The 72,089-nt window shown below is 46.9% G+C and overlaps 1 long non-coding RNA gene across 1 annotated transcript; it reads right to left on the bottom strand.

Moving 5' to 3' along the window:
* Positions 1–13,885: 13,885 nt before the first annotated feature.
* On the bottom strand, positions 13,886–43,871 carry LOC142071235 (uncharacterized). Its single transcript, XR_012667316.1, has 4 exons — positions 43,523–43,871; positions 36,454–36,557; positions 29,394–29,666; positions 13,886–15,679 (listed from the first exon to the last, which is right to left on the bottom strand). It is a non-coding gene; the product is annotated as an uncharacterized LOC142071235 (long non-coding RNA).
* Positions 43,872–72,089: the final 28,218 nt, after the last annotated feature.

Here is a 72,089-nt window from a genome sequence, read left to right as displayed (position 1 = left end):
CAAGCATTTCCATTATTAATAGTCAGCAAATCATTTTTGTTAGAACTAACACGGTGTATGCAGTACCACCCCCTGCTCCTTGTCCCCCTCCTTGTCCCCTCCTTGTCCCGCTCCTTGTCCCCTGACTACCCCATCCAGAGACCCCCCCCGCCCCTAACCACCCGTCCCAAGACCCCACCCCCTATCTAAGCCCCACTGTTCATTGTCCCCTGACCTCCTCCTCCAGAGACCCCCCGTCCCTAATCACCCCCAGCACCCCACCCCCTACCCAACCCCCCTGCTCCCTGTCCCCTGACCACCCCCCGAGACCCTCTGCCCCTTATCCAACCCCTCAGCCCTGGCCCGGCACCCTTAACACGCCGTTCGGAGCCAGACATGCTGCCCTGCCGGAGCGCGCAGCCCCACCCCCCAGAGCCCTGCTTTGCCGCGTTATATCCGAATTCATGTTATATCGGGTCGCGTTATATCGGGGTAGAGGTTTAGCTTCTATTGCGTTGAATGCATTATCTTTTATTCCCCACGACACTTTGCATGTCCAAGGAGAAATTTCGCCCTCACACACACGCACAGATACACACTCTTTTACCACAGGGGCCCCTGGTAGTCCCACAGAACTGCACTCGCAATTTCCACCGGAGTCGGTTTCTAAGGCCTCAGAAATTTGGCTTGCAGAGCATAAAACTGGCCGAGGCTTATAACAAATGACTGATGTTCCAAGTGCAAGCAGTCTCTTTCCTTCCCACTGGTCTCCCCTCCCAGAGCTGGTTTTGATTAAGTAGCAGCGTAGGCTGCGTCAAAACTCAGCAACTTGGCCCAAACTCCCCATTTTACCATGGCCAGGGACTGCCTCCTTTCCTGGCTGTTCTCCTGCCTTTTGGCGTCTCACACACTGAAGCCTTTCCCTTCCGAATGGCACAGCCCCTGTTGCGTATTTTGGCACGGTCAGCACTGTGCTTCCATTTCCACCTTGGAAACCATACGACTGAATGTGCGCGGCCAGATCACTTGGCTAGGGCTGAGGCGTGAAAGATGGCTTTTAATCCTGCTACAGGTGGATCCTCCTGTACTAAATTAAACTGGATTGTCTGAAAACAGCCCCGGGTGGCCAAAGAAGCAGGATGGTGTCCTGGCCACAAACTCCTAGGCAAGGGTAAAGGAGCAGGGAAGAGAAGGAGTGTCAGAAACTCTGCTCGGTTTCAGAGTAGCAGCCCGTGTTAGTCTGTATTCACAAAAAGAAAAGTAGTACTTGTGGAACCTTAGAGACTAACACATTTATTTGAGCATAAGCTTTCGTGAGCTACAGCTCACTTCATCGAAAGCTTATGCTCAAATAAATTTGTTAGTCTCTAAGGTGCCACAAATACTCCTTTTCTTTTTGCGAAACTCTGCTGTTTCAATGGGGTGATCCCTCCTGGCTTTCCAGCTGGATTCCACCAGCTATGCAGCATATCAAAGCAGCTGCACCAAACCAGTGAATCTAGCCCTTTATCTTCTGTCCAAGAAGGGCTTTTACATAATACCATTAGACTGTCAAACTTGCTGTCCTTCTGCTGGTTAATTTCCTTATGATATAAATAAAAGCAGGGCTCTGCAGTGTGTCCAGAAATCTGCCTTCAGGATCCTATCTACATTGTTTTAATGGATTGCTGAGTTTCTGATTTATTATTCCAAACGTTGGGGCAATATAAATGTTTCCTTTCTTGTAACGTCACAGAGATTTGTAATCTGCCTCCAAATGATATTCCAATCTGACCACAACAATGAGGCAGCGATAAATTACACACGGACTCCAAATCGAGGAACAAATAGATGTGATGGCTTGTGCTTTGATGTTGTTGATGTGACTCACAATCCGGCCTTTATCTGACAGTGAGAACTGCAGCTCAGAATTGTCAGCCAGGGCTGCAAAAGAGCCAGCAGAGATTTTCTTTCCTTTTAATGACAAATGATAGTTCTATTATTTCCCATCACATTGTGATAACAGCCTAAGTGCTCTAATTCCAACATTGGGGTGGGGGGGGGGAGGTTATCCCATGAGGTAGGAAATTGTTGCCATTGCTGGGAACATGTGATCTTTGCTGGGAATATGATAATTGGCACTCCAAAAGGGTAGGCGGTGGAGTGCTAGATTTCTCAGCTTGGCTAAAGCCATTGGAAATATTTTCATAGAATCATAGAATCATAGAATATCAGGGTTAGAAGGGACCCCTGAAGGTCATCTAGTCCAACCCCCTGCTTGAAGCAGGACCAATTCCCAGTTAAATCATCCCAGCCAGGGCTTTGTCAAGCCTGACCTTAAAAACCTCTAAGGAAGGAGATTCTACCACCTCCCTAGGTAACGCATTCCAGTGTTTCACCACCCTCTTAGTGAAAAAGTTTTTCCTAATATCCAATCTAAACCTCCCCCACTGCAACTTGAGACCATTGCTCCTCGTTCTCTCATCTGCTACCATTGAGAACAGTCTAGAGCCATCCTCTTTGGAACCCCCTTTCAGGTAGTTGAAAGCAGCTATCAAATCCCCCCTCATTCTTCTCTTCTGCAGGCTAAACAATCCCAGCTCCCTCAGCCTCTCCTCATAAGTCATGTGTTCTAGACCCCTAATCATTTTTGTTGCCCTTCGCTGGACTCTCTCCAATTTATCCACATCCTTCTTGTAGTGTGGGGCCCAAAACTGGACACACTACTCCAGATGAGGCCTCACCAATGTCGAATAGAGGGGAACGATCACGTCCCTCGATCTGCTCGCTATGCCCCTACTTATACATCCCAAAATGCCATTGGCCTTCTTGGCAACAAGGGCACACTGCTGACTCATATCCAGCTTCTCGTCCACTGTCACCCCTAGGTCCTTTTCCGCAGAACTGCTGCCTAGCCATTCGGTCCCTAGTCTGTAGCTGTGCATTGGATTCTTCCGTCCTAAGTGCAGGACCCTGCACTTATCCTTATTGAACCTCATCAGATTTCTTTTGGCCCAATCCTCCAATTTGTCTAGGTCCTTCTGTATCCTATCCCTCTCCTCCAGCGTATCTACCACTCCTCCCAGTTTAGTATCATCCGCAAATTTGCTGAGAGTGCAATCCACACCATCCTCCAAATCATTTAGGAAGATATTGAACAAAACTGGCCCCAGGACCGACCCTTGGGGCACTCCACTTGATACCGGCTGCCAACTAGACATGGAGCCATTGATCACTACCCGTTGAGCCCGACAATCTAGCCAGCTTTCTACCCACCTTATAGTGCATTCATCCAGCCCATACTTCCTTAACTTGCTGACAAGAATACTGTGGGAGACCGTGTCAAAAGCTTTGCTAAAGTCAAGAAACAATACATCCACTGCTTTCCCTTCATCCACAGAACCAGTAATCTCATCATAAAAGGCGATTAGATTAGTCAGGCATGACCTTCCCTTGGTGAAGGAAAGTCATGACCTTCCCGTCATGCCAGTGGTTAATGGAATTTTTCACCATCTGATGTTCAGAGCTTTTGGGTAAAATTGTCCCCAGTATGGAGATCTAACAGCATGCCCATGCACCATTTAATTCCAACTTAAACCCTGTTTTGAGTCATTAGGAAAGATGTAACTGGCACATAGACCTTGTGCTGACTCTCTGTGCAGGGGTGAATTTCACCCTTTGTCAGTGTTGTGGGGTACAACAGGGCCAAGTCAGTCACTCTTTGGTTGTTTTCTTAAACCACCAGCTCCTGGAGTGAAGTTATCACATAATCTCAGCAGCTTTCTCTGTTTTTTTAAAAGAGAGTTTCTAACCCTTGTGGTTGCAGAGAAGAGCCTGAAAATGTGATGCCAGGGCACCTTAAAGGCTCAAAATTCAATTTTCACCAATCTGAATAAAAATCAGCTCCTTTTCAATTAATCAAGTCTCACTTTCTTGGTATTTGTGATGTCATTATCCCGCTGACCATAGGGTCTTCCAAGCAGGGAAGACAAGAAGTGAATTTCCATTATGAAAATCAAGGAGGAAAAAAAAATCTTCAACTACCAATCCCACTTCCTCCTCCTATGCTTTTCAGGCCTATTGTTTATGTCATACAGAAACAAAACATAAAAGGCATTTGTGATGGGTTGGATCACAGAAACCGCCTTGGGGCTGCCACCTGATGTGCCAAGACTACTTCTACCCCTGCTTTCCCTGCCCTCCCAGCTTGGGACTTCAGTGCCCTGCCTGGTTTGAGCCAGACCCTCTAGCCTGCTGCAAACCCAGACCCAGGTCTGAAGCACATCTCCTAACAGCTGTAGGCTTAAACTGAAAGCAGCTTAAAAAGTGTTCCTGTCTTTAACACTCAGATGCTCAACTCCCCGTGCGGTCCAAACCCCAAATAAATCCATTTTACCCTGTACAAAGCTTATGTATACAGGGTCAACTCATAAATTGTTCGCCCTCTATAACACTGATAGAGAGATATGCACAGGTGTTTGCCCCCCCAAGTATTAATACATACTCTGGGTTAATTAATAAGTAAAAAGTGAAAGTAAGATTTAAGTGGTTCCAAGTTGTAACAGACAAAACAAAGTGAATTACCAAGCAAAATAAAACAAAACACGCAAGTCTATGTCTAATACAGTAAAAAAACTGAATATAGATAAAACCTCACCCTTAGAGGAATTCCAGGAAGCTTCCTTTTACAGACTAGTTTCCTTGTAGTCTGGGTCCAGCAATCACTCACACCCTTGCAGTTACTGTCCTTTGTTCCAGTTTCTTTCAGGTTTCCTTGGGGGTGGAGAGGCTATCTCTTGAGCCAGCTGAAGACAAAATGGAGGGGTCTCCCATGGCTTAAATAGACTTTCTCTTGTGGGTGGAGACCCCCTCCTCTCTCCTATGCAAAGTCCAGCTCCAAGATGGAGTTTTGGAGTCACCTGGGCAAGTCACATGTTCATGCATGACTCAGTTTTTACAGGCAGCAGCCATTGTTCACATGCTGCCTTGAACATCCTCATGGAGACTTCTTATGTGGATTGGAGACTTTCAAGATCCATTGTCCGTGCTTCTTGATCGGGCATTTAACTTGCAAATTCCTTTCTAAAGAAGCTGACCAAATGCCTTACTAAGGCTATTTAAAATCAAACAAGTATACAGCCAATATTCATAGCTTTGAATGCAATAATGACACATGCATACAAATAGGATGAATAAATTCAGTAGATCATAACCTTTACAGAGATACGTTACATGGCATATGTAGCATAAAACATATTCCAGTTATGTCATATATACATTCATAAGCATATTTCCATAAAGCCTTATGGGGTGCACTGTCACAGCATTGACCCATTTTCATCTCCTTTGCAGATCATTGCTATATATTTCAGTGGGTTAGTCCAAGCTAAAACATAGACTACCTCTTGCTCTGTGCCACAAAGCCACCACTGCAGTCCTAGATGCCCTAAACCTGATGGGCCCCAGCGTGAAGGGAACAGATGACCTCACACTCAGTTTAGTGGTTCAGACCCATCTCCAAATATTATCCCTACTTTGCAGACAGGAAATTAGCCCAAGCAGTAGATGGAACCAAGGCCAGAAGCAGGCTGAGAACTCAGGAGGTCTGTGTTTAGATGATTAGACCATACCTCTCCTCACACTGGATTAGGGTTACCACCTGGATGGTATTTGACCAGCCTGCCAGGGTTTTTTTATGGATTTTCCAGTTGCCAGAAAAATAATTTAATCTGCAGGGTTTTTTTTACGGGTTTGAGTCACACTAGAGTGAGGAGACCTGCACTGTTATCAATCTCATCTATTTGTGTTCTGTCTCTAGATACTATAAGTGGCTGTTGAAGGGGTGGGGGTACAGAGTTGCCTTGTGGTTGGGGGTTGTGTTTGAGGCAGTCTTGCCTGGTGGGGAGGGTGCCGGGTTTTTTGCATTTCAAAGTGGTAACCCTACACTGGATAAGGTGGTGAGATGAATGTTCCAGAGGGACTTTTTTTTAGATCCCTTTAATTACAAATAGTGGATTAGATTGCAATTTGGCCTACAAGCCTGCACAGTGGAGCAAGAGCCTGCTTACAGCCCTGTGTGGTCTACCCAGGCCTTGGGTCCAGGTGCGTAGAATTAAACAGGTCTGATCACTCACTCACTCTCTAAATAAGATGGGTGAGGAGTGGGCAGGGATGGGTGGACCTTATGCTCTCGTCTGCTACTTGCTGGCCAGAGGAGCTAAGCCAACACATGAGTATTGGAGTAATAACTTACTGTTGGTATAGAGTGTGAACCTCTTACATCTGGTGAGTACCTACTCACATAAGCAGTCCCACTCAAGCCAACGGAGAATAAGCACTCAGCAGTAGGGGTAAGTGGTTCACCATCTGGCCCTAAATTACTACCAGCATGGAGCAAGGCGGTACAGTGTTTCAGAGTGTGTCTCTGAGTCACAGTGCTTCATGGGGAGATGCAGCTGACTCATCGTTCCTTGCTCAGGGCTGGGCCTAAAGGCATAGTCTAGCCCAGCCAGACTGGTGGTAGGGTCTCTCCCCTAGGAAGCCAGTTTCTGCTTTTCTTGCCCCAGTCCTAGCCCATTTCTTGTTTAAACCTGGTACTGAAGGTGAATGACTCATGATACTGTAGTTCTGTTATAGAAGTTGGAATTCATACAAACAGAAATGACTCTGAGCAGCCATCTGCCAGACAGGAAGGTGTTAACAGTGGGCCAGTCACCCAGCGGTGACTCAAAATACAGACAGCACAGAAAGTGAAGGTCTCATCCTATCACAGGCTGCTGGGAGGCAAATGGAAATATTATCCATTGGAATGACGGGGCACATATCAACAAGCTGAATTGAACGGGACACCTCAGTGCAGGCTGCGCAGCGTAGGGATGCTGTTGTGAAGGAGAGGAATATGTGGTGTCCCTTTTTACAGAGCGTGAGGGTGAGCTACGGCGTTTGTCATCCTGTTACCAGGTGTTAGTTACAGGTTGTGAATTTCAAAACAGAATGAAACGCCTAATTGATCACCAACTATGATGAGCCAAATTTTCAAATGTGGGAGTCTAAATGGGCACATGTGGGCCAGATTCCAGTCTTAGGTGCCTTCATAGGGCTAGATTCTGCCACCTCTACTCACATGACATGGTACCTTTGTCCTCAAATCGGTCCCTTCATTTCAGTGGGGCTACTAGTGGAATCAATTGGTCATCAATGTAAAGGCATCAAAAGCTGGTCAAGTTTGCACAGAATCAGTAGGCCTGGATCCTGATGGGGCTTCTGAGCTCTACACTAATAATGAACGATTAGTGTGTCACTTTGAGCAGCCAAATACAGGATTTAAGAGCGTTGTATTAGGTGCCCTCTTTTGATTTGATTTTCAAAAATTCAAGCAGAGAAATGCCTGCCCATCTGTGCATTGAATTTTAGCATGCAGCTGGTGTGTTATGCAGCTAAATGGCCACTTATACTTTTAAATCCCTGGTTTGCACTTGCAATTTGCAGTAATTACATATGCACATTACACCCACAATTACAAGTGTGGTTTTGTGCTTGCAATTGCTAATGCGAGTCTTTTATCTTGTGTTCTGTAACTAAACGTTAGGCAGTGTTTTCCCCATGAATTGAAATTGGGAATGTGTTCAAATTTACAGGGGTGTAAAAGCCGAAGAGGGGTAAAACCATAAGGACAAAGGTGGGCTGTATGGCACCATAGTAAAAACTGAAAAATGTCTCACAACCATTTTATTAGATTTAACTCATGTTTTAAAATCATGACAAGTTAAAGTTGGCTACTCAAGCCTATTGTGAAGCACTATATCTACATCCTTCTTGGTTTCTTGTTGTAATTTTGCACAACTCTGTTAATGAACTTCTCGAATGCAATGCGTTCATCTTTGCTGGCTTTTCATGAGTCCAGTAGTCCAGTCCTTCATGATATGTTCTTGATCAGCCAGAAGGTGACTTCTTTCAGAACACAAAATTCTATTCAATGAGGAAAAAGAACACTCAGCTGTAGTTGTTGTGACTGTGAGTAGCAAGAGATGAATTCCTACTTCTTTCATCCCAGGGAACAGAGCACAAAGATTGGGTCGAGTCACTAGTGATGATAAAGAAGAATTTGAAGTCAAATCTTCATTTGTTCATCATATGCTATTCCACCCTGTGTTCAAAATTCTCTATTCTGTCCTGATCACATAGCCGACCCATTGCAGGTAGTGGCTCACTCTACTTAACTGTTGATGTTTTATAAGACAGGCATCTGTAAAAGCTACGTAGAGGTTGAGCAGAATCCAGAAGTCGTTGTTGAAGATTTGTGAGAATCAAGCCTGTGTACTTTTTCAGCTGGCTTAACAAACACTTCTTGTCCTCTTCACTTAAGGAGTCAGTATAAGTGCCTTCCTTAGTCAACTTCTATACTGAAGTCTTTGCTTCTTCCAGTATGTTTTCAATGGTTAACTCTCTGATTGATCCAAGTGTAGCTTCTACTGCTGGACAAAGATCTACGACTGTTGTAGTAGATGCCTGGATGGCATTGTTTAGTTACCCAAGCGGTTTCAACAGTAGACTTACAAAAGAGAGAATGGCAATTGTCTTCTCTGAACTCACTCGCAAAAGCAGTCCACCAGCCTCACTATTTTGATCAATCCAATCTTGGTAGATACTTTCCAAAGCCAGTGATAATGGTTGCAGTAATTTTAAGGCAACAGCCAAGGATTGCTCATGAGAAAGCCAACAGCTTTTCCCAGATTGGACTAAATCCCAGTCTATTTTTTCCAAGACGTTCAATCATTTTGGACTCTTGCTTAAAAAAAGAGTCTAAAAAGACATTAAATTTATGGCTTTTTAAATGTCTTTTGAAGATTCTGCAGCTCATACTATTGTAGTTGGAGTAGATGGCCTCTGCAGTGTGTATAAGAGAGATTAGGGTTACACTTTTCTCTGAACAAAGCTTGTACTCCATCCACTATGTCTTCCAGAGAAGTTTGCAGCTCCATGAAAGGCACAAGCAGCCAGCTGTTTGGGATTCAATTGACAAGCATTTAACTCTTCTAAGATGTGGGTTGTCACAGATGCAGTGGATGTGTCTTCCATAACCTGAACTGCTATAAATGCATCTGTTGACCTACCACTGACATCAGGATAATGTACACAATAACTTAATATTGGATGCCCATTTGTATGCACATGTTTTGAATGTGGTGAGAGAGTTCTTCACTTTTTCAGCTGCTGAGTCTTTCACTGTTGCAATGCATGCTTCTAACCAGTCAGCTGAGTTTCTTGCAGAAAGACAGTGAACATTTGCTGGTCTTGTTCGGAACCAGTGTGCAACTTCAGGATTAACAATGCACTTAACATTGGCCTACAGTTTGTAGTGCGTGGTATTTCTTGCTAAAATAGAAAGTATGATGCAACAGCTATGTTTGTTCACATAAACTGTATGCCTAGCTATGTTTGTTCGCATAAATACTGCCTAGTATTTAGTTGTGTCTCAAGCAATCTTAACAGCCTCATTAAGTACTTCTAAAGCTGGCTTTGACAGTGACTAGCTTATAAGGCTTTCTGCATGTTGATGCAGTCCAGAGGCTTGGTGTTTTGCAGCCTTTTCATGTAGTTTGTCAGCACTGGCTTTGCTGATTGGTCTGGCAAACCAAGCTCCTCAATTGTTATTATATAAAGCCATGGTACACCCACATCTTGAAAACCGTGTTCAGGTCTGGTCACCCCGTCTCAAAAAAGATACATTGGAATTGGAAAAGGTACAGAGAAGGGCAACTAAAATTATTAGGGGTATGGGACACATTCCATATGAGAAGAGATTATAAAGACAGGACTTTTCAGCTTGAAAAAGAGATTAAGGGGGGATATGATAGAGGTCTATAAAATCTTGACTGGTGAGGAGAAAGTGAATAAGGAAGTGTTATTTACTCCTTCACATAACACATAACACAAGAGCTAAGGGTCACCCAATGAAATTAATACGCAGCAGGTTTAAAACAAACAAAAGGAATTTTTTCTTCACACAATGCACAGTCAACCTGTGGAACTCCTTGCCATGGGATGTTGTGAAGGCCAACACTATAACAGGGTTCAATAAAGAACTAGATAGGTTCATGGAGGATAGGTCCATCAATGACTATTAGCCAGGATGGGCAGGGATGCAACACCATGCTCTGAGTGTCCCTACCCTCTGTTTGCCAGAAGCCAGGAGTGGATGACAGGGGATGGATCACTCAATGATTGCCTGTTGTGTTCATTCCCTTTGAAGCACCTGGCACTGGCCACTGTCAGAAGACAGGATACTGGGCTAGATGGACCAATGGTCTGACCCAGTGCAACTGTTCTTCTGTAAAAATTAATTATAATATAACAATAAAAGTGTTTAGTAAAGAAACTGCCCAACATAACGACTTCTTGAGAAAGCGATGATGTGAGATAACGACCTTGGCAAATAATGCATTTTAAAAATCTTGGCCTACTAGGAAATGTATATTTATATACATTTCCCAATCATAAGTCTAGCATTCTGGAGCAAAGTCACTAAAACATAGTCCAACAAACAAATGTTCCTTTAAGGTGCCACTCCCTCGTTTCCCTCCACTGCATCCCCATTCATAGTTGTTGTCCTGGTCAGTGGAGACCCAGAGTTCAGAGGTGCTTTCATGTGAGTTCACCTCCCACCCGAGGGGGAAGAAGCTACCTTGCTTATTCCACTAGCTGCTCGCCATTTGCTCCAGCCGCTCGCTCTGGCCACTGTTGCTCTTCATGCTCTTCATTTACTCCACTGCTCCGTCGCCAATGGCCCTGCCCCACCTGCCACTGTGACCTTTGCGAGTCAATCTCTTGAGGTTCCACCAGGCTCCCAGTGATTTCAGCTCTCAGTGCAGGAACCTTGCTGCTAGTGCAGGCTGGGCCGTCTCTTCCACAGAAGAGCTGTCCCGCAGCAGGTCTGAGCACTTAGACCTGATTAGCAGTGATTTCAGATCTAGAGGTCACTTAGCAAAACGAAAGATTCTCTATGGAGCCCAATCAGCTCTATCTTTAAATGGGGAGAGGGCAGGTCAAATCGTGCCCGTGACTCTTACGCAGAGCCCACACCACCAAGCATCACCACTGTCCCCCACCCTCTCTCTCTCTTCCCTGGGATCTGCCATACAAAACCCTTACTTAGCTCGTGCAGTTCAACTGAGAGTGGGTGACCCCCTCAATCAGGACAGGCTAAGTACAGTCCTTCTGCCTTTTACTCATACAATAAGGATAACAACATGTTATTACCCCACTGCTTTCAGTACTAACGAGTTTTGTAACCCAACAGCGGCCAAAATTGACCACTTGGGCAACACAGCTCTGTCTGCTGGATACTGAGGCAGAGTAGGCGTGTTCATGTAAATACAGCCTGTCCACCATCTGCCACCCAGCTCATCACTAGCTGTCAGGGGAGAGCTCATTCAGACCTTGCTTAGAAATCATAATGTGAAATGATCAGGTTGGCCAACATCGCCGAAATGAATGCACCGACATGTTCATAAAAAAACAACAGCTACGTGAGGAAGCTAGTCTTGGATCACACTTTTCAAACCTATTATACTTTGTCAGGTATAAGTCTTTTATCATACACTGTATATGCTAAAGCATGTATTAATGTTTCAATTTCAATTCAGATTTCCAACCAACGACTGAATTGGCAACACTGCATGTAACTAGTTGACCACTGGGCGGGGGAGATGATGGGGAAATTTAGGGGAAGTGTACACCCTAGGGGGGTTGTAGGGAAATCCCTGTCTCTAGGATAGTCAAAACCGGACTTTGGAAGGCAAGAACTGCACATGGCGGATGTGCTTCCAAATCATTTTTTGTTTCCTCTACTGTTCTGCTATGTTGCTTGAATCCAATGCACGTGTGCCCCACAGTTAATCAGTGGTGCTCCATCTCTACTTTCTGGACAGCCACTGGAGAGCTGCGGAGAACCACAGAATGCATGCATCTCAGCACTGAACTGAAAGGATTGTGCCAGAACGTTGTGTCATTTGGGGCCTGATCCAAAGCCCACTGAACTCAATCAGACTCCCGTTGATTTCAATGGGTGGTGATGACGTTGTGCCATCATGGCTCACGAGCTACAAAATGATGCCATGGACAACAGAGCAGCGTCATTTCTCCTGACACCCCTAGCTCTGTCTGAGTCCCTTTCTCCTCCTTCCTGGCTTCTGGAGAAGTCCTCTTCCAGCTTTCCCTCCCCCACTGCTGGCTAGGTGAGGAGCTTCATTCCTACTCTACCTGGTGGAAATCCCCAGAAATCCCTTTCCTTCTGTTTCCCTTACAGATGGCTGCCATCCCACCACTGGTCTGTTTTCTCAGTGCTCCCTGGGCGGCTTGAGTGTTCAGTCATCACCATTCTTGTTCTTCCTGAGATCCAGGCTGTGGCAATGAAGCCAATCAAGCTGACGGAGATGCACATGGGACCTTGAAAATCTAGCTGCAACTCTAGCTTCCCAGAGTGAGCCTCGCTGCTGTAAAACACACGATTTAACAGACCCGGAGGAGTGATTTATGCACACATGTACAGGGCGACCATTCAAATTCATCTTTCACTGCCCTGGGTAGCTGCAGTAACCGCTACACCTCCCTGGATTTAGACGGGGAAGATAACAGTGTACAGCAAACATCATGGGTTGAGATTTAAGAATGCCCAATGCACGGGGGAAATATCATTTATCCATCTCCCATTGTACTAACTTATGGGTCAGATCCTGCCCTCTCTTACATCCTGGACAACCCCACTGAAGTCAATGGGAGTGCATGGGGTGACAGGGTAAAATATATATCCCCTTTCTCCTCTCAAAGTCATTACCAGGATGTAACTCCAGTGTAGGTACTTGTGATCTAAAATCAAGTCCTCCTAGGGTGGGAGGTGTCCCATGTAATGCTACAGAAAGGTAAGGAGGAGAGGTAGTACCCTGTAAAACTGGGAAGGGGGGTGGTCTGGATTGGGCACCGCACTAGGCATTGGGAGACCTGGGTTTTATTCCTCCTACTCAGCTACTCAACTTCTGCGATTGTGGAAGAGCACCTTCGTCTGTTTCCCCTCACTCCCTTTGTGCGCTGAGATTGCAAGCTCTTCTGGGCAAGTGTTTGCTCTCAGTGCTTGTGCATTGCCGAGGACAACGGAGCCTCTGACCCCCGCGTAATATTATTAATAATCACAGACTGAGTGTCACTTCCAGCAGCGCTGCCTGGCGCAGGCTTGTTTTGTGCTTATCCCGCTCCTGAACGTCTGGAGAGGTCTGTGAGAATGGACCGAGGCACAAGAAAAGCAGGAGCAGGCTGTTTGGTGGCTTGATGAAAGCAATGAGCTTTGCAGAAAGAAAACTTAATGCTTTGGTTTCAGAGTAACAGCCGTGTTGGCCTGTATTCACAAAAAGAAAAGGAGGACTTGTGGCACCTTAGAGACTAACCAATTTATTTGAGCATAAGCTTTCGTGAGCTACAGCTCACTTGCATCCGATGAAGTACTCCTTTTCTTTTTAATGCTTTGGGTCTGCTCCCTCCCACCCCCCGCAACCCCCCCCCCCCCCCCCCCCCCCCCCCCCCCCGTCGCTGGACAAGGAAAACCGAGAGCTTGCTTATGGAGAGGGAGCGGTTGGAGTGGTGGGAATTGCAAGGGGGCGTAACTGGAAACAGGCCGTTCCTGTAACCACCACATGCAGTCATCTCATAATGCAACCGGACTCGCTCTGCCATGCTCTGGCACTCGAGTGCTGAGCTGCTGTGTGAAATAAACTGTCAGCTACCATCATCGTCAGGCGTTTATTGTAACTGTAGAAGCGGGGACGGCTCTTGGCTCCCTGCGAGCTCTGTGGCCTGGCTGAGGCAATCCAAAAAGGTGGTCACAGCCAGGCCTAGCTATCAGGGATTGCCTGTTAATACAAAATGCCATTATCCATTTTGTTAGCTGTAAATGACCTTTATTTACATTTCCACTTAGCTAGGTAGTTTCCTTCAGCTCCCAGGAATTCAAAGCACAGACGTGGCATTAAGACGTGTAAAACGCCCCCATGTTTAATGAAAACATCTGATGGGTATAGAAAGCCGTAGTATTTCTCTCTCTCTTTTTATATATATCAAAAACAAATGCAAATAAAAGCGTCACCCCTTTTCCCCACCCCCTTGTGACAGCAATGCCTCGAAGGTGAGATTCTCTGCCAAGGAGAGTGGAAGCAGCCCTTGTATTTTTATTTTTACAAAAGAAAATATTTCGGATATTGCATTACAGGGATTGTTCTGTCAGGGATTCAACTAGGTTGATGAGAGCAGGTGAAATGTACATCGGCAGAACAAGAGGAAAGGACCTGGGGTGGGATGTTATTTCCCCCCGCCATCTCCTGATGGATGCTTTACAAGAATAGATCTCTGTGTTGTCATCATTAGCTGGTTTGGAGTTGGGCAGAGAAGGAGAGACAGAGGAAGAGACAGAGCAAGAAAGAGAGAGAAAAAATGATAGAGACTGAGGCAGAAAATGGAATCTCAGTTGATCCCACGCCCCAGCACTGACTATAGAAGTTCCCCAGACATCCCCCTTCCTGCTCCGAGCATATCCCCTGCACCGCAGCTTGTGAGGAGGGCCCTTTCTGCCAGCCCCAGTGGAATTTTCTCCCGGCTGCTGCAGGATTTCTATGTTCCCCATGCAAAATTAGATCAAGCCCCAGAATGCTCCGTGCACTGGGGGTTCCTGGGGCAGGGAAGTGCAGAGGTGGATCTGGGTCTGCCCTCGCTGCACAGGGTAAACTAGCTGGGAAGAGTAGCGTTAATGCCCGAGGTGGCCATTTTTCACTGGCATAGCTGGCTCCTGGGGGCCCCTGAGCAGGGGTGAACTTTCCCCAAGAAGACTGTGGTTAAAAAAGACCTAGCGGGGGAGAGACACACAGAGGAGGAGAAATGAGGGGAGAGAGACTGACAGCTCCTCCCCAGTGGCTGGAAAACTCTCTGCTCCAGCTGTTTCACATGGACCCCACTATTAGATGGTTAAGCTCCTCCCTCAACACACACCACCCCCCAAGCTTGCCAGCTGCATCTGCTGTGGTCTCCGCCACTGTGCTGTGCTCAGACAATGAAGTCTGTCCACAAACAGTCCCAAACAAGAAGGATCTGGTTGCTGGGTGGGAATGGGGGTGGGGAAGGCGAAGTTTCCAAAATAGAATGTGACCCAGAAAAATTAAAATGAAAAGCAACAACAAACAGGCAGCCAGCAGCACACAAAGAATAGGCCATGTTCTGTTCTCTTCCCTCCATTCCCTCAGCTCCTACTCTGTAATTAAGTGAAAATGCTGGAGGTTTGGTATTTTTAAAACTGTCCTCCGGTTTCCTCAGATTCTTGTGTTCTTTTCCTGGATAAACAGACTGCAGAGGCTCTGGGGGAGCTATTCTCCCAGCCCAGCCTGCTTTGGGGTGGGCTTTTCCTTGGCAATTTTTTTCTTCTGTAATTTCTAATTTTGTCGCCCTGCTTCATTATTCTTCATAGGGCTGGAAAGTCCATGTGCCACTAGGAGGAGAGGTTTCAGTTTTTGCTGACCCAGCAAAAATGGCTTGGCATGTTGCATGACAGGCACTTGAATTCAAGTGGCAAGGAGGGGAAGGTGATTAATCATTTCAGGGCTTGTGCTCTTAAAGCAGCATATGTGCTATTGATTTTTCCACTGAAACTGCTGGTAGCACCAGCAGGACCCCATGTAGACGCTTTCTGCAAAAAAAAAGAAAAAAAATTGTTTAGTCAAAACAGTTTCAAAACAGTTCAAAAACAGTTCAAAAACAGTTTCAATGGAAATTTTTTGATCCGCCCTATATCCCAGAGAAAATGAGTGTGGCCACAGGAGCACTGTCTGCACAGTGGTTCCCTTGAAGGCCACCACTTCTTCTGCTGAACTGGTGGGAATGACTTTTTGGAAATCCCCAGCAATAGACCAGACTTGAGGGACTGATCTTCAAACAAAAGGAAGAAGTCTGACTCCCCGGGGGGCGGGGGGGGAGGAAGAAGACACTTCCTTTGAATCTAACTCGGGTCACATTGCAAACCATCATGCTCTGTTGGTTAGCTAATTTTAAAACCTTGGGAGGCAGCAAGTCCAGAGGAATGAGCATAATTTATAAATGCCATGTGCTGTTTCAAACCCTCTTTCTCCCAATCCCTAGATTCTATGATCTCAGGTTGTACACAGGTTTATATATACACACAAACTTAGAATCATAGAATATCAGGGCTGGAAGGGACCTCAGGAGGTCATCTAGTCCAACCCCCTGCTCAAAGCAGGACCAATCCCCAATTTGTGCCCCAGATCCCTAAATGGCCCCCTCAAGGATTGAACTCCCAACCCTGGGTTTAGCAGGCCAATGCTCAAACCACTGAGCTATCCCTCCCCCCTTGCCAGATTGGAACAGAGCTGAGGTCCATCTATTCCAGTATCCTGTCTCTGAGTAGATGTGGGGTAATCTACCCCCAGCATTTGGTCTCCAAGAGTTAGAGATTGGCTTAAGACCCTAGGCCTGAGGTTTCATAGCCCTTCCAAAATGATTCACCATTAATTATAACAGTTTAAGACACAGGGCCAAATTTCTCTGTCCGTTAAGCAATGCAGTCACTTTAAAATCCACTGGGTCATGCTGGGTTGACAAAGAAGAATATCTGGCCAAGGATCTTTGAGTCCCATCCTATCCCTTTAAGAGGAAGGATGCCATTGAGCTTTTTAACTGATCTTGGAATGACAAGATCCATGTTGAAAGCCAGTGAGAACAGCTGAGAGCTGGACCTTGCACTAGCTGGTCACAAAAGCCACCTCTCTCCCATATTCCATTATCTCCTTGTCCAGCACACACACACACACACACAGCCAGCTGCTTTGGCTCTGTGGAGTTGGCACAGCTGTGTGCTTATCTCCTGCATCAGCATCCCAGGCCCAGCGCTGCTGACAGTGTAGAAATATTTCTGTAGGGAGGCTGTGGGAACTGCTTAGAGACTTCCCCGGTGCCTTGCTTTCAGCGGGGAATAAGTAACAACATGAACGGCCTGTCTAAATCGCTTGGGCTATAGCTAAAGAACAATGTGATTGGAAAGGTCAGACATGGCCAGCTAGGACCGTGTTGACATAGATAAGGAGAAAATCTGGTTCAATATACAGGGTAAGTGTAAATAACAGTGTTCATTAGAGCTGAGCAAATAATTCACAATGAATAATATACTCTGCGATCCACATAGGGTTGCCAAGTTTGTAATATTTAAAAACGGGACACTCCAGCAGGAATGCCGGAACCTCCCCTACCCCGCCTCTTCCCCCTCGAGGACCTGTCCCTGCTCTTTCCCTTCACCCCAGGCCTCACCCCTGCCCCACCTCTTCCCCCAAGGCCCCGCTCCTGCCTTGCCCCTTCCCCCTGAGGCCCCGTCCCCCGTTTGCTCCCTTTTCCCCCTCCCTCTGTCCCTCCTCTTTCCCCCTCACTGCTTTTCCCCTCTCTCCCCCCTCGCATGGCTTGGGAGGGACTAGCTTGCAGACCTGGGGCAGGGAGCTGCAGCCACCTGATTGCAGGTAGGAGATGGCCCTGGCTGAGTAGGGGCTGGCGTGGATGATGACTCAGTGCCTCCCCCGCCCGCAATAACTGGACTTTGGGTGTCCGGTCAACAGATCTGACCGCACACCATCAGGTCCCCTTTTCAACTGGACTTTCTGATAGAAAATCAGACACCTGGCCACCCTAGATCCACAACGGTGCAAATTGGTGTTGTTCCATTAATTATAGTGGAGCTATACTGTTTTACACGAGCTGAGGATGTGGCCCAAGTAATGCAGTGTATTATTCATTGCAGGCCAGATTTTTCCAAAGTGACTAGTGATTCCAGGTGCCCCAATTTTGGGGAGCCCAGTCGTAGACCCCTTTAAGGTTCTGAACACCCATTCACTGAAAATCAAACCTCCAAGCATCTCAAGTTTGGTACACAAAAACTGAGTCTACAGCCGTCTTTTCTGCTTGGGAAATGGCCATAAGCAGATTGCAGTTCCTTTAGGTCTATTTGTTATTCAAAGTTTACTCTGTAAATTGATTGCAAATACTTGAAATTTAAGTCACGCCGTTAAACTTTGATTGGGTAAAGAAATCATGCACTCTTGTTCCTTTTCTCCTCATTGGATGAGCATGCAGATTCTTCCGGTGTGAACACATAGGTGTGTGACTTTAAATCTTGGTTCCCATAAATACCCACGCATGCAATATTTGAGAACATTGGCATCAATAAAATGTGATTACATGATTGTACTTCTCTAGGTTCCCAATCCAAGTCCCACTGAAGTCAACAGAAACATTCTGCCTTGAATGAACTTTGGAACAGGTCTTTCATTACAAAACTATCCTCTGGTACTGGAGCTAAACGGGAAGACTTAGAACTATGGTGGTGACCAGAAGTAGCCTGTTGTGGTCACCACCGCCGGTAAGTAGAAGGGGACACAATAGCTAAGACCCTGATCCAGTGCTCATTGAAATCAATGGGAAACTTTCCATTGACTTCCATGGACAATGGATAGGGCCCTATGCTAGAGAATTACATCAGCATTTCCTAGAAGCTCTTGGGATCTGATTTATTTCCTACTGGTTGCATGCTGGGCTCCTTCACCCTTGGTAAAGCATGGCTATTTGGAGGGCCATGAGTGTGAGTATGTGTGTGTGTTCATTGCTTTGGAAAGGTTTGTTGAGGTGGCATATCAGAGCAGTGTGGTACATTTGCCCTCCCTTGCCATGAAAGCAGCTGGTGTCCTCCTCATAGGTGCATGGGATATCATCCTCTGCCAGGACCATGTCCATGGGATTGCATCAAACCTTTGACACCTTCTGAGAGAGGTTGAAAATGATGGCTTCCCCCTGAGTCTCCTTCCTTTGTAACAGCAAATCCTCCCTTTCGTCTTTATTTGAGGCCTCCCTGGGGCTTCTGAGTTCACTTTAATCAAACCAGATGATCTGTGGTTAATGATAACCCTAGTGGGTAGAGAACTATGTGGCCAGCTCAGAACAGAACAGGCACGTTTCCCTGAGACCGAATCCTTGACTGCCCCCTTAATGATTCCAAGAAGCCCTCTGCACACTGCTTCCTGTCCACAGTCCAATATTTGCAGAGCGGAACATGGAAGGAAGGATGTGACAGAGGTTAAGCTGCTGGTGAGCTGGGACCATGGCCTAGGATGCTGACCCTTCCTATCTCAGTGTTTCCTTGCACTCTGTCTGCCCACATCCACAACTAGGACTTCTACATGCTACAGTAACACAGACAATCATAATAAACTATTTAAAACCCTTCCAAGGGCGAGAAACAAGCACCATGAGTCCAAGAGTTATCATCACCCTCATTTCTGTGGTACCACAGTCCTGTCAAATATACTGTACCCGGGTTGTCACCTGCAGCACACCCCCTCATAGCCTGGAGCAGTTCCGCAGCAGCCCTGCCTCAGTGTCTTCTTCTCCTCAGGCCTCCTCGGTCAGTGACTCACAAAGGCTTATGTCCAGTAAAAACCTCTCTTAGGGGGGTTGAGTTTATAAAGATGAACATTTCAATAAAGAGAACACTTCCTCTCAGCCTTCCTAGCTGTCTCATAACCCCTTCTGCTCCCTATCAAGCAGCAACTCCCAGGACACCTTATCAGGAGTTGTCCTATAGTTTCTCAGAACAAAACCCTTTTTCCTACATCCCACAACTCTTTGCTGGCTACCCCCCTCCCCCCAGCCTGTGCTTCCCCAGGCCTCTCTTATCTACAGCCAGAGATGTGAGTTAGACACACGACCCATCTGTCACATGACATCACTTATTATTACATTCTCTGCACCTGTGGAGACTAGTTAAGTTTAGCCCTGGTGAATTGGGGCCCATCTACCCTTAAATGGCCCAGCTGGCCTGTGAAATAAATATACAGCAAGACAAGGTTCCGTGGAACCCCTGCTGAGCTAAAGTCACAATCCAGGAGCCAAGATGGTCAAGACAAGTAGCAAACATGAAGTTGGTAGCACCCAAAGGACTCGTGGGAAGGAGGGGCCAAAGGAAAGCCAGCACCTTTGAATCCGAACCCTTGTGAATGTCCAGGAGGCAGGAATGAAGAGGTTCGACCTGGATCCCTGAATCTAAACCTGCCCATGAGGAGTTGGATTGGATCCACAAGCAGAAGGGGCCTAGTCTACAGGCCCAATGGAGACAAGTGCTGAAGTTTAGCTGCGAAAGGTGATCTCCCCTGATTTCCTCCACTTGACATGCTTTTCAGTGGTGGCCCCAGGCCCTGTTTGGCCATAAAATCTCTTGGGGGCTGCTGAATTTAAACTCCAGGCCTGGTTCCACCTCAATGCCAAACCTTAGCCTAAACCTAATGCCGACCCGAACAGCTTGGGTTCTTGGGGCAATCTGAATGAGGAGAGCGATGGTGCTTTATGACTGCTGATGAGCACAATGTCTCAAACAAGGCACGGAGCCCTGCGTGGATGAGGACAAGAGGCTGAATTCAGACTGAGACTAGGTCTGGCATGCCCTGCAGATGTCCTGGCTTGACTGAGAGTGGCACCTGCTGCTGCTGAGTATGATCTGATGGAGCAGCAAGGAGAGAAGCTTGCGCAGAATGCAGTGAGCAGGACAGGACGTGGGTAGCAGAGAAGCCCCCGTGCCTGTTCAGTCCTTAGCCCCACTGCTGCCCACGATGGATTGTGGGGCATGGACACCTGTCTACGAACACCTGGACTGAAGCCACCAACTCATTTTGCACATGCCAGCAAGCCATCACTGGAGTGCAGCGATGAGGCCCAATCCTACAACCCTTCCCTGGCAGGTAATGGTGTGTAGGATCAGGCCCATGTGCTGACTATCATCCCCTACCCCCCGGTCAGGGCTGGAACTCCTGACCTTGACACAAAAGATTTCATGGGCCAGATTCTCCACTGACTTCAATGGAGCTATGGCAATTTACACCAGCTAAGGATCTGGCCCCATGTTTCATTATTGCCAATCGCAGGAGCCCTCCACCCAAAACCAAGTGTAGTCTCAGTCATCCAAACCTATAGGGGCAGATCCCCAATGGGCTAGCTCCACTGATGTCTTTACGCCAAGAGAGGATTTGCCTTGTAGATTTTTCCATAATGACTAAGAGCCACAAATGACCATATATAAATTCTAGGGCTTCTCTCTATTCATTTCCTAGAAACAAAATATCTTACCCTTGATAGGAAACAAAACAAACCCTCCGTCTGTAGTTGTTCTCATTTAAGCAGTAATATGTAACAGAGCGTAACCAGTGCTGGATTGATGTGTGAGGCTGGCAGCCTTAGACTTGAATGGCATCCTAGCAGCTCAGCAGGAATTAATGCCATACAATTGTCATACTGTGCTACCTTAATGTGATCATAAGGCAAAAGGGCTAAAAAAAAAAAAGCCCCAGCAAATATTTATGTTACTAATTAAAGGATGTAACTTGCCAATAATGAGTCTTGATTGTTACACAGCACAATTCATGGCTTGGAACTTACGGGTGAAATGCACCCATAATGCAGAGAGTCAGCACAATGTCTATGCACCACTTAAGTCCTATAGTTGTGATCTACAGCCTACTGAAATACCTGGGCCTGTTTAATCATTGGAGTACAAAGCCAGGGTATCATTTAGTGAGGCAGTGTGATCTAGTGGATAGGGCACTGGTGAAGGCGTGAGGAGCCATGGGGTCTGAAGCTGGGTGGGGGTTGGTCCTGCTTTGAGCAGGGGGTTGGACTAGATGACCTCCTGAGGTCTCTTCCAACCCTGATAGTCTATGATTCTATGTCACTGACCACTTGGCTTCTGATTCCCCTTCCATCCTTTGTCTGGCTAGTGGGTGTCTATATATACACACGCTCTTTGGGGGCAGAAGGTATCCCTTGTTGTGTGTGCACATTTTCTAGGGCCTAAACAGCAGTTGGGGCCTCTAGGTGCTGCAGTCATACAAAGAAAAGTACCCAATCATGTCCCACCTCAGCCTTTCCCGGATGGATATTTTTTCAGCTGTTAGGTTGTTCAAGGACTGTTGGTGCCAACATTTGGTGACTGGTCACCTAAGGAAAGTGGTTGTGTTTCTGGTCTCTGACTGGAAAATTGAAACTTTTTTCAAAAGAAAAATAATGGAGGTCAACTAATGCACATTCCAGCATGAATCTTCAGAGAAAAAGCAATGATGCATGGCTGTGTGTGTGTGTGTTGCTGTGCTGGTCTACAGAGGATAGGAGTTACAGCTCTCATCTACAAAAAAATGATGCTTTAGCTCTAGCTACAGAGCTGATGTGTTTAGCTCTGGCGGGTCCTGATCCAGTCCCCGGTATATCAGCCACGGTGGTGTATGTCACACTGAAACTTGTGAGAATGCTGGGAGATGCAAACAGTTTTCTATGAATAAATCACATCCCATGGGAGACAGGGTCCATGAGAAAATGTACAAATCAAGTTGTTTAATACTCTACCTTCTCTATACACAGGCATATTTGTCAGGCCGCCACCACTGCATGACTTTGCACTGAACTGACTATGCCATTATAACCTCTGTGTGGTTATTAAGAAGGCCAGAGGGGCCATTTCTGGGGGCATTTCCTCCTCTTTTCCCATTAACTTATATCCTCAGGAGAATGTGGTCCTCTTTCCAGTGCATTTATATGTGATGGATGTGACCTAGTACATTGCCTGTGGGAACTTTGGATCTGATTCTTAGAATCATAGAAGATTAGGGTTGGAAGAGATCTCAGGAGGTCATCTAGTCCAACCCCCTGCTCAAAGCAGGACCAACCCCAACTAAATCATCCCAGCCAGGGCTTTCTTATGTACACTGATGCCCCAAAGGGCCATAGAGTAGATATAAATACAATGTAAACATATTTTAAGGTCCCTTTACCTACCAGGGTGGTATAAAGAGGGACTTGTGTTGATGGAAGATTAGGTGCTTTTAACTTTTTAATGCCCTGACTTTTGTATGCATCAGCTGTCAACCTCAACATTGCATTAACATATCATATTTACGGGGACTGGATGATTTGGGGTGGTGGGGTTGACAGAAGTTTTCAAATTTTGACAAAAAAGAGAAGAAAATCACGACAATTTCCTCTCCCCGCCCTGCTCTCACTGTCTGTCTGTCCATGTATATAATACAAAAGATGCTCCTGTACCCTGTGCTTTGTTTCACAGGAGCGGATTTGATTCAATAGAATTCTCACTCCAGGGCAAGAGAAATGTTAAAAGCCTCAGAACTGCGTGTGTGTAATTGCCTTGACCTTCCAGGTCTGTCTATGGGCTGCAATCGGGAGTGCAAGGTGGTTATGAGGCATCCTGAATGCAAATGGATTATATATTCAGTTGCAAGTAGGTGAAGAGGGTTTGGGGAGTGGGAAAGAAAAGTGTATTTATTCCTTTTGATTATTAGCACATGAAAGTTACCACCCCCAGACATGTTCCAGCGTCTTTCCTGTTTTGCAATTTATTTTTTTTTCTTTTCCAAAGAAGTGATTTATATTAAGGGGAACCTGGGCCGATTCACGTCACTAACCTTCAAATGTCACAGCAGGATGCATTTTTGCTGCTAATCTAGGAGATGTTTTCTTTTGACAACTGCTGTTGTTCTAGCGAAATCAGGTAAATTAAGGGCATAAATCCAGTGCATTAGGCTGCAGTCCAGCATATTGTTATTTGCTTCATTCAGTGCCTTTCTCTCAAAGATCTTTACTGTTGGACGTCCTCAAGCATTATTATTTATTTGTGTTACCACTGCTAACACTGTACCACACATCCTGGTTCTGCTTCATTTCTCAGTTACTCTCGTCGACAGTGGCATGACGCCAAGGCAGTTTAGGATGATTGACATCTGCTGAGGATCTGGCCTGAGAGAGAAATGGCCTATCTGCATTTCAGGTACACCAGTGAGGTCAATGGAGTTAGGGCAGGTCTACACTTAACCTGTTGCCGCTGTGCTGCTGTAGCGCTTCAGTGAAGACACTACAATCCCGATGTGTGAGTTTCTCCCGCCTGTAGTCAATCCACCTCCACGGGAGATGATAATCCACCTCCAAGGGAGGTGATAGCTATGTCAATGGGAGAAGCCCTCCTGTCGACACAGCACTGTCTACACCGCGGGTGAGGTAAGTATAACTGCATCGCTCCAGGGCGTGGATTTTTCACGCCCCCGAGCGACGTAGTTATATTGATGTACATTTATAGTATACACCTCCCCTCTGTCCAGATTTACACAGGTATAAATCAGTGTGGATTAAGCTCAGATTTGACAGAATTTTACACGCGCTTTGCACAAATGTAAATGATGTCACAAGGTGTGAGGCAGTGGAGAATCGGACTCAGGTTGGGCTGTACACTTAGCTGATGTAGTCACCAGCTGAGGATCTGGCCTTGTGACAGGGTGTACCCTGGCCCAAGAAATGGTTCTCTGAGAGGAAAAGAGCAGTGAGTATTAGACCTCTAGGCTTGCCTAGAGAGACATCCCAGGAGCAGCCATTTTGGAAACCATTGAAATCTGGTCCTCCGGCAGCTAGACGGTCTGGGGGCCAGCACCAACCAATCAGGGCTCAGCAGGCTGAAATAAAAGAAGCTGCCCGCTGCTAGCAAGACAGTTCCTGGCGGGAGCCAGTGGATTGAGGAGGAATGCTCCCTAGGACATTGCCAGTGGACCCAGGCGATGGCAGAAGGCACCATGCTGAGTTACTTTTGGAAAGGGAATTAAGCCCTGATGGGTAACAAACTGTTTTAGTTATAACTGATCCCAAAGGGCAAGGATCTCCTTCTGTTTGAGTTTGTTGTTCCCTGGCAAGAGTTTGGACCATGAGACCCAGCTGGAGGGCTGAGCCACAGAAGACCCTCAGAGGCTGACTTATAGCTTGCGCTAGGCACAGCGGACACTGGGGATGCTCAAAGTAGTGAGTGCAACCGACCACAGGCCCCATTAATTTAAATGGAGCTATGCTGATTTGCACCAGCAAAGGATCTGGCCCATGGTATGTTATCAACAGCTGGCTGCATATACATATACCTAGTGGGTTTCTAAATTTAAGAGTTTTTAAAATCTGCAAAAATTATGTGGCTGTGACTGATGCTTCAGTATAGTCAGGGTTTAGGGTTGTTTTCAGCCAGTCAGATCATTTAATTCCTACCTTTTTACATACTCTGTGCCTGTGGGAATGCCAGTATCTTTCCCAGTGTTAGCTCTCCCTTCATATTTGTCTTCCCTTCTTAAACTCCATCCTTCTCTCCCTTGTTTTCATCTGGATTGACTGAGAGTCAATAAATATAGAGCCCCTCAGTGGATTTTCTTGTCAGAATAGAACCACACTATAAGGTTTTCCCTCTATATTTACTTACACTGCAAGGGCTTTGGGGCAGGGCCTTTTGTTCAGTGTTTGGACAGCACCTAGCACAATGGAATCCTGCTCCATGACTGTGGCTCCTGTGTGCAACAGCAATACATATCAATAATGATTAATGATCTTTAGGATGGCGTGGACTGCACCCTCAGCAAGTTTTCAGATGACACTAAACTGGGAGGAGTGGTAGATACGCTTGAGGATAGGGATAGGATACAGAGGGACCTAGACAAATTAGAGGATTGGGCCAAAAGAAATCTGATGAGGTTCAACAAGGACAAGTGCAGAGTCCTGCACCTAGGACGGAAGAATCCCAGGCACTGCTACAGGCTGGGGACCGAGTGGCTAGGCAGCAGTTCAGCAGAAAAGGACCTAGGGGTTACAGTGGACAAGAAGCTGATATGAGTCACAGAATCATAGAATCATAGAATATCAGGGTTGGAAGGAACCTCAGGAGGTCATCTAGTCCAACCCCCTGCTCAAAGCAGGACCAATCCCCAATTAAATCATCCCAGCCAGGGCTTTGTCAAGCCTGACCTTAAAAACCTCTAAGGAAGGAGATTCTACCACCTCCCTAGGTAACGCATTCCAGTGTTTCACCACCCTCCTAGTGAAAAAGTTTTTCCTAATATCCAACCTAAACCTCCCCCACTGCAACTTGAGACCATTACTCCTTGTCCTGTCCTCTTCTACCACTGAGAATAGTCTAGAACCATCCTCTCTGGAACCACCTCTCAGGTAGTTGAAAGCAGCTATCAAATCCCCCCTCATTCTTCTCTTCTGCAGACTAAACAATCCCAGTTCCCACAGCCTCTCCTCATAAGTCATGTGTTCCAAACCCCTAATCATTTTTGTTGCCCTTCACTGGACTCTCTCCAATTTATCCACAACCTTCTTGTAGTGTGGGGCCCAAAACTGGACACAGTACTCCAGATGAGGCCTCACCAATGTCGAATAGAGGGGGACGATCACGTCCCTTGATCTGCTCGCTGTGCCCCTACTTATACATCCCAAAATGCCATTGGCCTTCTTGGCAACAAGGGCACACTGCTGACTCATATCCAGCTTCTCGTCCACTGTCACCCCTAGGTCCTTTTCCGCAGAACTGCTGCCTAGCCATTCGGTCCCTAGTCTGTAGCTGTGCATTGGGTTCTTCCGTCCTAAGTGCAGGACCCTGCACTTATCCTTATTGAACCTCATCAGATTTCTTTTGGCCCAATCCTCCAATTTGTCTTGGTCCTTCTGTATCCTATCCCTGCCCTCCAGCTTATCTACCACTCCTCCCAGTTTAGTATCATCCGCAAATTTGCTGAGAGTGCAATCCACACCATCCTCCAGATCATTTATGAAGATATTGAACAAAACCGGCCCCAGGACCGACCCCTGGGGCACTCCACTTGACACCGGCTGCCAACTAGACATGGAGCCATTGATCACTACCCGTGGAGCCCGATAATCTAGCCAACTTTCTACCCACCTTATAGTGCATTCATCCAGCCCATACTTCTTTAACTTGCTGACAAGAATACTGTGGGAGACCGTGTCAAAAGCTTTGCTAAAGTCGAGGAATAACACGTCCACTGCTTTCCCTTCATCCACAGAACCAGTAATCTCATCATAGAAGGCGATTAGATTAGTCAGGCATGACCTTCCCTTGGTGAATCCATGCTGGCTGTTCCTGATCACTTTCCTCTCATGCAAGTGCATCAGGATTGATTCTTTGAGGACCTGCTCCATGATTTTTCTGGGGACTGAGGTGAGGCTGACTGGCCTGTAGTTCCCAGGATCCTCCTTCTTCCCTTTTTTAAAGATTGGCACTACATTAGCCTTTTTCCAGTCATCCAGGACTTCCCCTGTTCGCCACGAGTTTTCAAAGATAATGGCCAATGGCTCTGCAATCACAGCCGCCAATTCCTTCAGCACTCTCGGATGCAACTCGTCCGGCCCCATGGACTTGTGCACGTCCAGCTTTTCTAAATAGTCCCTAACCACCTCTTTCTCCACAGAGGGCTGGCCATCTATTCCCCATGTTGTGATGCCCAGCGCAGCAGTCTGGGAGCTGACCTTGTTAGTGAAGACAGAGGCAAAAAAAGCATTGAGTACATTCGCTTTTTCCACATCCTCTGTCACTAGGTTTCCTCCCTCATTCATTAAGGGGCCCACACTTTCCTTGGTTTTCTTCTTGTTGCCAGCATACCTGAAGAAACCCTTCTTGTTACTCTTGACATCTCTCGCTAGCTGCAGCTCCAGGTGCAATTTGGCCCTCCTGATTTCATTCCTACATGCCCGAGCAATATTTTTATACTCTTCCCTGGTCATATGTCCAAACTTCCACTTCTTGTAAGCTTCTTTTTTATGTTTAAGATCCGCTAGGATTTCACCGTTAAGCCAAGCTGGTCGCCTGCCATATTTACTATTCTTTCGACACATCGGGATGGTTTGTCCCTGTAACCTCAACAGGGATTCCTTGAAATACAGCCAGCTCTCCTGGACTCCTTTCCCCTTCATGTTAGTCCCCCAGGGGATCCTACCCATCCATTCCCTGAGGGAGTCGAAGTCTGCTTTCCTGAAGTCCAGGGTCCGTATCCTGCTGCTTACCTTTCTTCCCTGTGTCAGGATCCTGAACTCAACCAACTCATGGTCACTGCCTCCCAGATTCCCATCCACTTTTGCTTCCCCTACTAATTCTTCCTGGTTTGTGAGCAGCAGGTCAAGAAAAGCTCCCCCCTTAGTTGGCTCCTCTAACACTTGCACCAGGAAATTGTCTCCTACGCTTTCCAAAAACTTCCTGGATTGTCTATGCACCGCTGTATTGCTCTCCCAGCAGATATCAGGAAAATTAAAGTCACCCATGAGAACCAGGGCGTGCGATCTAGTAGCTTCTGCGAGCTGCCAGAAGAAAGCCTCATCCACCTCATCCCCCTGGTCCGGTGGTCTATAGCAGACTCCCACCACTACATCACTCTGGTTGCTCACACTTCTAAACTTAATCCAGAGACACTCAGGTTTTTCTGCAGTTTCGTACCGGAGCTCTGAGCAGTCATGCTGCTCCCTTACATATGGTGCTACTCCCCCACCTTTTCTGCCCTGCCTGTCCTTCCTGAACAGTTTATAATCATCCATGACAGTACTCCAGTCATGTGAGTTATCCCACCAAGTCTCTGTTATTCCAATCACGTCATAATTCCTTGACATCACCAGGACCTCCAGTTCTCCCTGCTTGTTTCCAAGGCTTTGTGCATTCGTATATAAGCACTTGAGATAACCTGCTGATCGCCCCTCATTCTCAGTATGAGGCAGGAGCCCTCCCCTCACAGACATTCCTGCCTGTGCTTCCTCCTGGTATCCCGCTTTCCCACTTACCTCAGGGCTTTGGTCTCCTTCCCCCGGTGAACCTAGTTTAAAGCCCTCCTCACTAGGTTAGCCAGCCTGCTCGCAAAGATGCTCTTCCCTCTCTTCGTAAGGTGGAGCCCGTCTCTGCCCAGCACTCCTCCTTCATGGAACACCATCCCATGGTCAAAGAATCCAAAGCCTTCTCTCCGACACCACCTGCGTAGCCATTCATTGACTTCCACGATTCGACGGTCCCTACCCAGACCTTTTCCTTCCACGGGGAGGATGGACGAGAACACCACTTGCGCCTCAAACTCCTTTATCCTTCTTCCCAGAGCCACGTAGTCCACAGTGATCCGCTCAAGGTCATTCTTGGCAGTATCATTGGTGCCCACGTGGAGAAGCAGGAAGGGGTAGCGATCCGAGGGGTTGATGAGTCTCGGCAGTCTCTCCGTCACATCGCTAATCTTTGCCCCCGGCAAGCAGCAGACTTCTCGGTTTTCCCGGTCAGGGTGGCAGATAGATGACTCAGTCCCCCGGAGGAGAGAGTCCCCGACCACCACCACCCGCCTCCTTCTCTTGGGAGTGGTGGTCGTGGAACCCCCCATCTCAGGACAGTGCATCTCATGCCTTCCAACCAGCGGAGTCTCCTTCTGCTTTCTCCCCCCAGACATATCATCTGGTCCACTCTCCGCAATGGTACCTGTGGAGAGAACATGAAAACGGTTAGTTACCTGTGTCCGCGTTGTTGGAACCCGGACATTCCCCCTTCTTCTTCTGGAGATCACATGTTGCCAAGCTTCTTCACTGGCCTCTTGGCTCCACTGTGCAACCTGCTCTAAATCTTTAGAGCTTTGTGCCCGTAGAAGCATATCCTGACTTTTGTCCAGAAAATCCTCCGTTTCTCGTATGCAACGCAGGATCGTTATCTGTTGCTCCAGACCTTCAATCTTCTCTTCCAATATGGAGACCAGCTTGCACTTTGTACAGACAAAGTCGCTTCTGTCCTGTGGAAGAAAGACAAACATGGCACATCCAATGCAGGTCACAACAGCTGAACCCCCACCTTCCATATCACCTTCCTACTATGAGCTTCCTCAGAGAAGTTGGCAAGATGTAAGCCTCACTGGGCTCACTCCAGGCGAACTCCCAGGCAAACTCCTGCTGTGTGCTGCTCTGCTGTTCCCCGCTGCTCAGCTGATTCGCCGCCGCTCAGCTGGTTCGCGAAGCTCTGGCTATTTTTAAACAGTGTGCCCTTGTTGCCAAGAAGGCTAACGGCATTTTGGGCTGTATAAGTAGGAGTATTGCCAGCAGATCGAGGGATGTGATCATTCCCCTCTATTCAACATTGGTGAGGCCTCATCTGGAATACTGTGTCCAGTTTTGGGCCCCACACTACAAGAAGGGTGTGGAAAAAATGGAAAGAGTCCAGCAGAGGGCAACAAAAATGATTAGGGGGCTGGAGCACATGACTTATGAGGAGAGGCTGAGGGAACTGGGATTGTTTAGTCTGCGGAAGAGAAGAATGAGGGGGGATTTGATAGCTGCTTTCAACTACCTGAAAGGGGGTTCCAAAGAGGATGGATCTAGACTGTTCTCAGTGGTAGTAGATGACAGAACGAGGAGTAATGGTCTCAAGTTGCAGTGGGGGAGGTTTAGGTTGGATATTAGGAAAAACTTTTTCAGTAGGAGGGTGGTGAAGCACTGGAATGTGTTACTTAGGGAGGTAGTGGAATCTCCTTCTTTAGAGGTTTTTAAGGTCAGGCTTGACAAAGCCCTGGCTGGGATGATTTAGTTGGGGATTGGTCCTGCTTTGAGCAGGGGGTTGGACTAGATGACCTCCTGATGTCCTTCCAACCCTGATATTCTATGATTCTATGAATAATGTTTATTCATTTTGTGTGCGCCTGGGGAGGTGATTGACTTTACTGGACAGATTTAAGAAGTGTCCTTAATATCATCAGTGGGTCTAAGCAGGGTTGCTTTGAATTGTCTGATAAAACATTTCACCTGTATAGCACATACTGTAAGGAAACCAGCTAATTGTGAACAAACAGAATCACTTGTCCCATAACCTCAGCCATACAGAACACAACGCCATCCACAGCCTCAGAAACAACTCTGACATTATAATCAAAAGGGCAGACAAAGGAGGTGCTGTCGTCCTCATGAACGGGTCGGATTATGAACAGGAGGCTGCCAGGCAACTCTCCAACACCACATTCTACAGGCCACTATCCTCTGATCCCACTGAAGAGTACCAAAAGAAACTACACCATCTGCTCAAGAAACTCCCTGCTACAGCACGGGAACAAATCTACACAGACACACCCCCAGAGCCCTGACCAGGGGTATTCTATCTGCTACCCAAGATCCATAAACCTGGAAATCTTGGACACCCCATCATCTCAAGCATCGGCACTCTTACAGCAGGATTATCTGGCTATTTGGACTCTCTCCTCAGACCCTACGCTACCAGCACTCCCAGCTATCTTGGGGACACCACCAACTTTCTGAGGAAACTACAATGCATTGGTGATCTTCCTGGAAACACCATCCTGGCCACTATGGATGTAGAAGCTCTTTATACCAATATTCCACATGAGGATGGACTGCAACCTGTCAAGAACAGTATCCCTGATGAGGCCACGGCACACCTGGTGGCTGAGTTTTGTGACTATGTCCTCACCCACAACCATTTCAGATTTGGGGACAACTTATACCTTCAAGTCAGCGGCACTGCTATGGGTACCCGCATGGCCCCACAATATGCCGACATTTTTATGGCTGACTTAGAACAACGCTTGCTCAGCTCTCGTCCCCTAACACCCCTACTCTACTTGCGCCACATTGATGACATCTTCATCATATGGACCCACGGAAAGGAGGCCCTCGAAGAATTCCACCTGGATTTCAACAGTTTCCACCCCACTATCAACCTCAGCCTGGACCAGTCCACACAAGAGATCCACTTCCTGGATACTACAGTGCTAATAAATGATGGTCACATAAACATCACCCTATACCGGAAACCTACTGACTGCTATACTTACTTACATGCATCCAGCTTCCATCCAGGACACATCACACAATCCATTGTCTACAGCCAAGCCCTAAGATACAACTGGATTTTCTCCAATCCCTCAGACAGAGACAAACACCTACACGATCTTTATCAAGCATTCTTAAAACTACAATACCCACCTGGGGAAGTGAGGAAACAGATTGACAGAGCGAGACGGGTACCCAGAAATCACCTACTACAGGACAGGCCCAACAAGGAAAATAACAGAACACCACTGGCCATCACGTACAGCCCTCAGCTAAAACCTCTCCAGCACATTATCAACGATCTATAACCTATTCTGGAAAATGATCCCTCACTCTCCCAGACCTTGGGAGGCAGGTCAGTCCTCGCTTACAGACAGCCCCCCAACCTGAAGCAAATACTCACCAGCAACTACACACCACACCACAGAAACACTAACCCAGGAATCAATCCCTGTAGCAAACCTCGTTGCCTACTCTGTCCCCATATCTACTCTAGCAACACCATCAGAGGACCCAACCACATCAGCCACACCATCAGAGGCTCATTCACCTGCACGTCTACTAATGTTGTATATGCCATCATGTGCCAGCAATCAAGGCCGGTGTAACCACTAGGCAAAGTAGGCAGCTGCCTAAGGCACCAAGATTTGGGGGCGCCAAAAAGCAGTGCCCCAAAATTGTGTTTTACACTATTGCTGGAAAACGATTGAATAAAGAAAAGAGAAACATTGTTGAACTTGCATTTTAATCATTATGCAGTATTCATTTTTGAAAGTTTATAATAAGCGATGCTCTGGGGGGAGGGGTGGGGGAGGCGGAGGGGGGGCGCAAGGTGGAAGTTTTGCCTGGGGCACAAAATATCCTTGCACAGGCCCTGCCAGCAATGCCCCTCTGCCATGTACATTGGCCAAATGGACAGTCCCTACGTAAAAGAATAAATGGACACAAATTGGACATCAGGAATGATAACATACAAAAGCCAGTAGGAAAACACTTCAATCTCCCTGGACATTCTATAACAGATTTGAAAGTAGCTATACTTGAACAAAAAAACTTCAGAAACAGACTTCAAAGAGAAACAACAGAACTAAAATGCAAATGTAACACCATTAATTTGGGCTTGAATAGGGACTGGGAATGGCTGGCTCATTACAAAAGCAGCTTTGCCTCTCCTGGAATTGACACCTCCTCATCAGTTATTGGGAGTGGACCACATCCACCCTGATCGAATTGGCCCTGTCAACACTGGTTCTCCACTCATAAGGTAACTCCCTTCTCTTCATGTATCAGTATATTTATGTCTGTATCTGTAATTTTCACTCCATGCATCTGAAGAAGTGGGGTTTTTACCCACGAAAGCTTATGCTCAAATAAATCTGTTAGTCTTTAACGTGCCACCGGACTCCTCGTTGTTTTTGTGGATACAGACTAACACGGCTACCCCCTGACAGCTAATGTGGGCATGCATTCTGCTGCCCTCTGCTGGATAGGATCAGAACTGCTCATGTGTGTTTCATGGACCTTGTATTACTAAGAGCCAATGGAGATTAGTTTAGTTCAAATGGCTTTTGCAGTAGAAATTGAGCTCTGTCCTTACCAGGAACCTCTACAAGTATAGTCTGAAGTCCGCGGAAGTTAGCGGAAAGACTCCTCTTGGCTTCAATGAGTTCTGGATCAGGCCCCAAGCATCCATCATAGTGGCAACCATGAAGCCATGGATTTTTTAATGTGTTGGAGTAAAGGTGAGCATTTCACCTTGATTGTTTAGTTGTGATTCTGTCTCGATGCATTAAATGTGTGTTCTGAGAGACACACTGTAACTGTACCGTTTGTTTGTATTTTACCCTACAGACGTTCAAACAAGCCTTAATTTATGGGAATTCAAAGCTCTACCTACACCCCACTTCTAAGGCTGGGGTACCTCCATTACATTTAGTGCACACATTTCCTTGGGTCACAATCCACATATGCCCTTGTGCCATGAATAGAGCTGGTCAGGAATTTGACTAAATGTTGCTGGAAAATGCTGAAAGGTCATGGGAACATACCAGATTTGACCCTCCCAAAAAAGTATCTCAGTTCCAGGATGAAATATATGTGCAAAAGGAGAGAAAGCACCACTATCCGAAATATCCCAGTGGTTAGATGGCTTGTCTGGGACATGGGGAAACCCATGATCAAGTCTCTGGTCTGACTCTGCTGAGATCCCTAATCACCAAGCTATTCTCTCTGACTTTTTTTTAGAAAAACCTCAAAAGATCTCAGTATCATCAGGATGTGGAAAGGGAAAGTTTTCAAAATCTCAACAAGAACATGGGATGGGAAAACCCTTTTCCACTCAGCTCTAGCCATGAATTTCCCTTAGAATTCCCAGTTTGAGAAACTCACAGGCAAACATAAATGGAGCTGCCAAGTTACTGATGGTTTCAGTGTGAAGTTTTCTATCCGCCAATGCTTGAAACAGAGCATAGGTTCAGAGGCTGGTGCATCTGTGGATGATCCTGGGCTGACTTTCTGCATTTGCAATGCAACCTGGAAGCAGGTGAGGCCAGGCAATTTAAAGGTTCCCACAGCTCTAAGCACAAGCTACTTCCCAGACGCAGCTTTGTCCTGGGCATCTTATTTTGTCCTCAATGGCAGCATCGTGTACAAAATGCCCAACCAGGTGAACCACAGAGACAGCTGCAGCAAAACAAGCTACATGGAATTCCTGGTTAGGGGCCAGATGGGAATCCAGATTTCTCACCTGCCTAATCTGCCATCTGTTGACCCTGGTCAATAGTCCAAATTGCACCAGTTTAATTTTAAATTGGTTCAGAAAACAAACGTAGTTTAACCGGTTCAATACACAGTGGAAATACACTTAAATTTGAAAACAAAGTGTGGATCATTATAACTAGATTCAAACCAGGTTTATATCCCTTAAATTGATTCCTTACTGGATTAAGCTAAATTAATGTGTGCCAGGTTCCAACGGGTTTAAGAGCATCTACACTGTGTTTTGCACCAGTTTAATTTTACTGGTTTAGAATAAAAAAAGTCTCAGTCCTCAGCTTCAGCGCGCTCCAGGGGCTGGGCCCAGGGTATCTTAAAGACCCTGGTGCTCTGGGATGAAGACCATGATTGAGAACTGCATTGCTCTGGCACAATGAAACATTCTACCAAAACGGGTAAAATTAATCTGTGCAGCAGACAGAGTTTTCTTGGGGCCAGTCCAAGAAAACAAACTCCCCCAGGAACTAGGATCATCCCAAACGTCCCTGTCTTCTGCTCCAAGTGCAAGGGGGCAGGTCTTTGACCTGCCTTCTCTGAGAAACACAGAGCAACGTGTACGGGGGAAATGTCTAATCACTGCAGGCCTGCACCCTTGTGGCTGTGTGTGGCCTAGTGGCTTTTCTCCTCCTTTGATGTCCCCTGCTGACAGCCACCCAGCCCTCGTGGGCTACCTCTTCCTATGAGCTGCCCTCCCTGCCCCCCCCCGGTCACTTTTAGTGCTTCCCCCTTCAGGGAAAGCAGGGTCCAACACACCACTGGTCTTGGCGGTGACACGCCAGAGTTTAGGTCCAACTCCAGGCTTTTGGGGCCTACCAGCTTTTGGCTCTGGGGTCTTCCTGTTCCTGCCTTGGGTGGGCCAGTACGGGAGCCCAGCCCAGGGAACCTGCATGAAGCAGATGAGGTGTGCTTGTTCAGAACCCCTGCTGTGTCCTTGGCCTGCAGCTAGGCCTTTCTCGCGGTCTCTTCTCCAGCTGACTCTTCTGCAGGTCTCAGAACAAAGGGGATCGAAATTAGTTGATAAACAGAAAGGTCCTGCACTGGGCCTATCTGCCTCCAGTCAGCTCTGACACTTAAGGGTCTTTAGTCTGGCTCTCACCCCAGCTGATCCTTCCTTCCAGGCAGCTTCAAGGCAGCCTCTAGTTACGGTTCTAGCCGCAGCCAGGTCCTCCTTCACTGTCTGGCTCAAGAGGCGCATTTCCTTTCCCAGTCGGCCACCAGTGAGCGGGTCTTTTCCCTTTTTATCTCTGCACCTCCCCCTGGCTTGATCTTGCACAAATATAATAGGGTGGAACTGATTGGGCCCAAAGGCTCTCATTAACCCCTTCTTGTTCAGCGTTAGGTCTGTGTACCCCATCATATGCATATTTAAAATAAAAACAAAAGCCTACCAAAATAAAACACTCCACTGCACACAAAATGAATGAGACTAACGGGAGAATGAATCACACATGAGAGATGTTAGTCACATTGCTTAATCAGATACTGTGGTGATGTGTGGTATAAAGACCTGTATAGAATAGAAATGACACCTTTAGTTAAACAGGTGCAACGCCGAATATGGACAAGGCCTGAGCTGAACAACCCAGGCACTCTGTTAACAAATGAAGCCAGAACTATGAGAAAGCCAGAGAAGCAAGGAAAGCTTTATGTTTCTCAAGGTGAGGACAGGATTTCATAATGACATCCAAATGTAATTGCCTGGTGTTTCACCCTAGTAATTCATCTGGCTTTGCCAGCTCCCCTGAAAAGCCACCCAGGGTGTGATTTTCATGTCAGTGACAGGAAAAGAGCAAAGAGAGAAATATCTGGGTTGGGTGTTTTGTTTTGTTTTTTGCAGAGAGAGAATAACAGTGAAGAGACAAAGAGAGGGAGGTGAGCCGAAAACGGGATGAAACTGACAACCTGAAAAGTCTCTGCAATTAAAAAAAAAAAAAAATTGCCCACTGACACCGGATGATCGAAACTTACATGCCAGAGAAGGGAAAGGGCTATTAGGTCCAGCTGAGATTCTTCGTCTGCCAATGCAGAATTGTTTGCTATTTTATACTTTATCCAGTCCAGTTTTCAATTTCCTGAGGGGAAAAGCAGAGCACAAGACAGGCATATTTTACACAGACTTGGACTATGCAATTCAACATGTGTGTATGTATCTCTCTCTCTCTGTATATATATATACATATATATAGGCAGGAACTTTGTTTTCCGCTTTCCTCTGTAACATGGAGTGTGGATCGGCTGCGGGGCTCATCAGAGCTTATCTCACCTAATCAACTCCCTCCCTCTCCTGAGTACTGAAATGCTTTATTCTAACCCACGTTACTGGACTCAATACAGGGGTAACTGGATGAAATGTGATGATGTGTGATACGCAGGTGGTTAGACTAGACGATCTAATGGTTCTTTCTGGCCTTAAATGCTAAGTAACTATGAATACCTTACAGCCAAATCCTCAGCTAGTGTAAATCAGCAGTGGAGCTATACTGATTGACACCAGCTGAAGAGTCTCCACCATGAAGATCTAACAGCCTAAATGCCCAATCGCGGAAACATTTCTAGGTGTAGAGGCTGCCTTAGGAGGAAACGGGGAGGGATAGCTCAGTGATTTGAGCATTGGCCTGCTAAACCGAGGGTTGTGAGTTCAATCCTTGAGGGGGCCATTTAGGGATCGTGACAAAAATTGGGGGTTGGTCCTGCTTTGAGCAGGGGGTTGAACTAGATGACCTCCTGAGGTCCCTTCCAACCCTGATATTCTATGATTCTATGAAAGGTGTAAGAAGGGAGACTCACTCCTTGCAAGATTTCAGTGGGGCGCAGTGCAACAGCTTGCAAGAACAGACCCTCAGTTTGCACAGCAGGGGGACATACAGGCCACCGGCAAATATCAGAAGGGTGCTAACGCTTGCCAGTAATAATAAGAATCTGTCAATCATGGGGGGTCTGTGCACAGAGATGGAAACATGAGAAGAAATGTTCGGCGTCAATGAGGCAGAAGGGTTTGGAGAAAGCACAGACAAAGCTCGATTCACACAAGGTGGCAGTGCAGATTGTCAGCAGGGGTTTCATCAGCTGAGAGCTAAAAATATCCAGGTGTGTACAGTCACAAGGAGAGGAAAAAAAACAGACACAAACTCTGCTGGTGCAACTCCACTGGCTTCAATGCAGTTTTGCCGACTTGCGCCAGCAGAGAATTTGGCCAGTGGGACTTCTCTGGGAGAGTTTCTTGCTCTTTTATTCATCAGGCCAATTATGACCATCTAGTCTGAGCTCTGGTATGACACAGATCATTGCACTTTTCTGGATTCATTCCTGTTTGAACTAAAGCGCAGCTTGTAGAAAAAACATCCAATCTTGATTTTCAAATTTTCATTGATGAAGAATCCTTTGGTAAGGGACCCTTGGTAAATTGTTTCTGTGGTTAATGACCTTGCACCTTATTTCTGGTCTGTATTTGTCCAGCTTCAATTTCCTGCCGCTGGCTCTTGTTAGACTTTTGTCTGCTATGTTAATCAGCCTGCTGTTATCAAATTTCTCTTCCTTTTGTAGGTACTTCTAGACTGTAATCAAGTCACCCCTTAACCTTCTCTTTGTTAAGGTAAATAGATTCAGCTCCTTGAGTCTATCACTGTATGGCAGGTTTTACAATCCTTTAATCAGTCTTGAGGCTCTTCTCTGAACCCTCTCCAACTTTCCAACATCCATCTTGAATTGTGGACGACAGAACTGGACGCTATGTTCCAACAGCTGTTGCATCAATGCCAAACACAGAGGTAATACAACCCCCCTACTCCCACTCCTGTTTGTACATCCAAGGATCACATTAGCCTTTTTGGCCACACTGGACCAGAACTGGATGTGCTGTTCAGTTTATTACCATTTATTTTTCATATATTTAGACCTTGTAGACCAATTAAAGGTGCCAGATGAATAGCTCAAGAGCCTAGACTCCTCTATGTTCCCACAAGTCAAGTATAGTCTGGGTTAGCTTCGCCTTGCATTGCCTCTTGATAAGCCCTCTCCCTAACCTGGAGGGGACCATATCAAATGACAAAAGAGGGTCGTTGAGTCTCCATGGCCCATTCATTCCATGGCCTCCAAGCCAAGACCATCAAAAAGGAACTCAATTAGTGGTGTTATTATTTGAGATGTGGGCACTTAACCATTGATAGCCACCAACTCATTTGTCATACCAAACAGCCATCAGAGAGTAACAACATACAGTCACTGATGACCTGTACTGGATTTGACCCTGTAACCCAGAATGTTTTGATCATCGTTTTTCTTGAGGATCCTTCCAGCTGATCATGATTGAGGCTGGAATTGCTTTAGAAAAGAGGTGCTGAGTTTTTGCTCTTTTGTTCTTCTCAGTTCTGGAATACCTTTTGTTCTTGTCTTGCTTTGAGATGATGACCTGCTTTCTTCTGACTCATAGACATATGTTAGTTACCTCCTTGAAGAGTTGATCTCAGAAGCAGCGTGTGTGCAGAATTCCCACTGATTGCAGTGGCAGATCCTGGTCTGGAAAGGTGACAGGACTGGACCGTTTCCCCTTTGGTGTTTAACTTGCAGGCCCGTATTTTCAAACTTTGTTGACAAATGTTATATTTAGGCACCTACATAAGAGTAGCCTGATTTTCAGAAGTGCTGAGCATCCACTCCTCCCCGTGACTTTGACAGGCTCTGTGTATGAGCAGCACCTTTGGAAATCAGGACAATTTCATTTAGGGGACTAAGTTTGGATTTAGGTGACTAACTTTAGACAGCTTTTTAAACGTAATTCGCCACCAAAAGATACAGATAATTCAATGGGAGTTAGGCACATAGGTGTTTTTGACAATTCCAGTAGGTACCTATCAGCAGCTTTTGGTGCCTAAATCTCTTTCAAAATGGAGGCACCTAAATGAAAAGGCCATAGAGAGTTCAGCAACCTGCAGGTCCCATTGCTCTTGTAAGTATTAAAAGAGAGAGGGTGATTAGTACAGAAGATAAGGGTTATCAAGGTAAGGATAACAGCAGAGTTGTGGGATGGAGGAGGTTTGTTAGTAGAACTGGTCAGGAATTTTCCAACTACACGTAGTTTCATCAGAAAATGCCAGTTTGAGGGGGCAAAACATTTTGTCAGACCTGTCGCAGGTTCCAGCAAAACACAGGCAAGTTTCCATCTGGCAACTCCCTGATTGCCTAGTGAGATGCTGGGAGTTTGGATGCCAGGGTCCACAGCTCCCGGAGGAGCCCTGTCATGCAGGGCCGTAACTAGGGCAAGGCAAGAGGGAGTGTGGGGAGAATGACCGGGCTGCAGTGGCAGGTCCCCGGGCAGCGAGCGGGCTGTGACTGGGCTGCGAGAGGCAGGTGCCCCCAGGGGGTGAGTACTGTCGGGAGCATCTCATGGCAGCTGGGCTCCCTGGGCGGGGCCGGCTCCTGGGGGTGTCGCTGGCCAGCACCGGGCTCCTTCAGGGCAGAGGCAAGAGTGTGTCAGGGGACAGCTCCAAGCTGTGCCACCCGCCCTTCCTGGGGAGCACCTGGCCATGCAGGGGGAGTCGGCTCAGGGAGCAGGGCAGGTTGGGTTGCTGGGCAGCCAACCAGTGCCCTGGATCCCTCAGTATGTAGACTCAGGGGACTGAACGGGACAGGCAGCTCCCACCAGCTTCAGAGCTACCGACTCCTGGCAGGAGGTGACAGTTTTCAAACTGTGGGGTGCATCCCCCTAGCAAGGCAGAAATCTGGGGGGCCATGTGGCCCTGCATACCCCCCATATGTCACCTCTAGGGGGTGCAAATATGATTGCTCACCCTGGGTGCTAAAATGCTTAGTTACTGCTCTGCTGCCATGAGAACTGTCCCAGGGCTGGGAACCCAGGGGCTACCCCGTTTCCTGCTATGAAGCAGGAGAAGTAGAAGCCCTGTGAGTCTCACTTCTACCCAGAGCTCCAGGACAGACTATGCCAAGATGTCCACACTCCCGGTTGGAGCCTCATCCCTAGCTGAGGCTTGGCTCCAAAGTGAAATCAACCAAAAATGCAAAATGTTATGAACCAAAAATTGTGAGTTTTGGCCAACTCTGGTAATGAGCAGCACAAATTCCCCTCCCTGGAGGAAGACCAGAGGAAACTTATGCTTAGATAAGATCACCCATGATTCTTGAAAAACAAGAAATGTTCAAAATTCACAGCCTAAATTTTGGAGGGGAAGCCGTGGTATAGGGAATTCATTTTGATATCTCCTGAGATTTTCCCAGGCTGAGAGCCTCTCGTCTGATAGAAAACAGATCTCAGAGTTATTTCAGGGATCTTCCCCCTCAAATTCCTGTTGCTCTAGTGTTAGGAAAAGTTTGTGATTTGTTCAAAGGTAGAAGATTAGCTAGATAGCTGGATGGATTGGATAAGAGCATTAAGATTTTGAGATTGTGCAACCTCTAACACTCTCAGATTAAAAGGCTCATTCCAAGCTTTGTAAAATGTAAGCTAACAATTTCTAACTTCCGGTTGCTCGTTCCCAGTTTTACTGCCAAAAAGAAAAATGGGAAAAAAAGACAAAACAACTTTTGCTCTGAGTATTCGCGGGTGATTAACATGATTTGTATGAGGCTCTTTGATTCCACGTCATTATTTGGTTTGGAGCCATTTTTCTTTTTATGACAAGGCAGCAGAAAATGGGCTTTTTGGCCTTAGCCACCAAGGAGTCCAGGCTCGGACAGCTCAAAGCACAGCAAAAACGGAGCCTATTGAAAGAGAGAGCTGGTGAAAAGAAAGCAAGCGGCATTCCAATGAACTCAGACAATTCTCCAATGAGAGTGCAATGTACAAGCCGCAGGAGCTCGCTTGGCTTCAGTGGGTTACCCACACCTTCTCATCTGATAACAAATAGGAACAAGTGCATTTTTTGGGAGCCAAGTGCAAATGCTGGAAGAGAGAATGTCTTTTGAAGCAGCTGGCCCCACTTCAGCTTGGACAGAAAGAAGCTTCATGAAGATGCAATGGATGCTTTGAGTCCTGGAAGCAGCAAACATTATTGTCTCAGATCCTTGCAGCAGCCCTGCCTGGCCTCTCACTAGGACTGCTGTGAGGGGAATCCAAACCTCTGTGATTTGGATTCAAGCTCCTGGACCCTGAACTGAGTCCAGCCACTGTTTCAATCTCAGGGTCCCTAGACACACTCCCAGGGTGCAGACCTTCTATCTGGCACCCCCCATTCCCCGAGTCTTGGAACCCGCTGTCTAGCAGCCTGTCCCTTCTGGTGCAGCCTATCCCTTCTGGTGGACACTGCAGACGCCCCAGTATGCAAGCACACCCCTCTCCTGGAACTCCACCCTAAAGGTGTGAAGCTTCTGGTTCTATCAGAGGCTGTGCCACCGTCAACACACACACACGCTCTTTGTTCAGTCTATCAACTTCATGCTCTTTATAGTTAATCATGGAAAGCACAGGAAAGCACAGATCACACAAACAATAAAACATCCTAAATGCAATGTCCCTCATTACCTCACCCTTCCCTTGGGAGTTCTGGGGGCATCACCTCTGTTCCATCACACATAGGCAGTGGCCTTCCCATTCTTACCTACCCTGCCCTGCAGCAGCTTCCCTCATCATGGTGGTGGAATCTCCATCCTTAGAGGTTTTTAAGGCCTGGCTTGACAAAGCCCTGGCTGGGATGATTTAGTGGGTGTTGGTCCTGCTTTGAGCAGGGGGTTGGACTAGATGACCTCCTGAGATCTCTTCCAACCCTAATATTCTATGGTCTTAATCTGGGGAAAAATGGCTCCTGCCCCCAGTTCCCCCCTCTGAATCTCTTTATAGACTACTGCTTTATAGACCACCTTTGCTATTTTCCTGTTCTGCATCTTGGTAACTTTCCATCACCCCCCACTACTCCCCGCTTCAGACAAGAGGAGGAAGTGTCTTCTCCCAGGTAGAGCAAACCTATTGTCCCAAGGTGTCTTACTTTGAATAGACAATCATTAAGTGCTGATCATTCACCACTGTCTCTGGCCTGGCAGAGACATGGCAAAACCCTGCTAACTCATGGGGGATCCAAGTGCATGTCAGCTTTCCATGGTACAGTAATTTCTTGATACAATTTCAGAAAATCACCCACAGTTCAGAAGTGGCAGAGTCAGAACCCCCAACTCATTACAGTTATTACTGATAATTATTTGTATTGTGAAATGGCAAGAGGTGTCAGTCAGGGATTCTATTGTGTTCGATGCCGTGCAAATACCTAATAAATAAAAGACGGCCCCTTCCCAGAAGAGCTCACTATCCAAATAGCCAAAGCAGATGCAGGGCAAGGGATGCAACATACAAAGAGGGGTTGATCAGAGACAAAAGTGCTTTATGTACTGTACAGTCTTGCAAGGGTGCTCAACTTCCATTGACTTCTGGGACAGTTCAGTAATGGGTCCCAGATTTTCATGCTGTCACTGCTTTGGGTGTCTATTTGCCACTTTCATTTGGATGGCAAATGAGACCAAATCCTCCCCCAAAAGATGTGAGCTTCCCGGTGTGTCCATCCGTCTTGCCATTTGATCCACAAAGTATCACCTCCATCTTCCACTCAACAGCCCTGACTTCCATCCATCTCCAATGCTGTTGTAAACACACCAGGGATCCATTTTGGCTCCAAATTTAGATTTAGTAAAAAAGTGATCTTTTAAGGCCATAAAATTAAAAAATAATCCGGTGAAAGAAAAGTTAAAACAATGTAAACACCCGATGCTTTAATGTTCACAACCCAACCATTGCAGTATTGGGGTTGAACAGGAGAACTAGAAGTGAAAATAACTGGAAACTGACTAGAAACCAGAGCAAAACTGACCAGTCTCTTTTCATCATCCAGGCAGGGAGAAATGGGAACCAAATAACATAAATAATGCAAGCTGTTAAATTTCTGACCATATTTTTTCTTTCAGCTCTCTCTAATTAGGGTGGTCATTCCCCTCTGCTGGCTCCAATTCCATTTTCTAGCCACATTTTTTATTGTTAATTGTCATTATTATAGAAGTGCCCATAGGACCCACCTGAGATCAGGTTAGATTATGAACTCACCAAATCAGTGACTGTCCCGTAGAGTGCTCCTGTAAGTAAATAATAGTCATTAACAGCCTTCTGTGCTAGATGCTGTACACAGAGAGAGAGAGAGAGAGAGAGAGAGAGAGAGAGAGAGAGAGAGAGAGAGAGATACCGCCCCTGTCCTGCAGAGTTCACAATCTAAATACACAAGACAAACAAAGAAAGGATTATTCCTCCTCCCATCCTGCAGATGGGGAACTGAGGCACAGAAAGGGGGAAGGAGTTGCTTAAGGCCACACAGGGAGGCTGTGACAACCATGAATTGAACCCAGCTTCCCTGAGTCCCAGGCCAGGTTCTTAACCACGAGAACATTCCTCCCCTGCTTTGGTTACTCATCAACAGTTCACACGACCATGTATGTTTCTGGCAATGAACTATCTAGTCGTCATGTTTTGGTAGCAAAATATTTGGACATCAGAGCTTCCAAGTAGAATAATTTCCAGTGCAGAAACCAGCTGCAGCCACTATCCCAAGGCCAGTCCAATGGCTATCAATCCTGGATTGTCAAGAGGCCATGTTCTAATCTTTTCCCACTAGGCTGGCCAATGACCGATGAGCTTCCGCTTCAGCTTGCGTAACGTCTGGGCCTGACTTCTAATGGAAAGAAGAGCTGCTTCTGTTTGTTCTGTTCTGAAACAGTGTCTGGAGGCCATCTCTGGGAGAGCCCTGCTCGAGAAAACCACATTTGCATTCGACAGACAACCCAGCAGCACATACACCTGCTCAGCCATAGAGTTTTTCCAGATGCTGACTTTCTTTTTGGCGGGTAAAAATTGCATGCCTGAATCCTCGGACAAATTTTTACAGTCCTGTTTTACTGGCTGTGGCGAAACTCACTTCCAGGCAGTGTGCTCTAACAACATCTAGAAAGCCATTGTCAGACAAATGTGTTGAACCTCTGGCCTGATCTTTCAGAGATGGAAAGGAGTTTTGCAAGGAATACCCCGGAATAACTATTTCTCTTTGATTGCTAATGTATTTAATTGAATGGCCATCTTCAGCCTTCAGGGCTTCCAGCACACCTCACTGGCCGGGAAGATAACATGGTCTTGTGGATAGAACGTTGGCTTCTGTGTCAGGTGTCCTTGCTTTGCCTCCAGTACTGAAGAAGTCTTAACGCTGTCATTTATTATTTGGATTCTGGTAGCTTCAGCTGAGATCAAGGTCCTACTGCCTCACTAGTTTAACAATCTAAATTATGGGGGGGAGGGATAGCTCAGTGGTTTGAGCATTGGCCTGTGAAACCCAGGGTTGTGAGTTCAATCCTTGAGGGGGCCATTTAGGGATCTGGGATAAAAATGGAAGATTGGTCCTGCTTTGAGAAGGGGGTTGGACTAGATGACCTCCTGAGGTCCCTTCCAACCCTGATAGTCTATGATTCTAAACAAGACACAGAGTATGTCCACACTGGGGCTGGAGGTGTAATTTCCAGCTCAGGCAGACACACCTGCACTAGCGGGGGTGGAGCTGGCATGCTAAAAGTAGCAGTGTAGCCATGCCAGCAGGAGCGGTGGGAGCCACTGGAGTACGTAGCCAGGGTTTCAGATGGGCTCATGCCTAGGGTGATGGTGGCACTGCTTCTATTTTTTGTTTCTGAGCTCAATCAAAGCTAGTGCTGGTATGTCTGCCCACGCTGGAAATTTCACCTCCAGCTCCAGTGCAGATGTACTCAAAGAGGGGGAGGAGAAATGAAGGTGCAGAGAGGGGAAGGGATTGCCTAAGTGCTTTATGGCACAGGGCTGGGATTATTCACATATAGTTGAACATGTGCTTCGGTGCGCTGCTGAATCGGGGCCTCAGTGACCCATGCAATGTACATCAGGTTCCCAGAAAAGTCAGGGAGAGGTACCTTTGTGCTCACAACCACCTGTCTCATATGCGGAGAACTGTGGCAAACACGGCTTTGAAATCCAGGCCCACTATGCACGGTTCAGTGTTTCTTGCCCTCTGGCTCTCTGGGGTCCAGCTGTTGAGTTGTAAAATCTCACCCCTGCTCCGTAGGGAAGGAGTATGTTTTCCCAGCATTTGATGCAATTCAATGGAGTTCACCATGCAAATCTGGAAATCACCTCTAGGAGAGATGGTGGTTTCAGGTCATCTTCCCCAAAGTGATTTGTGGAAGCCGTTAGTTTAATATATAAGAACGATTATCCTTTTGGATCTCATTTGTTATGTCCTTGTGATGAAAGGGGAAAAGGGAAACAAACCCTCATTAACTTTATTAACAGAACAGTTAGTGCAAACGGAAACACAGCAAAGGGACAAAATACACAGTCATTCAGTTATGCAAAGCTAGTTAATAAGTCTCCTTGTATTGCATGCATATGGCCGTAGGTAAAAGTGATGCACTTCTGGGTGAATGATTTGTTAACTGCTGTGTCAGTTAGGGACACACACACACACACACACACACACACACACACCTGTGAGGAATCTAAGTCCCCCAATCTCCTAAGCAAAACCAGCTTAAAAATCGTGATTTTGCCGCACATTTAATAGTCTAAGGCCAGAAAGGAACATTGTGATCATCTAGTCTGACCTCCAGCCTAAAACAGGCCATAGAACAAGGATGTCCAAACTTACTAACCCTCTGAGCCGAATACGACAATCTTCAAAAGATTGAGAGCCAGGACGCCTAGGGCTTAGGGCTTAGGGCTTCAGACCTGTGGTGGGGTGGTGGGGCTAAGGGCTTCTGTCCTGTGGGTTTGCGGGGTCTCGGGGCTTCAGCCCTGCAGGGTGCGCCTGTCAGTTATGGCTTTATTGAGCCCCGTCAGGCACCTCCCACAGGGCTGATGCCCCAAGAGCCCCCTCCCTGCCGGGCAGAAGCCCCTAGCCCCACCACCTCGCCACAGGTCAGAAGCCGCAAGCTCCCCCAAACAGTATAGTAGGTGGAGAATGGGGGTGTGGGGGGGTGAGAGCCACACTTTAACTGTAAAAGAGCTGCAGTCTGGCTACCCCTGCCATAGAACATCCCCAGAATAATTCCGGTTTGAACTAGTGCAGATCTCTTAGGGGGGAAAATTTAATCTCGATTAAAAAATTGCTGGCGATGGAGACTCCACCACAAACCTTGGTGACTTGCTCCAGTGGCTAAGGCAATTGAATGGCTTTTGCACAGAATTCATGCCCCAGAATGCAGCGGGGGGCATTGTGCCGCTGGAGGCTATTGTGTTAGCTCTGAAGAAAACCAGAGGTGCTGACAACTTCTGGTCCTTGCATTTCCTCTGGCAGCTGGCTCAAAAACAGGGGGTAAGTCTCTTCTCCGAGACAAATTCCCACTCTGGTAATTGCATTCTGCCGACCTAAGTTCCTCCTGCAGGATCAGCTGAACATAGTATTTTTCCACTTCTTGTCCTAAACTACTGCATGACTACTGCTTCAATGGCAGCCACATTCCACCCCAGAACTGGCTGCATTCCAGGGGTAAACAAGTGATCCTAATATACTGTAATGTGTGTGCTCTGGCAACCTTCTGAATTAAACTCACTATACAAATGGTTCTGCTATTTGTATTACAGTAGTGGTTAGTGGCCCCAACCAAGCTCAAACCCCCTTTCTAGTCGATGCTGTACAAACACACAGTGATGGACTGTCTCTGTCCCAAAGAGCTTTCCCACAAATAGACAAGATCGAAATGGAAAGAGGCACACAGAGTTGTGAAGGGACTCATCCATAGTGAGGACTAGAACCCATATCACTTGAGTCACAGAAGAAGAGTGCTAGCAGGAACCTCAAGTAACCATGTGAACCTAAATCACTATCCTAGCCACAGGACCACACTACTTCAGGATGACCTGTCTCCTGTGTTTTTGCTGTTGATATGATTTGCAAAACTTTGCTTTGGAGGGAAATTAAAATGTGTTGCCTAAATTGGAATGTCTCCACATTTGTCATAGAAGTGGTGATGGAATCTCCTTCCTTAGAAGTTTTTAAGCTCAGGCTTGACAAAGCCCTGGCTGGGATGATTTAATTGGGGATCGGTCCTGCTTTGAGCAGGGGGTTGGACTAGATGATCTCCTGAGGTCCCTTCCAACCCTGATATTCTAGGATTCTAAGATGGGGTCAAGCTGAAGTAATTATATATTTTCTCTCTCTCTCTCTCCCCCCCCGCATATATATACACTCAGCCTTCCAGAAAATGCAGTGTAGGTTTCTCTCATCAATCTCATGGGTCATTAATGATTTTGGTGGCCAAAATGTTCCTGTGAAAATATAAACGTGAAAGTAGAAACAGTCAGAAATAAATTTTGCAAAAGATATCTATTCTGGGCAGCAGAATCATTAATGACACATGATAGTGGCAAGAAAAACCTACCTTGCCTCTTCTGGAAGGCTGAGTTTGCTTTAACGGCCCAAGACTGGGACTCAAGATACCAGGGTTTGATTTCCCAGCTCTGCCACAAAACTTTGTGTGCGATGTTGACCGGGTCACTTCATTTTCCTGAATCTCAGTTTCCCATCTGTACAATGAGGATAGTAGCACTACCTACCTCATAGGGGTATGGTGAGGATAAATACATTAAAGACTGTGAGGCGCTGAGATGCTATGGTGAGAGGGGCCAGATAAGCAGCTGGATAGAAGAAATGAAGCAGCAATTCTTTTAATGTGACATTGACCTGGTATCTCTCTATTTTCCCTTCCTCCAGCAGCTATTCCTGCTGCTTCCATGCGGATCTAAGAAAATGACACAGAACAGTGGGACTTTTTGGTGTTAATATATTCTCCCTTTTTCTTAGGACCCCAGTAAAGGGGGGCTAGATGGGCTCTGATCCTCTCTGCTGAGCTGGGCCTCGCAAGGACCAGGACTACTAACACTGTGTGAGTTTCAGTGGAGAAGACTGAGGAGCAGCAGAGTGGGAAAGCGATAGGAGGGTGGCTGAAGGGCAGTGAAGAGACTATGGGATGTGCACAGTAAAGAAAAGAGCCAACAGAGCTGGGGAGGGGTGGAAAAGAGGCAATGGAGGGGGGAATGGGCAACAGAAGAGCAAGAAGCAGACAAGAAGCAACAGAGAAAGAAGGCAGTTGCCCATCATCTGCCCTGATCTAGCAAGTGGCGTGGGACTTCTGCACCCAGCTAGTCATTCCTCTGCTTCAGTCAGTCCTATCACAGGCGTTCACCAATCTCTGCTGAGCTCTGACAGCTGCTCCTCGACTCACTTTTGCCCTGGAACTGCCAGTGCTGATCATTTGCCATGGAGACAGGCAGCGAGAGAGGAGACTGTTCCCGGGTTAAGCAGCTCCCCCATCTGGCTGCCAGGATCCATGGGGACGGGTTGGCTGGACTGGAAGGAGGAGAAGCAAAAAAAAAAAGCCCAAAACCCAGTTCTCTCTTCAATCCTGTGGCTGCAACTCAGCAGCCCTGGCATAGACACATGTCACATAGCCAGAGCAGTTCCCTCAGTGCTTGGCCACGTGGGACTGGGATTGCTCCAGGGCTAGATTTCCCAGTTCTCAGAACCCACAATTGGGGCCAGATTTCCCAGTGTCCCCAGTAGATCACATTTCATTAGGAAATATCTCTCTCCCAACAACTGCTACAAAAGCAGAATGAAGGCGGTGGGCAGGCTTCAGTTCCGGGCCAAAAACCAGTTCCTTTTTATTTTGTTTGAGAAATGCAAATGTGACATTCTCCTGTGGGTACTGTCAGCTCCCATGCAGACCACAGGCATTACTGGCTCCGAAAGCGGGTGGATGCACAGTGACATTCATTGCTAAAGCTGGAACATGCTCGGAAAGTCGGGTAGCTGCTCGGTTCCATGCAGATCTATTTAAAATTCCAATCAATGGGGGCTGGTTTTTCGGCACTGCTTGTTCCCCATGGTTTCTTTTCATGTCTGAGGTGTTTATTGGATTTTAGGGTTGCACAAACTAAAAGAAACAGCCATCAGTAGCTGATTGGTTTATTTAGTCAAGCCAGGGTTATTTTGGAAAGTCACCACAGCGGGTTTAATTTCCACCTGGCATACACATGTGGAGATGGAAAACTGCTCACTGCATTTTTAACTGGTCTTCGTAGGCCTGTGGTTCTTGGTTATTATTTGCACAGGTGGACTCCTGGGGCTTTGCAGAAATGAGGTGGCTAAATGAGAGATGCAACAGTGCCCCCCTCTCCTATCCATAGAGTTGGGAGTGGGGTGAAGTGGACAGGGGACGTCTAACCGCTCTGTGCCTCAGTTTTCCCTCTTGCCTATTTAGATTTTAAGCTCTTGAGGGCAGAGGATCTCACAAAGGGTATGATTACACTGCCATGGGGAGGTGTGACTGCGGCACATCAGCATACCTCAGCTGGCTTTAAACTAGCGAATAATCACGGTGAAATGGTCACAGCACTGGTAGCCGCACGGGCCAGCCTCGCCTGCCCAGGATGCTAGATATATATTTGAGCGGCCACTGCCCGGCTTCAGTACAGTTGCTACTGGAGCTAGCTTTAATCTCGCTAGATCAGACCCAGCTCAGGTACGTCTACCCAGGCTGCACTCAGTCCTCCCGATCGCAGTAGCGAAGTACCTGACGTGGCTGCACCGCGTCTAATGCAAAGGGGTCCTGTTCTTGACTGGGGGTGTTAGATGCTACTGTAATATGCATAATTATACTGAGATCAGCGAGGCAAACGAGACTGAGTTTCAACGTTGGCTTGTCAATATCTGGTTCCGATCACGGTGGAACATAGGAAATTGCCGTCATGGATCAAACTCATGATCCAATGAATCCAGTGTCCTGTCTCTGATCGGAGGAAGGTACAGGAACTTTGTACCTTAGGGAAGGGTTCTGTCCCTCACTTTGCCCTATATGCCCCCCAGGCATAGGGGGCATGCCGGGGTGAACCTGGGGAAGGAAGGCATGGAGTCATAGCACATACTGCAATGACCATCCGGGTTTGCACCAGAAGCATCACTGAGGAGGAGGCTGCCAGAACTGAGAACAGGCCAAGAGCCATTTTAGTCCCACCGCAGCAGCTGCGATCATTAGGGTTGTTACAGGATCATTGATTGTTTATAGATACACTAATGCACAGTGGTCCCCAAACTGTGGGGCATGGAAGAACGTTTGAGGGAGTATGGCAGGGCCTGGGGCCAGCCCCCAGAGGCGTGGGGACGGAGCACCGCTCGGCCCCTCTCTGCCCCCAGCTCTGCTCTGGCCCTGCCCCCAGCTGCGGCCCCGGTCTCAGGTCCTGGTCACGGCTCCGCTTCTGGCCCCAGACCCACCCCCAGCTGTGTCCCTGGCCTTTGCCCCTGGCTCCAGGCCCAAACACAGCCCCAGCCCCAGGCTCGGCCCCTGGCCCCAACCACAACTCCGGAGGCCCACAGCCGTGGCTCCATCCCCCACGATGGCCCGGCTCCCAGGGTGGGCGCGGGCGGACAGGGTAAGGAGGGGCAGGACATAAAACATTTGGGGACCACTGCTATAGAGCATGTGTGTGTGTGTGTACGTGTGCATACACTCTCGAGACCACATACCCGTATGACACAAAATGCAATAAAGCTTCATTTACCCCCCCCCTCCCCCCCGGCACTGTAAACCAAACCACCCTGTCCGGCTGGAGACAACTTTATTTGGAACTCAGCCCTGGACAGGTAAAAAGCTGCTTAAGTCAACTTTATGTGACACTGTTTTAAGAGAGTCGCTCTCCTGACTGTAACCACAGCATAAGGAGACAGTTTTCCCAGACTGAACGGGCAGGCTGGCCCCGCGCTTGTTGTAGACAGCAGGTACTGTTCCCTTCCATGAAGTATTTCTGGAATGTCTCGAAAACACCCAGGGTTGGGTTAAAATAGAGTGCAGGGTTCAATTCACCTGATGCTGCTTGGGCAGGCACATGGTTTGGGGGGAGGCTGGAGGAGGCAGGCAGCCCATGCTGTGCCCATGAGCACACACAGCCGTTTTGAGTCCCTGAAAATTAAACACAGAGGAAAGATCCACAGGGCAGCCAAAGACAGACAAGTGTGTGTGAATTGCTCTGCGGTGAGAGGTCAGCCGGGCGAAAGGTCAGATTGTGCTAATGCCCTGAAGCATATCTCCCGGCCGAGGAGCTGTGTGCATTCTGCAAAGGCAGGGGGCGCTGTTGTTGTCCCCATTTCACAGAGGGAGTTCCTGAATCACGGAGGTGAAGGACAATATTTTCCAAAAAAACAACAAGGAGTCCGGTGGCACCTTAAAGACTAACAGATTTATTTGAGCATAAGCTTTCGTGGGTAAAAACCCCACTTCTTCAGATATATGGAGTGAAAATTACAGATGCAGGCATTATTATACTGACACAAGAAGAGAAGGGAGTTATCTCACAAGTGGGGAACCAGTGATGACAGGGCCAATTCGATCAGGGTGGATGTGGTCCACTCCCAACAATAGATGAGGAGGTGTCAATTCCAGGAGAGGCCAAGCTGCTTCTGTAGTGAGCCGGCCGCTCCCAGTCCCTGTTCAAACCCAAATTAATGGTGTTAAATTTGCAAATGAATTTTAGTTCTGCTGTTTCTCTTTGAAGTCTGTTTCTGAAGTTCTTTTGTTGCAGGATGGCTACTTTCAAATCTGTTATAGAATGTCCAGGGAGATTGAAGTGTTCTCCTGCTGGCTTTTGTGTGTTACCATTCCTGATGTCTGATTTGTGTCCATTTATTCTTTTCCAAGATGGTTTTGGGATGTCCCCGTATCTGATTTGCAGCGGGGCTGAGCGCTCAGCTTAGCTGCAGTCGGAGGGAGCAGATCAGCTTTTCTCAAGCCCCGGGTGTCTCAAGCAAGGCACCAAATATTTGAGGCACCCTAAATCAGTGGCCACTTTGGAAAATATTTTGTTTAGCACAAAGTCAGTGGAAAGACCAAGACTAGAACTGCAGATTCTTAGGCCTCTGCGCCTGGCTTGAACCACTAAACTTGCCACCACCGTTCCGCCAACCTAATATATTTACCCAGCATAGTGGGGGTGCTTGCTACGTTCAGAGCTGCCTGGCTTCCCAGGCTCACACCTTGCATGGACGTGTGTAACTAGGGCTGAGTTGTGGGTAGGACTAACAGGCAAGTCATGGTGCCTTCTCGTTGCATAGAGATGCATAGAGTTACCTGTCTTTCTATCTTCCCCATGAAGAGTCATCTGCAACTCTAATGAAATATATAATAACAACAGCTATTTCAGAGACGTCTACCCGGTTATTAGCATCGCGTCACTAAACACCTAGCCCTAGTGGGACCCCCAAGTCAGCATGCGTTGTAAGTAAGCTTAAAACAATTCGATTTGTAGTGATAAATGTCGATAAATGTCCATGTCACCGTACACACGCAAACTGATTTCCATCGCTGATATCAACGTTTACAGCTAGGCAAAGTATGAAAAATGCAGCTTGGGACCGACGGGATGATTCGGGGAGGTTTATTTTGGCTTGTGATGTTGATAATTTGCATTTAGACAGTTATAAAGCATTACCTTTTTGAATCTCAGTGTCTGCGGTCATTAATCATTGCCTGACCGCACTGATGTCTGATCCTCCCCAAAGTTCCCACAACTGTGAAAATTTAAATGGATAAAAATTGAAAAAAAAAAAGCTTAAAACTCAACATCACTATTACCCACTGGAACGATAAATAAATAAATAAATTAAATTCTGCCAAGTCTCATTATGACCCCAGCTGTGCCTGCTAGACAGAGTATATGGGCCAGCAAGAAAGAGGGGGCTTTTTAGCTCAAAGTGAACGATACCAGCTCATGCTTTCGGCACTGGAAATCACCAGTTCAGTCCTGCTATGGCAGCCATCGTGGCAGCATTTTGCTGTCCCATCCCATCTTCTTACTAGTCCATGTTCAAAGAGTCCTATGCTATGCCTGCCCTGCCAGCGTCTCTGCTCTACCAGGCATGTTGCTGGTAGCTCATCATGCTAAAAAGAGTAGGGTAGCCATGGCACGCTGGCATGCACTAGCTCCCCCGCCCCCAAGAACGTACCCAGGGTCCCGGCAGGTTTGTATCCGGGGTGGTTAGCCCCGTGCAGCTGCCCGATTAACTGCGGCTACATGACTATGTTTAACATGCTCGCTCAGATCAGAGACAGCCCGAGTATTTCCGTGTGAGCTGGGAATCACACCCATCGCTCACCGTGTAGCAATAGCCATCGATCCTACCACGGTTAGGTCACATCCAGTCCAGTCCCGGGGCCCATGCAGGAATGTTCCCCATTTTCAAGTGATTCATAATCTTCTCTAGTCAAATGTTCCAAGGGATGGGACTTTACTTGGGAGTCTGTTCCACAGTCTAATACACCTCACTGGCAGGATCATGAGTCAGACTAGGACCTTGTCTACACTTGAAAGTGTAGACAGCTATGCCAGTATAGCTATACCAGCAAAAGACCCCTAGTGAGACACAGCTTGTACTGTATAGCTTAAACCACTCCCCTAAATGGAGTAAGCTATATCTGCAAAAGAGAGACAAGGTGGGTGAGGTAATATCTTTTATTGGACCAACTTCTGTTGGTGTGAACAGGTCTGCGGTCATGGTCTCAGGTGGTCTCACCCCACCCAGGGATCACGGTCTCAGGCAGTCACCCCATGTGATGGGTGTCCACCCCAGACAGGACTGGAAAGGGTTAAGGAGGCCAGCTAGGCCTATTAAGTCCACAGGCTGCACCTGGGGGGAAAGGTAGGGAGCAGGGAAGTAATTGCAAGCAGATACAACTGTGGAGGAATAGGTGGGGCCTATAAAGCCAGGAAGCTGGCAAGAGACAGGGGCTACTGCTGGAAAAGGGCAGTCACTCCCTGGAAAGAGAGAGGAGGGTTTGGAGGCTGAAGAGAGGTGTAGGCTGCAGTCTGGGGCATGGCCCCTATTGTGCAAACAGTCAGTCTCTTAACAAAGAGCCCAAAGGAGCGGAGCCCTGCACGACGTGCTGGTTCTTGAAGTGGGCGGTGGTTGGAGAAGGCCCTGCCTGTGGGCCTTACCCACTATGTGGTCCCCTCTTAGGTTTAACCTTTTATCTGGCTCCCTGGAGAAGGGGATTCCTCTCTCCTGCAGCCCGTCTACCACCATTTGCCTGGGCTTCTGAGCTCCTTGTAACCTGCTCCTCCAGTCAGAGCACGCTCGGCAGGCCGAGAGGGGCCCTGCTACATGGGCCCACTATTGCCTTTTAACCCCTTTGGGCCCAGTGTGAGGTTTGTGTACCCCATCACAATTATTGTTAATAATAACAATTGTTTAAAGTCTGCCCATCCTGGTTTCGTTCAGGACTAGCAGGGCGGAGATGCAATGGAGCCTTCTTGAACCCGGTTGTAAAAATGGGAAACAAACAAATTGGAAACACTTTTCCCATGTTTTTAACTGGTTTTGATATTTTGATGAAAAATGTCATTGTTGAAGAACAAAGAAGAAAACATCTTTCACCATCAAAATTCTGATGAGAAATGACTTTGAGAAAAATCAAATGTTGAAAAATTTCAACCAGTTCCGGGATTGATCTTTACCTTTTTTTCCTGGTACTGCATTTGCTTAGCTTGCCAGCTGCTTGGGGGACAGGGACTGCCTTTTTGTTCTGTGTTTGCACAAGCTGAGCAAAACTTTGTCACAGTGTCTGACTGGTGCACCTGGGAGTAACTGCAATACAAATAATACATAATAATAACTGGCTGATCTGACCCAACAGGAAGCAGGAAGTATTTGAACAATCAGGGAGAGCTGGTCCTCGTGAGAAGTCCAGCTCCTTTTTTCGCAGATAATTCAAATAAGCATCTGAAGTTTTGGGTGCTTATCCAAACCCGTAAGGCTGCACAGTTGTAGTTCAGGTCTCAGTCCTCCTGTGCCCATATGACTGAAGGATCAAGGCCTTGAAACATGCTTTTGGCCCATTGGTTTGTAATCTTTACTAAGGCAAAACTTCCATTAATTTCAATGGAAGTTTTGCCTTAATAAAGAGGAATAAAATCTGAGAAAAGACTTCAGAACCAGTTATTATTATTTATTATACTTCCATAACATGAAAATAGAGTATTTGTAGATAACACTTTCATCCCCAAATTTTCTATGAACATGGTATATAGGAACATTTTTAACAACAGCTAAACTGCACCTATATCTGGGGAGGGGTGCATCCGTTATTTGACACATTGCACAATCACGTAGGTTTTGAAGTGAAGAAGGGTGCTCGCTTGTAAAGAAAGATTCTATATCTAGAAAAAGTGATGGGGGAACCAGCGGAACCTGAATGTAATCCCCCAAACTGAAATTAGCCCAAGGCTTTGGAGTATATACCCTTCCCCTGGCAAGAGAATGCCATGAGCTCTACCATGAGCATGGGTGCTGAGGACCTTGGTTTCACATTTCTTCTGAAAGTCAGCACTTCCAGCAGCATAGAGCTAGAGACATGGCTTAGCACTGACTCAGAGAGCAGACTGAATAAACTAGCTCTCACCATATTGTAAGAGAATCTAAACCACCATCACTGCTTTGGCCTTTTCTTGGCGGTCTCTCAGCTAAATATTGATTAACCCCGTGTTGTTTGTGAGCTAGAATGATACTGCAGTGCCAGGTGAGATATGCTGAAAGCAAAGATCTAGAGCAGATAGCAACCTATATGTGATCTATCTTAGGCACTTATCTGGCCACATTAGTCTAGTATGGGAGCACCTCACAATCTTTACCGTCTCCACTACCCCCCTGTGAAGTGGGGCAGTGCTATTAACCCCATTTTATAACTGCGGAACTGAGGCACGAAGAGAATAAATGACTTCTTCAAGAACACATCTGTGACAAAAACAGGAATTGAACCAGGTTGCCCAAAATAGCACACTGATCATTGGATCACCTTTCTTCTCAGCGTGCACTTTTGAGACAATATCAATGTATCAGTCACTACCATGAACTAAATAGTAATGAGAACTCTTAGCTTAATTCCTATCAAGTGTTGATCATAAACAGAGATATTTGATGTTCCTGTTTGTCCCTGTTTTGGTTTTATTTAATCAATGAATAATCAGTAGGGCCCTACCAAATTCACGGCCATGAAAAACGCGTCACGGACCATGAAATCTGGTCTCCCCCCGTGAAATCTGGTCTTTTGTGTGCTTTTACCCTGTACTATACAGATTTCACGGGGGGAGACCAGCGTTTCTCAAATTGGGGGTCCTGACCCAAAAGGGAGTTGCAGGGGGGTCACAAGGTTATTTTAGGGGGGTCACAGTATTGCCACTCTTAGTTCTGTGCTGCCTTCAGAGCTGGGTGGCTGGAGAGCGGCAGATGTTGGCTGGGCACCCAGCTCTGAAGGCAGCACCCTGCCAGCAGCAGCGCAGAAGTAAGGGTGGCCGTACTACTAAGGAAAAGAAGAAAAGGACATAGCTAGCTCTGAACCAAGAGTAGGCTCCCTGGGTTGAAACAGTTGGGACCCCTTACCCCAGGTTCTCATTCTGGCTCTGGGAGAAGAGTGGGGGTCATTACCTGCTCCTGCAAACCCCCTGCCATTTTTTACTTTGAAACTTTTTTTTTCTCCACTCCCCCAAGACCAAGTCCCAGCTCCTGTCTCTAAAGGTCGTCTGTTAACTCTGCTTTTGACTCTAACCCCTGTTGTGCCAAATCATCTTTAACCACCCCTAACTAATTTACAACCCTTCAGCAGCCCTTGCTGAAGCACCAAACTTGATAGATTACTGGCAGCTTCCCATAATGCTGCCCTAACTTCAAACCTCTCACAAGTGGACCGAAGTGCCTCCTTTCCCTGGATGGCATCCAGTCCCCATGGGCAGGGATCTTCTTCTGCTACCCATTTACCAAGGAGGGTGGGCTCCTCGGCGAAACCCCATCCCTCTGGGTCCCCTAACACTTCCTCCATTTCCTTTTTAATCTCATCCCAGGTTGACCTCTGCACCTGGTATGGGCTCTGGTTCTTCCTGATCCATTTATCCTTTATCCTGGCTTGCCAGAACCCGCAACTACCGTCACGAGAATTTGCTATACCCCCTCCAAGAAGCTGCGCGGACTGTTGGGGAGGGGGACTTACAGGCTGCCACTCACCTATCTGATGTGATGCATCCAAGTCACCGGCACCAAGATGTTAGTGGGCTTATTCCTTCACCCACTTACTTCCCTGGTCCTTCTCGCATGAACAGAGTGCAACAATACCCAAAGTTCGAAGGTGCAAACAATTCGATGTTTATTGGGGTGAACTTTTAGCAAGCAATTATTCCAATTTCCTTCCTTAGTGTCCCCCTTCCCAGCTCTGACACCATAGAGCCTTACCTGTGTCCCTGTTCCCATTCCCTGTTCCCATTCCCTCCTTAGCGAAACATAATTTCAATTTCCCCACCCCCATTCCCTGTTCCCATTCCCCCCCTTACTTTCTGATTGACTGAAGACTATATAGTAAAACTCGAGTTCTGCTTAGCTATACCTTAACCAATTATTTTACTGAAATGTAACTAACCAATTCTAACATATTGTAACATAATTATTTAACCAATTATATCCCACCACCTTAATTAGTTTGCACCCAGCAAAATTAATTATACAGCAGACAGAAACAATCCCAGAACCAGACAAAAATTATACAAACAATAGAAAAATGAAAACTACAGTAGTAGAACAACAAACAAATAAGAATTTTACATTCCAGCTCTTGTTTAAGTAAGTTCTTTCCAGACAGGATGCTATCAAGCTGAGGGTTTTTTTACATCTTCTAGGCTCTTCCCTTTCCCTGGTGGTGATGGGCATTATCAGGACAGGACTGTATTCCTAACAGCCCAATAACACCTTATTTCAATGTGACTAGTTTGGGATGTGAGGAGGTGACCGGTCGCTTCCCAGCTTAGGTCTGCCTCTGCTGCTTAGCCAGAGGCCTTAGCCCAAGCACAGGGCCTCAGACTGTCACAGTAAGAGAAGGCCCTATAAACAGGCAGACAGTGATTTTGATTCTTTCTTTTATACCTCAATAACTAGCTAAGTGGTAAGAATACCCCTAAATTCTTAAAGTATAGGCCTTTGCAAACAGACCTAAATATCTATATCCTAACACAGTGCTGCAACACCCCCTGCCCCCCGACATCCTCACAATAACTTTGTGACCACCCAATAACTCCCTTTTGGGTCAGGACCCCTGCACTGTGAAATTTCAGATTTAAATAGCAGAAATCATGACATTTACAATTTTCAAAATCCTATGACCGTGAAATTGACCAGAATAGACCGTGAATTTGGTAGGGCCCGAATAATCAGGAGTTATCTGTGAAATGGCACACGCGGAACATGGCACCAGGGACTAATTAGCCTGCGCTATATAGATTAGCTCCTGTTCATAAGCAGGAGAGGAATTCAAGGATCCATTGCAGCTTGGACGGCGCCCCAGACTGAAAATGAAAGATGCAGCTTCAGCTGTTTGTTTCGAACCATGTGGCAATGCTGCTGAAATAAAGGTTATTTTGGAAAGCGACGGAGTACTACAGAGCCTTCATTCACTCCCTTTGACTAGGTCACATAAAGGGCTACAGAGAAGATAAAGTTTTAACGAACGCAATTTCCTCTCTTAATTAAATTACAGGAAATTAAAAAGACGCAGTTCACAGCTTACGTGAAAAAAGGTGATGTTTGTCCCCTGAAAAGAGTTCGGGTTTCCAGTCGTTTAGCTCTGGGTTTCTCTCTCCTTCCTCTGTCCGAATTCTGGACTCAGTGGGAAAACACCCCACTCACACATTGGGACTGGCCGGAGAGACCTTTTTGTTCCTGCTAACTGGCCCTATTCTCCAACCAGAGAAACAAGTAACTTTTCTAATTGAACTCAAGGAGGTTATTGTTAGTTATATTTGAGTAGCACCTGGTGCCCAACTGAGATCAGGGCCCCATTGTGCTAGGTGCCGGTCAAACAAGAATAGACAGTCCCTACCCTGCGTAACTTGCCGTCCGAATAGACAACAGGGAACATTACTATCCCCATTGTACAGATGTGGAATCGAGGCACATAACAATCAAATGATTTGCTCAAGATCATGGAGGACGTCTGTGACACTGATCTCTAGAATACCACACTAGTGCTTTAGCCACAAGACCCTCTATCCTCTTCCCATTGCTTGGCGATCTCTTTGCACCTTTCCCCAAATTTTGGCATGCCCTTACAGAGGGTATATCCCCGGGCTTAAATTCTCGAGTATTTCTCGGAGCCCCCTCAACCCTCCCTCAACACGCAATAAAAACTCAGAAACCTGGTCTTCCAAGACTTCATGACACAGGGCATCTCTTTAATGTAGCTAACCACATTATTATATGCTTCTTCTGACCCGTCTAGTGCCCTGCTGTTTCTGGACACAAGCACACGTACCTACAGACCGCACAGTCAGTACGGCTGTCTGTAGAAAGGGGTGGGTTTTTCTTTTCTATAAACAGATCTCCAAAAAGCCACTGGGCAGTTATGAAAGGGTCAAGGGGGGTTATTCTCTGCAGCGCACATCAGGCTCCGAGCCCTGCTGATATACACAAGAAAAAAGAAGAAAAAAAAAAGGTTTCCTTGTGAAGGGGGTGCAGTTCATAAACCTTTGAGGCGTTGGTTTATTTTGGAACCTTCTGTGGTTAGATCGAATCAGCTTCAAACACAGAGCTGCACTCTGTCTCGGTGATTTTTCTCGGGTAGATGGAAGGTACCTCGATACTAAAAGGGAAATTGTCCCTCTGTGCATCCAGGTCAAAATAGATGCCAGGATGTTTTTTATAGCAAGACTGCAATGGTTGCTTAGTGCCCCCAAATTCTTGAGGATAATAAATATTGGAGCTGGTTCTGGCTTTGGCTCCCTGGCGCTAGATACAAGTTGTCACTGTTCTGCAGTGGCTCCCACCTTGTGTGAGAAGAGGCTGTGGAAGGAGAAAAGTTGACCCATGTGTGGGGAATTCGGTAAATATATTCCTTCCTCCGCCCCCCCCCCCCTTTCACTTACAGACTTTTTTTTACTGGTGATTTTAAGTCAAAAAGAATTTTGCCGGGTTGCATCGTTCCCATGGAGCCAATCGAACAGGAACCACAAGACTCAGCCAGGATCTCCCTTCACTCAGACAACCCCGAGGACACTTTCCCCCTTGGGCATTAAGTTATCCAGTGAAACTCAAGAGATGGCCTTGAATATGGGGTCAGGGAGGTGCAGTGACACAGCTGGATCAGACAAGGCTGCCAGGCCTACAGCTGCAGCCAGCTCTGCCCCACTAAATAGGCAAGCTTGGAAGGGAAACAGACACAAAGGATTTGGAAGTGACTTGCCCAAGGTCACAGAGCCGATCAATGGAAGAGCCAGGAGTAGTTCCCAAATCACTTAAATTGAAGGCTACTGTCCTAACCACTGGACCACACTGCCTTTTGATTACCAGTCTCCTGATTTTCTCTATAAATATGATTGCCAAAACCCATTGTGTGCTACTGTGATGTTTGCTATTCTTGCTCTGGTGCGGGGTATACGGTTCTTCATGCTGATCAACGCTTGAGTAATGCACTGTGCCCACTATCCTGTGTTAAACAGCCATAGAACAAACAGCTGATTGTACACTCAGAGCTTGTGGTTGTTAGTATTAAAGGGTCTAGATCAAAGGCAAGCTTACTAAGGTTGCTGTGATTAACATTACCCTCATGATGGGTTATTAGCAGGTATTGAATCTAGGACCGTCAGGTAAAACCCAGGCTCTCAGCTCATTTGGGCTAAAGGAGCAACTGCATTGACTAGCACCAGTAGTAAGCTTTTATCCTATATTTGCTCCAGCCATTAGCTGGAATCATTATACACTTAGCTAGCAAGTCAGATTATTATCTGTTGAATACTAATCGTTCTATGGAAAGCCCAGAGGTGACAATGTTAAAAGAGACTATTAGATGAGAGATCATTTTCTAACCAGGGAGATAGTGTCCTGTAACAGGCTGGCAGCGTATATGCCCAGAGGCAATAGATAATACTCTTACTTGTAGTAGATAATTAAGAATTATGCCTTTTAGGCATCGATTTATCAAAATATTTAAGCATACTAGTAGTCGCATTGACTTTAATGGAGCAGCTCACAGGTTTAACATTATCTCAATCCGCCACATGCCATCAGATGTTCCTTTGGGCGTGAATAAGGGGCTGCCATACTGGGCTGCTCTTTGCATGTCCCCAGTGTTAAGCCCCATAAGTTTTCCCTCTCTGAGCACTGTTCAACAGAGAGATTCTTGCAGCTGGCCCTTTTTGAGTGTTACTCCGGCTGCCTAATGGCATGCCTGACATGGCAGGCGCCTGGTTCATTCCTAACACAAGTCCTAAATACACCCATCTTCTTTTCTGGATACTTTAGAAATAAGGGGTTGTCGAGCTCTCGGATGAATCCTGACAGTTGGTATAAATTAACTCCATTTAATACAGAGCACTTTTCTAAGGTATTTGCACCCTCTTTGTTGACAGTTCAGGGATTGGACCAGGGATCTCCAGAGCTAAAAAGCGTAGACTAATATAGCTTAGGCTAAAGAGCAATTGACGATGGATATTGACTGTAAAAGCTCATCTCCTCTAGGTATCACCAAAGAGAGGGACCTGTAACATGTTCATTAGTGAGTACAAAGGCATTTAGATGTCTTTCTGTACTTTTCACACCCCATATGTAAAGATTTGGCTTGGGAAGATTAGATTTTTATTGGTAAATGTCGATTTCACCGTACACGGGCAAAACTGACAAAAAAGGGTATTTCACCGATACTAATCAAAATTTACAACCAGTCAAAGTCAGAAAAATGCTGCTGGAGAATGTAACGTTTGATCTGAGAAGATTTACTTTGTGTATTTTGATGTGCTGTCGACAATTTGTGTTTTAATGGTTATAAAACTAACTTTCTGACTCTCAGCGTCTACTACCATCAAATAATCATTTCTACATCCCAATTGTCTGATCCCCCCATAATTTAAATCAATACAAATTGAAAAAAATGCTTGAAAATAAATATTGTTGCTATCCGTCAAATTGATAAAAAATAAAAATCAAATTCTGCTAAGTCTAGTTAAGAGAGACGAGGTGAGCGAGTTAATATCTTTTATTGGACCAACCTCTGTTGATGAGAGTGAGATGAGCTTTCAAACTGACACAGGTTTTCCTCAGCTCTGTTTAAGCATGACAGCTGGTCTCTCTCACCAACAGAAGCTGGTCCAATAAATGGTATCGCCTCCCCCACCTTGTCTCTCTAATATCCTGGGATCAACATGTCTACAACAACACTGCCTACAAGCCTGGTTAAGATGGGTCTAACATTGGATCTACACTGGAGTTGCAGCTAGCAAGAGATGTTAAGAGTAACAAGAAGGGTTTCTTCAGGTATATTAGCAACAAGAAGAAAGTCAAGGAAAGTGTGGGCCCTTTACTGAATGAGGGAGGCAACCTAGTGACAGAGGATGTGGAAAAAGCTAATGTACTCAATGCTTTTTTTGCCTCTGTCTTCACGAACAAGGTCAGCTCCCAGACTACTGCACTGGGCAGCACAGCATGGGGAGGAGGTGACCAGCCCCCTGTGGAGAAAGAAGTGGTTCGGGCCTATTTAGAAAAGCTGGACGAGCACAAGTCCATGGGGCCGGATGCGTTGCATCCGAGAGTGCTAAAGGAGTTGGCAGATGTGATTGCAGAGCCATTGGCCATTATCTTTGAAAACTCATGGCTATCCGGGGAAGTCCTGGACGACTGGAAAAAGGCTAATGTAGAGCCCATCTTTTAAAAAGGGAAGAAGGAGGATCCTGGGAACTACAGGCCAGTCAGCCTCACCTCAGTCCCTGGAAAAATCATGGGGCAGGTCCTCAAGGAATCAATTCTGAAGCACTTAGAGGAGAGGAAAGTGATCAGGAACAGTCAGCATGGATTCACCAAGGGCAAGTCATGCCTGACTAATCTAATTGCCTTCTATGACGAAATAACTGGCTCTGTGGATGAGGTGGACGTGTTGTTTCTTGACTTTAGCAAAGCTTTTGACACTGTCTTCCACAGTATTCTTGCCAGCAAGTTAAGGAAGTATGGGCTGGATGAATGGACTATAAGGTGGATAGAAAGTTGGCTAGATTGTCGGGCTCAATGGGTAGTGATCAATGGCTCCATGTCTAGTTGGCAGCCGGTATCAAGTGGAGTGCCCCAAGGGTCGGTCCTTGGGCCGGTTTTGTTCAATATCTTCATAAATGATCTGGAGGATAGTGTGGATTGCACCCTGAACAAGTTTGCAGATGACACTAAACTGGGAGGAGAGGTAAATATGCTGGAGGGTAGGGATAGGATACAGAGGGCCCTAAACAAATTGGAGGATTGGGCCAAAAGAAATCTGATGAGGTTCAACAAGGACAAGTGCAGACTCCTGCACTTAGGACGGAAGAATCCTATGCACCGCTACAGACTAGGGACTGAATGGCGAGGCAGCAGTTCGTCAGAAAAGGACCTAGGGGTTACAGTGGATGAGAAGCTGGATATGAGTCAACAGTGTGCCCTTGTTGCCAAGAAGGCCAATGGCATTTTGGGATATATAGGTAGGGGCATTGCCAGCAGATCGAGGGATGTGATCGTTCCCCTCTATTCGACATTGGTGAGGCCTCATCTGGAGTACTGTGTCCAGTTTTGGGTGGGGTCCCACACTACAAGAAGGATGTGGAAAAATTGGAAAGAGTCCAGCGGAGGGCAACAAAAATGATTAGGGGACTGGAACACATGACTTATGAGGAGAGGCTGAGGGAACTGGGATTGTTTAGTCTGCAGAAGAGAAGAATGAGGGGGGATTTGATAGCTGCTTTCAACTACCTGAAAGGGGGTTCCAAAGAGGATGGATCTAGACTGTTCTCAGTGGTAGCTGATGACAGAATAAGGAGTAATGGTCTCAAGTTGCAGTGCGGGAGGTTTAGGTTGGATATTAGGAAAAACTTTTTCACTAGGAGGCTGGTAAAACACTGGAACGTGTTACCTAGGGAGGTGGTGGAACCTCCTTCCTTAGATATTTTTAAGGTCAGGCTTGACAAAGCCCTGGCTGGGATGATTTAGTTGGGGATTGGCCTGCTTTGAGCAGGGGGTTGGACTAGATGACCTCCTGAGGTCCCTTCCCACTCTGATATTCTATGATTCTATGTTTCTATGATTTGAGTTGAAGGCTCATAGTCTGGTCTTTAAGTTGTAGATTTTCAATGACCAAACCTTCTTTAAGATGGTAATTGCAGTTACTGCCAAGGTATGTGAAAGTTAAGCACATGCTTAAGTGCATTGCTGAATGGGACCTTATTGCAAGACATTGTGCTCAGATTCACCGGTTCAATACCGATCCCCCCCTTAGAAATTTAAATTTGGACTAGTCCCCTATCTGTTCAGGCATCCACCAACCTCCCTCTCCTGCTCCACGTCCCTTGGCAAAACACAAACTCTGCTACCTACAGCCCTGACTTGGAGTTGAGCTGATCATTCTGACTCCATGGCCCATTCAGCGCGTGGCTTCCCTGCAAAGCTGACCTTAGGGAAGCTGGGGAATGCCAGCTATAATCATGCGTAGTTGATCGGGACACTTGTCCACTCAGAATTGGATGGAGATCCACCAAACTCAAGTCACTGAACAGCAGCAACCTTTGGTTCCTACTGACCTGGCCTGGCTTTGAACCAGTAACCTCGAAATGCGGCTGTTAGTAACAGCTAACACGCTCCTCTGTGAAAGTAGGCAGCACCCTTACCTTTGATTAAAGTCCAGAGAGTGCAGGGGCAATGACATCCCTAGCGGGATCAGACACAGGGCGCGAATCCAGAATAGAAATATCAGGGGTCTCTACCCCTTGAACTAAAACACCAGCCCTGGTATTGCCTGGTCAATACCAGACTCAAACCTCTTCTCCACTTCCAACCACCAGAGGGAGACAAAGAGCCACACTGGCGGTGCATCCACACTGCAGATGTAGTTGTGATTGCAGAGCCGGTGGGCACAGCTGTGCAAGCTTTAATCTAGCTAACGCGGGTAATAAGAGTGACCCAAGCATATACCCAGGGCCCCTGGCAGGCGTGCACGGAGATGGCTAATCTACACTGAAGCCTACACCACCACATTCTCACTACATTTGAATAATCGATTTTGGGAGGGTCAGTGGCCAAACCCAAAAAATCTGCGGGGTGGAAAATGTGTCTCAGGTCAAACCAAAAATGAAATTTTTCATTTTGTTGCATTTCTGACCTGAAATCACAAAGCGTTTGTATTGCCCCAAAACTGCACGTTGCAGTGACTAAACTGTTTGACCAAAAAGTTTCAGCTAGATCCACTCATTTCCTGCTAAGGGATGCATTCGCAGGGTCCAACGTGGCTGCATGGAGCCATGCTAATGGCCTAAAGGTCTGTGGACGCAGATCCTTTTGGAAGGTCAGGAATCTGAAGGGGATGGACCCTTACTGAAAGTGCTCTCAGAAACAGTGCTAATGCCCCTTTGCACAGATGCACAAAGCTAATTGATGCATGTTAATGAGCCAGTTATTTTTAGGCGCTCGCACCCAGCCATCACGTCTTGTTGTTGGGAAACTGCCAAGAGCACATTTGCTAAAGATTAGCAGCACATCCAGCTTCTGTTTTCCACGGGGAGGGGAAAGAAATGAGAGCCACGGAACCAAAGTAATGGAGAATGTTTTACGAATGGAAGAGGGCCTTTCCCCCCCGCCCTGCCACAGAAGTCTTTGAAATCTGTTCCTTTTGGATCTCTGCCGTCTTTTGTGCTCAGCCCCCTTCCAAGGAAAGCACAGTCGCTTGGTGGCAAGAGACTTGGCCCAGTTGCAAAATGCAGGCTTTTTACATTAAGGGAAGGACTGTGAACAATTTTGCCTTTATCACCACAAAAGAGACTGTAAATCCCTCACAGTTATGAAGTTTGCTGCAGTAATCCAATCCCCAAAGCCAGTCGTTTAACTTAGGATAAATCTTTTCATTATTATTATATGGTTTGTTGTTTTATTTTTTTTAAAAAAGAGCAAAAATTGGCTCCAGTGTGGCTTGAAAATAAAATTTGCAGCCAAAATACTGTTTTATGAACACGCTTTACCTAACTCCAGCACACCAGGAGCTGAACGGTCCAAAGGATCAGACCAGATTTCTCCATTAGGGGATGGAGCTTAGTCAATTTCTTGGCAAGCGTTAGAAAGTAAATATTTCCTCTCTCTCCATTCCTGGCTGAATTTGGTGCTACTGAAGCTGACGGCCTGATTCCCGACGCTGGTTTTGTACGATCAAGCAGGCACTTCCCCTCAAAATCCCAACCTGCTTTTTCAGCACCGATCTTTCCCTAAAGCAGAGTTTGCTAATGAAAGCCAAGTGCATGCAGAAGAAATGAACAACAACAAACCCCCCACATCAGCTCAGAGTCCCCTCTGAGATTCTCTTTTCTTCTTTTACCTAGTTATTCATTTGCCTGAGGAGTGACATACTGTACAGCCCCCAGGCCACGTTTTGATTGTACCATGGTAATTTTATCAACTGGCTGCCCGCTGCCAACACAGCTGGGCTGGGCAGAGGCGCCGGAGCGGCAGATCTGCTGACAGAGCAGTGAGGGCTTTTCACATCTGCCAGCTTTGGTTATTATTAGTTATTGTGGTAACTCAGAGAAGCCCCGACCAAGATCAGGGCCTAACATTGCTAAGCGCCCTACAAATCAGTAGTGTCAGCCTCAAATGTTCAAAACTCATGAGTCAGGCCCCCCACCTCCGATCCATGAGATTGGCCCATAAATGAGATATTTATTAAAAAAAAAACCATATTTTATCTTTTGATATTTGAATTCCCCTTGCCCACCCCTGATGGGTGTGGCATTAATGGTGCCAACTCTACCATATTTACAGAGCAAGGGAACTTTCATTCAGTTAGCCCGGCTGATGGGCACCTGGGTTAGCCTAGCCCAGGTCTGAGCAGTCACACTGCCAAGCAATACTCAAGCCATACTGTGTCCACACTGGGTGGTGTCATGAGGACTCCCCTTGTTCTTTGGGTAGGGTGCCAACTTTCTAATAGCACAAAACTGAACACCCTAGCCCGGCCCCTTCCCTGAGGCCCTGCCTCCCGCTCACTACATTCCCCCTCGCTTGGTGGCTTGCTCTCCCCCACCCTCACTCACTTTCACTGGGCTGGGGTGGGGGGTTGGGATGCAGGATGGGGAGAGGGCTCTGGCCTGGGGGTGCAGGCTGGGGGGGGTGGGGCTGAGGGATTCGGAGTGCAGGAGGGGGCTGCGGGTTGAGATTCAGGAGGGGTACGGGCTCTGGGCTGAGGCCAGGGATGAGGGGTTTGGGGTTCAGGAAGGGGCTCTGAGTTTGGGGGGGCTCACGGCTGGGGCAGCAGGTTGGGGCGCGGGGTTGGGGCATGGGCCTACCTCGGGTGACGCCCAGTCAGCGGTGCAGTGTGGCTAAGGCAGGCTCCCTGCCTGTCCCAGCACCGTGCTGCACCGTGGAAGCGGCCAGCAGCTCCAGGTCCGAGGCGGGGCAGGGCCAGGAGGCTCCACGTGCTGCTCTTGCCTACAGGCACTGCGATTCCTGGACAATGGGAGTGCGGAGCTGGTGCTCGGGGCGGGGGCAGGCCACAGAGGCCCATGGCCCCCTCCCCGCCTAGGAGCCGGACCTGCTAGCTGCTTTCAGGGTGCAGCGCGGTGCCAGGACAGGTAGAGACTAGCCTGCCTTAGCCCTGCAGCATCGCCGACTGGACTTTTAATGTCCCGATCGGCAGTGCTGACCGGAGCCGCCAGGGTCCCTTTTCAAGCAGGTGTTGAAACGAAATCATCCCAGCCAGGGCTTTGTCAAGCCTGACCTTAAAAACCTCTAAGGAAGGAGATTCCACCACCTACCTAGGAAACCCATTCCAGTGCTTCACCACCCTCCTAGTGAAATAGTGTTTCCTAATATCCAACCTAGACCTTCCCCACTGCAGCTTGAGACCATGGCTCCTTGTTCTGTCATCTGCCACCACTGAGAACAGCCGAGCTCCATCCTCTTTGGAACCCCCCTTCAGGTAGTTGAAAGCAGCTATCAAATCCCCCCTCACTCTTCTCTTCTGCAACCTAAACAATCCCAGTTCCCTCAGCCTCTCCTCGTAAGTCATGTGCCTCAGCCCCCTAATCATTTTTGTTGCCCTTCGCTGGACTCTCTCCAATTTGTCCACATCCTTTCTGTAGTGGGGGACACAAAACTGGATACCGATGTGGCCTCACCAGTGCCAAATAGATGGGAATAATCACTTTCCACGATCTGCTGGCAATGCTCCAATTCATGCCGCCCAATATGCTATTAGCCTTCTTGGCAACAAGGGCACACTGCTGACTCATATCCAGCTTCTCATCCACTGTAGCCCCTAGGTCCTTTTCTGCAGAACTGCTGCCGAGCCATTCGGTCCCCAGCCTGTAGAGATTCTTCCGTCCTAAGTGCAGGACTCTGCACTTGTCCTTGTTGAACCTCATCAGATTTCTTTTAGCCCAATCCTCCAATTTGTCTAGGTCACTCTGGACCTTATCCCTACCCTCCAGCATATCTACCTCTCCCCCCAGCTTAGTATCATCTGCAAACTTGCTGAGGGCGCAATCCCTCTCATCATCCAGATCATTAATAAAGATGTTGAACAAAACCGGCCCCAGGGCCATCCCTGGGGCACTCCGCTTGATACCGGCTGCCAACTAGACATGGAGCCGTTGATCACTACCTGTTGAGCCCGACAATCTAGCCAACTTTCTATCCACCTGAAAGTCCATTCATCCAATCCATACTTTAACTTGCTGGCAAGAATCATGTTCTATAGTGGAGCTCTCTGCCATTTTTTTCTAATTGTGTTAGGCTTTTGGGGGGGTGCGGTGGGTGAGGGGTCGTGGAGAGAGAAGAGGGTTTTTTCTAAATACATGGGTGGTCTTGGCAATGTATTTCCTGGGCTACTACATTTTTGCTTCAAGCATCCATTAAGAAATGTGGTCTACCTGCTGGGGGTAGATCAGCATAGCTCTGCTGAAATCAGTGTGGCTACCCCTATTTACATCAGCTGAGGATCTGGCCATGAACCAATAACCCTGCACTCCAGTGAAGTAACAGGATGCAGGTAAAGTTAATGGTATTTTCCCCTTTTTTATGTTCTTTAATCCATATTTAATGATGCAGCTGGACATGATTTCTAAAGAGGGGACTCCCATGTGACCAGGAACCTATTACTGCTGTATTCCTTGCCACTATGGAATGAACTGGATGGGAAGTATAATTATCTATCTATCCATCCACCCATTGCTGTCGTATCTGAACACATTCCTCCCAGACACTTTTGTCCCATACATTAATCTTTTTCTACATTTTTTGGATAAGACATTCACTAAATAACGGGCTCTATCTTTCGATAATAATACCTTGCTTACATAAAACTTCTATATATGCACATTACTGAAATGGCACCACGACTGACCCAATCATTCATAATAAAAAATGTATCCAAAAGGATCAGGCATTTTTACAAGATGAGCCAGAATTATTATAGTAAAAATTAAAATAATAACAGTTTTGGAAGGGTTAAATCATTAAGCTTCAGGGCCTAAGCCAGCCTCTAACTGGTGGGATCAGGAGGTAATTTTCCCTAGGGGCAGGTAATATCATAACTGCCTGGTGCAAGGTTTCTGGCACTTTCCTTTTTAACAGCTGGTACACGCCACTGTTGGAGACAGGATTCTGGATTAGACAGAATGCTGCTCTGGCCCTATACGGCGATTCTTAGACTCCTTCACCATAGCATTTCCATAAGCAGATTGCATTTTTCTCAGATGCATTCATTAGCTGAATTACTTTATGATATCCTGTATTTTTTCTTGTGAATTGCAGTTGATCTATGGCATGCTATTAAACATTCAAACTGTGTTGATTGTTATTAATTTATTTTGATTTATACTAGTATTAACCAAGCAAAAAGTCATTTATTTTAAAAACTCTACATGCTCATGACATCAGATTATAAAACAGATTTATAGAAGTAGGGGTATGTCTACTCTAAAAACACTACAGCAGCACAAGGGTTCTTCTGTTGCTACAGTAAATCTACGTCTCCGAGAGGCGGAAGGTAGCCAGGTCAATGGAAGAATTCTTCAGTAGACCTAGTGGTATCTGCACGGGGGCTTAGGCTGTCTTAATTACATTAGGGCATGAAATGTACCCTAAGGAATAATTCTGCATTGGCAGCTTCTTCTAACAGGATTCGCTCAATTTCTAACATTATTATCTGTATGACAGCAGGGCTTCATTGTGCTAGGTGATGTAGAAACACATAGGAAGAGCTGGTCCCTGCCCTGAAGAGCTTACAGTTTAAATAGACAAGATAGAGATGAAATGATTTGCTCATGGTCGCACAGCTGGGAAGAGAAGCCATATCGCCAGACTCCAGTAACCTGGCCATTAGACCACATTCTCTTCTCTGGACTGGTTGTGATCCTGGATGCTCCAGTAGGCTGTCCTCATCCTAATGTCTAGGTACCACATTTTGATCTCATTTGCATCTGGATAACTCCAAAGACTTCAGCAGAGTGACTCTGGATTTACAACTGGGTAACCAAGAACAGAATCTGGTCCTTACTGTTCTAGACCGTATATAAATCTGTAACAACTTCCATTAATAGTCACTACTTTTGTCTTGTTTTACGGCCTGATCAAAAACCTATTGGAGACAGGAGAGAGAACTGTCATTAGAGATGACCTCAGGGGGCTATGGATCAGGCTCTGAGTGTACAGTGATCATTTAAACTTCCTCTGTGCATTAGGTGCCACACTGGAGGGGTGGGCACGAGCCCTGTTGGGTCACTGGAAATTTCTGAGTAGGAAGCAGAGCCGTTCAGATCTTTTCAAGGGACGAATCAGCATTTCCAAATTCTGAAAGTGCCATCGTCCCATCTACGATTATTCATTCAGAAAATCTCCGTATCATTTGCTCTAACATTTAACTGGCTCCTAAGAGAACTGGAGTCAACCCAATGCTTTTATAGCTGGTTCTTGTTAGAGGTGCCATGACAGGTCAGGATGTGAGCCAAAGCTGTGGGGGCGGAAGGGAAGAGGCCAGCCAAGCAGAGCAGGTCGACCCTTGGGAAAAGCCATGTGGGAGTTTGAGTCTTTGCAGAAGCACTGGGGTTTTATCACACTTTTGACCTTCACTTTATTTCTACCCTGCAACCACCCGGGCATTGGTCTTTCCAACATATATCAAACTCCTTGGAGCACTGTGGGAAACCTGTCTCCAAACCTCACCCCCGCTAGAGCTGGAACTGCAGGCCCCATACAGTACTGAATGCACTGAGAGGAGAGCACATAGCAGTGAGATAAGACACTGAGGCCGAAATCCTCAACACTATTTAGGCACTTAACCCCATTAAAATCAACTAAATAGCTTTGGGGATCTGGACCTGAGTAATACCTCACTTATCTACCCAGTAAAGGTTATTGGCCAGAATCTCAGCTGTGCACAGAATGTTCTCAGCACAGCTAGGGGCCAGAAAGGAGCTGACTGTGACCATCCATGGTGGGCCACAGGCAGCTGGTGTGCATTGGTCAGTTACTGAGTTGTGGTCAAGAGACACACAGAGTTAGGTTCAAGCCAGGTCAGGCACCGGGTTACAGACAAGC

The sequence above is a fragment of the Caretta caretta genome, chromosome 2 (assembly GCF_965140235.1).
Source record: "Caretta caretta isolate rCarCar2 chromosome 2, rCarCar1.hap1, whole genome shotgun sequence".
Lineage (NCBI taxonomy): Eukaryota > Metazoa > Chordata > Testudines > Cheloniidae > Caretta > Caretta caretta.
The sequence above is the reverse complement of the archived record's forward strand: the minus strand, read 5'-3'. Positions and strand labels throughout refer to the sequence as shown.